This window comes from Neofelis nebulosa, chromosome 8 (assembly GCF_028018385.1).
Source record: "Neofelis nebulosa isolate mNeoNeb1 chromosome 8, mNeoNeb1.pri, whole genome shotgun sequence".
NCBI lineage: Eukaryota > Metazoa > Chordata > Mammalia > Carnivora > Felidae > Neofelis > Neofelis nebulosa.
This window is the reverse complement of record NC_080789.1, coordinates 114,708,588-114,773,128: the sequence shown is the minus strand read 5'-3', so window position 1 is coordinate 114,773,128 and position 64,541 is coordinate 114,708,588. Positions and strand designations below refer to the sequence as shown.

At 44.5% G+C, this 64,541-nt stretch overlaps 2 long non-coding RNA genes and 1 pseudogene across 3 annotated transcripts; 1 reads left to right on the top strand and 2 right to left on the bottom strand.

The window, feature by feature from the left end:
• Nucleotides 1-27,164: 27,164 nt before the first annotated feature.
• Nucleotides 27,165-62,385, bottom strand: LOC131483438 (uncharacterized). 2 transcript variants are annotated; one of them, XR_009247677.1, is made up of 5 exons: nt 61,183-62,385; nt 31,140-31,421; nt 30,409-30,477; nt 29,469-29,666; nt 27,165-29,173 (listed from the first exon to the last, which is right to left on the bottom strand). It is a non-coding gene; the product is annotated as an uncharacterized LOC131483438 (long non-coding RNA). The 2 variants fall into 2 exon arrangements; XR_009247676.1 differs by having other exon boundaries at nt 30,409-31,421.
• Nucleotides 31,431-35,902, bottom strand: LOC131483436 (dCTP pyrophosphatase 1-like; annotated as a pseudogene).
• LOC131483439 (uncharacterized) lies at nt 60,544-64,299 on the top strand. The gene is made up of 3 exons (XR_009247678.1): nt 60,544-60,924; nt 63,442-63,569; nt 64,135-64,299. It is a non-coding gene; the product is annotated as an uncharacterized LOC131483439 (long non-coding RNA).
• Nucleotides 64,300-64,541: the final 242 nt, after the last annotated feature.

Below are 64,541 nucleotides of genomic sequence, written 5' to 3'. Positions count from 1 at the left end.
GGGAGAAAAGGGTATCAAGAAAAGAGGCAAAGAAATAAGAAGAGGTTTAAGGCAATGGGGTGCCAAAGGGACTGTGGTAAACTGGAAGTCCATGCTTCATTTAGAGCGGGGGAGTCATGGGATGCCTGGGTGGCTCAGTCGGTTGTGCATCCGACTTCGGCTCAGGTCATGATCTCACAGATCATGGGTCCAAGCCCCACATTGGGCTCTGTGCTGACAGCTCAGAGCCTGGAGCCTGCTTCGGATTCTGTGTCTCCCTCTTTCTCTGCCCCTTCCCCACTCATGCGCGTGCTCTCTCTCTCTCTCAAATAAATAAACATAAAAAAAAAATTTAAAGCGGGGGAACAATTACCAGGCTTTTATAGATTCTTCTCATGTAGGAATTTTGAGCCAATATTGTTATATCTGGTTTATTTTTTTCAAGTTAGTTAACATACAGTGTAGTCTTGGCTTCAGAAGCAGAACCCAGTGAGTCATCTCTTACATGTAACACCCAAGGCTCATCCCGAAAAGTGCCCTCCATAATGCCCGTCACCCGTTTAACCCACCCCCCATCAACCCTCATTTGTTCTCTGTATTTAAGAGTCTCTTATGATTCACCTCCCTCTCTGTTTTTATCTTATTTTTCCTTCCCTTCCCCTATGTTCATCTGTTGAATTTCTCAAATTCAACATATGAGTGAAATCATATGATATCTGTCTTTCTCTGACTGACTGATTTTGCTTAGCATAATACTCTCCATTTCCATCCACATTGTTGCAAATGGCAAGATTTCATTCTTTTTCATCCCCGAGTAATATTCCATTATATATATATATATATATATATATATATATATATATATATATATACCACATCTTCTTTATTCATTCATCAGTCAATGGACATTTGGGCTCTTTCCATAATTTGGCTATTGATGATAGTGCTCCTATAAACATTGGGGTACATGTGCCCCTTCGAATCAGCCTTTTTAAAAAGATATGCTAGAAATTGGATATAAAATGTCCCAAGTTTTAGATATTGGTAAGTAGTAATTTACAGTTCTGACACAGGCTAGAAACATACAGTCTTGGGCTTAATTTGTCCAACAACTTTCATCTTATGCCCATAACAAGCATGGGACCCATACAGAACAAGCTGTATTTACGCACCGGGTCAGTGGTCAGGTGGTGGTGTGGGAATTGTGTAGAAACATTCATTTCATTTCTGTGGCATTTCCTAGCGAGCAGCACTTTCTGATGAGGGTGTGTCCTTATTGTGAGGTTATCTGTCTGTGTGGGAGCACTGCTGAATTTGTGGGGAACCCTCAGGCATTTCACACTCATGAGTGGCATGGAAAGGTCTGGAAAAAATCACCTCAGGCAGTTTAGTTTCGCACTGTAAATAAACCGCCAAGGGAAAATGTAAAGCAGGGACAACAAAAGTCCCCAAAACAGAAATGTGTGGGAACACCCACATTCAGGGCACTGGAAAAGAAGAAAAGGGGTGACACAGGACAAGGAAAACAAGGAGGTTTGCCATGGAAGCTTAGAGAGTAAGGCCAATGAGGTCATTCACTATAATTATGCTTATGCTATTAAGTATGTTTGTTTTATTAATAAAATAACATGAAAGGTAATTTTAATGACGATCAAATTATTTCTTCAGTATTCTTTTGTGTGTAGTTTCAAGAGTTAACATCCCTGACAAATAATACCGCATGAGAAAAAAGATTTGAGGCCAGTTTCACATCTGCTTTACTTTAACCTTTCTACACAGGAAAAACAGTCCTGATGATTTTGCCCAGTTTCTAAACTTGGAATTGTCTTACACGGAACTGAAAAGCCCTCACACACAATGACATTAATCTCGTAGCGTCAAAACTTGTGGAAAGCTGGCATGGAATTTTCTTCTTAGATTCGAAATTCCCCTAAGGAAGATCAACCATTAGTAAACAAATACAGGGAGATATTCAACCCCATTGGCAATCTGAGATACACAAATAACAGCAGCAGTAAGATAACCTTTATAGTTTGAAATAATCCTGGTTTCCAGGGCTGGCTGCTTTTGCTGTTAATTCCACTCTGAAACATTGCTGGAGGTAGTACAATTGGGACAAACCTCATCAAAAATAATTTGGCAATGCGTTTCAAGAGCCACAAAATATACTGGCTCTGCATTTTTTTTTTTTGAATTGAATTCTATAAAACAAGAAAAAACTACCCATATAAGGGTTTTTGTATCACCTTTACTTACAAGATATTCAGTGTACCTAGAACTACTATTAATTAGTTTAGTAGATTGAGGTTTTGTGTCCCTTAGAAACAGAGACTGAGATGGGGACAGTTGTGCAGTGATTTAGTGACAACTCCTGCAGGAGACACATGGCCTACAAGGTGGGAAGGGACCCACGCTGGGGCTGAGGAAGAAGCAAGGTGAATCCATGGGTTCAACTGAAGTCTAGTCTCAACTTGAACCCATGGGCAGCATTGCCACACAGCATTGTCCCACCTAGAACAAGGCTCTAGCCTTTTGCGTACTGCCAGTCACTGGCTGAACATCATCTCTGGGGTAAGGGCTTATCTTCCCCTGCACTTGGGCATGAGGCAGTTCCTGTCAACTCTGGAGAAGGGTTCAGCTCACAGTGCCCAGAGAAGGATGTATTGGCCTGGGAACAGGGGCCTGGACACTGGCCCAGGTCGGAGAATATAATTAATGTGTAGAACCCAGCTCAGTTTATAAAGTCTAGTACTCATCTAAGGTACGTCTAGCCTAACCCTATTCCCTTTTCTTCTCAGAAAACCAGGCCCCTTTATCTGAAAATGGCTTCTTCCAGTGGGAGCTGAAACTGTATCTCCAATACGTCCTGCCCCTTGGTCCCTTCTCTCCACCCCACCTTTTACCACCACTCTGGTCATAGATGAACAGCCGAAAAAATTGATGAAAATAAAAAGGAGACACTCGTAGGTGGAAGGCAGAAGTGTGGCTTTTCTCAGTTCAAAATTTGGAGAGTGTGTCTGTTTTGCTTGCTAATGCCAAGCTGGTGTATCACAACAACAGAATGGTGAGCCAGAAGCTTGTCCAGTCTCCTTGGGGAGCATCTGTCCTATTCTGGCTCTGGCTGTGGGGCGTGTGACTTTCTATCCAAAAATGTGCTCCTCAATACAACCCTTGGAGTGGTAGTGGAGAATCAGGCTTGTCTTTTGCATATGGTCTTCTTAGACTTAGTTCCCACTTCTAATCTTCATGTTTATCTTTGAGGGAATTCTAAAGAGAAATTGGGAGGAATCTCAACGCTATCAGGTTCGTGCAGTCTTCTGCCAAGTTAATTCAGAAGGCTTTTTAAAGGGGAAAAAAAAGTTATTTGCACATTTGAGAACTTTTTGGAGAGTTCTTTTGAACTGATGCCTTTTTGCTAAAGACTTCCTGTTTAAACCAGATATTCTTATTTCTGCATACATTTTAGAAATAAATGGTATATATGCAAATTCGAAAGTCATAAATGAAAGGCACTGAGGCCTTTCCACCTGAAGTCTCAAAAATATTCAAGAGATAAGGGGATCTAATGCAGTATTGGAGTCTGAGATAACAGAGAAGCATGGGAATTCAGGAAGGACTGAAGTGGCCAAGTACTTACGTGTTTAGTTCAAATCTCTGTTCTACCACTGAACATCTGTGACTTCGGATGGGGTATTTTGTCTTTCCAAGCATTGGTTTCTTCGACTGTATAATGGGGATGATAGTTCTTTCCTTGCTGGGACAGGATCGTGGTGGTGAGGGCCAGGCACACTTATCCTGCAGGCTCTTGAGTCTCATTGCCTAGCTTTCAATGTTGGCTTCACCACGTAACCGCCTCACAATGACCTTCATTCACCACATACCACTTCACATTGGCCTTTCTGTGCCTCAGTTTCCTTTCCTGCAGAGTAAACATGATAAAGGTATTCATTTTTAAGGGGGCGAATTGAGGGTCGAACGAGTTAATATCACTGAAATGCTTAGAAGAATACTTGGCACGTAGCATTAAACCAACACTGGCTACTCATTTGTTCAATATTATCATGATCTTTAAATTAACGTGTATAAAGAAAATAAGTGTTCAGTAAATGTGATAGAAGGGATTTAATCTGAATATGTTTTGTAGCAAGAGATATATTCTACATGAACACCAGCTAAACTTTTCTGATTTGATATCATCATTAAGGGCAAATGACTCACATCACATGACAAGGTAACTAAGGCCTTATATGTGAAATATTGACAGACAGATGTCCATCTAAGTTCATATCATTTCTTTTTCAAGGAATATAAAATAACCCCTTAGCATGATGGATCACACTGACAACACCAAAAACAAAATAGTCATTAAGAAACAGGCTTTAGTGGGGCGCCTGGGTGGCGCAGTCGGTTAAGCGTCCGACTTCAGCCAGGTCACGATCTCGCGGTCCGTGAGTTCGAGCCCCGCGTCAGGCTCTGGGCTGATGGCTCGGAGCCTGGAGCCTGTTTCCGATTCTGTGTCTCCCTCTCTCTCTGCCCCTCCCCCGTTCATGCTCTGTCTCTCTCTGTCCCAAAAATAAATAAAAAAAAAAATTTAAAAAAAAAAAAAAAAAAAAGAAACAGGCTTTAGTAAAGTGAGCCCTCCTCTCCAAGAACAACAAGGAAAGAAAGGAGAGAGAGAGAAAGAATGACAGCGAACAAATAGGACATAAAAATAAAATAAAAACAGTTTCATAAAAATATGATCACTATGTAGCTCAGACACTGAAGTCTAGATGGTATGCCAATTGAACTTAGAAACGAGTCAACATAGAATCAGTGCTGCCTCGGATAAAAGGTATTTTAGAACACCATCTCATTTCCAGGCAAATGACCATCTAAGTTTTCCTTTTGATAATTTCAAGAAATAAAGTAAGGACTTGCAATCCATTTACAAAGATAATATAGACACATTGAAAGTCAGTGTTGAAATGTGTCTTCAAGGTAATGATAACAATACAGTGGTTTCTGCTCTAATGTGTTATGTGTTTCCTTACAAAACTATGCTGTGCAAAATGGTGTACTGAAGTAACTGAGTTCCTGAAGAAATCAGGCTGGAGCAGGCCACTCCAAACTATGCGATTTTGTAACCAGAGCAGAATAAAAACAAAAATTGGTACTTGGAACAATAGCCCCTGGAGCCCAGTTGGGCAGCTCTGGGGGAGTCTAGAAAATGCCACATGGAGCAAGAGAGCCAGTGCTGGGAACATTTCCATTAGAACAGAGCTGGCTGGGCAGCCACAGAGCAGGTGGGCGGGGTTGTGGGCCGCCAAAAGGGGTATGCAAGGCACTTCTACCTCCCCCAAAGTGATAGCCACACGGGTGGGTCTTCACTTCTCTGGGAAGGGTGCCCCGGAGACCAGCCATGTTTATCTTCCTAAAAATACAGTTTACAGGTTCCTAGTGCTGGTGTGGCAATCAAGCTGTTTTGTTTTTCCTCTTCTGGTGAAGGTTATCATTCTGTTGCTGCTGTTGTGTGGGCAGTACCCCTTGCCCAGACAAAGATCATGAACCAACGCAATTTCCTGGTCCTGCTATTTCCTATTGGTCAGTTGCACGGAAGTCAATTTGCATGGTAGCTTATCCAATGTGACCAAAATGGTGTTAAGAAATCTTACACGGGGCGCCTGGGTGGCTCAGATGGTTAAGCGTCCAACTTCAGCTCGGGTCATGATCTTGCGGTAGTCCGTGGGTTCGAGCCCCGCATCAGGCTCTGTGCTGACAGCTCGGAGCCTGGAGCCTGCTTTGGATTCTGTCTCCCTCTGTCTCTACCCCTACCCTGCTTGCACTCTGTCTCTCTCTCTCTCTCTCTCTCTCTCTCTCCAAAATAAATAAACTTAAAAAAAATAAAAAATACTTTAAAAAGCATGGAGGGCAGGGCGCCTGGGTGGCTCAGTCGGTTGACCGTCCGGCTTCGGCTCAGGTCATGATCTTGCAGTCTGTGAGGTCGAGCCCCGCGTGGGGCTCTGTGCTGACAGCTCAGAGCCTGGAGCCTGCTTCGGATTTGTGTCCCCCTCTCACTCTGCCCCTCCCCCACTCACACTCTCTGTCTCTCTCCCTCTCTCTCTCTCAAAAATAAACATTAAAAAAAAAAAAAAAGAAAGAAAGAAAGAAGGAAATTTTATGCATTTCCAGACTCCTGGGTGGCTCAGTTGGTTAAACGCCTGACTCTTGATTTCGGCTCAGGACATGAACCCACATTTCCATGAGTTTGAGCCCCACATCAGGCTCTGTGCTCACAGTGCAGAACCCGCTTGGGATTCTCTCTCTCTCTCTCTCTCTCTCTCTCCCTCTCCCTCTCCTTCTGCCTCTCTGTCTTTGTCTCTCCCTCAAAATAAATAAATAAACTTAAGTAAAAAAAGAAATTGTATTCAGTTTTAGAAAAATTACAAAGCAATTACTAAGAAATATGTTGCTTTTGACCATCTGAAAGAGCCTGGGGATGAGTTTGAATTCAAGTGTTGGGGATCCTTTGGAGGACTGAGACATAAGCACAGCAGCGAGGTAGATAGTGGCAAAATGATAATAGTAAGGCTTTCTGCTTAGACAATGTCTAACATATTCTGGCATGTTCTAAACGCTTTTTGTGGATTAAGCCACCTAATCCACAGTTTTTACTACCTCACTTCTACAGATGAGGAAACCAAGGCACAGAAACGTTAAAATACCTGCCTACCGTCACGTAAGTGGTAAATTGGGATTTGAACCCAGGCCTTCCCCTCTGGAACCTGCACAGCCTTTCCAAAGGCTGCCCTTGCTTCTGCTATGGCTACCTTTGGAGCTGGGGCTTCTGCCTGAGGGCTTGTGGTGAACCCTGAATCAGGCAGGCCGAACTCTCTCAGGCGTGGGCACGAATCTAGCAGGAGCAGCTGTGAGGAAGTTTTTGTTACCTGAAGTATGAAGGAAGGAGGAGCACGCTGGACAAACACCAAAGCTTCCCAGCCCCCTACACTCAAACGCTGTCACTCCGGCCACTTCTTGCCCCTTACAGATGCCAGCCCCAAAACTCCTGTGTTTTTCCTGCTTTCATACCAGCCTTGGCTCCTGAGAGGAAGAGAGTATAGCCTTATGATTATTATTATTTTATTTTTATTTTTTTGGTAGATCCTGGAAGAACAGTCTGACAGTTTTTCTAAAACATGAAGGATCTTTCTGAGGTTCTTTGGGAATCCTGAAATCTATCATAGGCATTGTCCCAATGTCCTTCTCTCCTGGAGAGGTGGGACAGGGGCGGGGCATGAAATGAATAAATAAACTGGAATAGGAAGAGGGACCATTGAACAGAGAGAACAGCAGTGCTGAGGCCCATCAGCCCTGGGACTGGAGCCGAAGGGGGTGGGGAGGGCCTCCCTCCCCCAGTGAACGAGGAACGTGCAGGTTAACATCAGGGCCTCAGCTCCAGTGACGTGCCGAGAAGCCTGATGGAGAAAAGTGCCCTGGGACGCTTTGGACTTAATATCCGTGGGTCTCTGTTTGCCCTTTTTACCCTCAGCCTGTTTCCAGCTGTTTCCAACTTCAAAAGGATTAAAGGATTGTGGCTTACTTCAGGAGTTGGAGAGTAGGAGGGTATTTATGGCTGATCCCAAGGCTTAGGAGCCAGAGGAGGAAGGAAACCTTGATCCCAAGAAACAGGTGGGTACAGTGGAAATCAAAGCCATAGGACAAACCCAAGAATTCTTGGGGAAAAAAGAATTAATTGACCCAAGGCAAAGAAACAGCCCAGGGAATAGCCATCTGGAAGCTGAGCCCCTACAAGCAACCCCATTCCCATCCCTGGGAAGTCCCTTCTCCTAGAACCACTCACTAGGTACTAGGAGTGAGAGATCCCTGTCCCCATCATGTAGGAAGTGGGGGAAGACTAAAGGAGCCCCTAGAGCCTTTGCTCAGAGCTGAAGGGCACTTTCCTGAAGAAATATTAGGGTGTAGAAACACAAATAATGTAACAAAGTAGGAACATGGAGGTTGCCAATTTCGGCTCAATACAGTTAAATGATGAGGCAAATGAAAAAGACAAAGGATGTAACAGGAAAGACTGGGACTCAGATTTATTGGAGGTGATTCTTGAGTCACCAGGGATGATATTTGGCTGTGACCCAGGATTGGTGCCCAGAAAGTCTGAGCTTCTGGTGGTGAGGCCCAGGAATCTGCATTTTAGCAAACACTGTAAAACTTTAATATTCTTCTGCATGTCAATATTGGAGAACTACTGGTTTAGGTTTTATTATCTAGAAATTCAGGCACCCGGATGGTAAATGAGAACAAGGATCCAATTGTTTTCCAGAACTATGAAGTCTGAGCCTCCATGAACAGGCCATAGTGTTGTAATTGAAAAACAAAACAAAACAAAACAAAAAAAAAACAAAAACCTCACATGCAATGTCCCTAACACACATAATCATTACTTTACTGCAGGATGATTAGGCATAAATGTGAAACTGTTTACCATGTTACTTTAAAACATTTCAACTCAGGAGTGCCTGGGTGGCTCAGTCAGTGAAGCATCTAACTATTGATTTCAGCTCAGGTCATGATCTCACCATTCATGGGACAGAGCCTCATGTCAGGCTTCGTGCTGAGCATGGAGCCTGCTTGGGATCCTCTCTCTCCCTCTCTGACCCTCTCCCACTTGCGGTCTCTTTCTCTAAAAATAAAAAATAAAAAAATAAAAATTTAAAAACATTTCAGCGCAGCATTTCTGCAGTCAGTGGGAGACAGGCATGAGCTGGAAGGGTGTTACACAGCAGAAGAACACCAACTCCTACTAGAATGGGATCTGGGTGGTTAGGTGGGCTCTTTCCTACAGTTGAGGTACCAGAGAAATGAGAAGTCATAACTAATCTCTTCCTTTCCTGGATAGAAGGCAGCACCGGTCACAATCTTGACTTTCCTGTTCCATGTGAATGTCCCCTTAACGTCCCTGCTCCCTGATTCCTTCCCAGAGGCTCAGCACACCCGTCACTGAACTTCCCAGGGCCCTGATTTTTCCTTTCCGTGGCTTGTCTGGACTGGGAAAGGTAGTGGGGCAGCCATCACGGGGAGTACATGAGAGAAGATATGGGCAGGAGCTAGCAAATGTTCTTATGCACCGTGGCCAAGGGGAGCAAAATTAAATTCCAACATTGCCTGTGGTAACTTTGAAAGGCTGAGGTAATGTAGCTTGGAAGTGAAGCAGGTTTCTGGGGACAGACGTGACAACACTCAATCCAGCCCAGTTCAATTTCTTTGCGCTGAGGTAATAGGCAAGGCCTGGGAACTTCCTGGGACATTAGACTCCACCCCTGCCCATAAAGACCGTGTTTTTCAGAGAAGTCTGTAGGCCGTAGGGGAGCATCCTCAAATCTCTCAAAATCTTTATACTTAAGAAGAGCCATGCCCCCTAAACGCCTGGTGGAGAAGTTTGGAGAAAAAAAATAATCTAAGTCCTTGTTACTTCTCCACCCAGTTGTCAAGGAACATAGGAGACCAGGAGGGCATATGCTTTCAAAAGGCACACCTGTTTCTCTGTAGGTGGCCTTTGTTTTAGTGGGACTAAGTGGACGTGAAGATGTCATTTGAAGCAGGTCCTTTGCAGGAGTTTACGCACAGCCTGAAAAACTCCCAGAGACATCACATGAGTATGCTTAGCTCCTGTAGAGTGATTCTCTATTGCTCTACAGGGGAAAAGAAAGGCCTTCAAGTACCCGTGGTTTCTAGCCAAGTACGAGCAATTTGGCAAGTTTACCGGGGCAGGCTGCTAGATAATTCTTCTGAAAGTTGTCCTGGAATGGTGACAGCTTTGACTCTAATGGCCTTATCCAAGAAATCCCCAGAAGTCCCACACCATTGTGAACTCCACATTCCTCTTTTTGGAGCAGATAAATGATCCTGTCAAGAATAGACCCCATGGCTGCAAGGAGAAGAGAACAAAATTTTTAGTAGAAATTCAGTCATCACTTCACTCCTTTGCAAGAATGAAGGGGGGAAAAGGTGTTAGTGGCAAATAACCAAATATAATAGCTTCAGCTAGGTGAAACTCTTTATACATCTTGGAATTTTTGAAGCTAAGCTGTCTATGCCAAGATACACTTGGGCAATACAACCTGAGAAAACAAAGTTTTAAATAAAGCGTTCTGACATCTTTTTCTAATGACACATGCAATTTTGTAATATACCAAGCTTACGTCTTTCCTTCCAGCTTGGGAGAGTGCAACACCATATGTGTCTGGCCCCAAACCAGGAAGAAAGTTGGGCTTGGCCTCACCCTTAGATTCCCTGTAGCAGCTGATCCAGGAGGGCTAGATGCAGAGAGTTAATACATCACCCTCTTAAGCTGAGAGGTTTGAGGGACCGGTTCCCATTCCCTTGGTCTCTAAATTAGATACGACTTAGGCTGGAAATGGGCAATGCTATTGCAAAGTCATTCTGGACTCGAATGAAGGTGGGATGAGTGATCCTTCATGCTTCAGAAGTTACTCAGGAAACCCAAAGTCACCTTTCGGTAGGGTGATCACAGCAAAATCTCCATTTTCTAGCTATGAGAGCCAAACTCAAAAGTTAATATGATTTTCTACAGTTTAAAACATTCTAATTAAATACCTGAATTTCTTTTTTGGCAAAAAGAAAGCAGAACATTTATTTCAGTCATAGAAATAACCATATCTTTGGCTCGTATTAAAGACTGTTGGTCTCCCAAGCTCTGTTTGAAATTCACAACATGGGAATTTACAGAATTTTCATAAAAGCAATCGAAATTACAGCGTCTCCATGAACTCCCAGGGTGTACTTCTATTAACAAAAGATGTTTTGCTTTACTCACACCTGCTCAGTTCTCCGTGGGGGCTCAAGCGATACACATTCCAATCGAGCAGCGTCAATAAAATCAAATAAAAATTAAGTTCCAAGGAATGGAATGGAGATATGCGATATTACCACACAAAGTGCATTTGAAAAGAAGCTGAGCTATTGGAACTGGCTTTTTAAGTAGAAAATTGTTACAGGAAAATAGATTTTTCAACCATAAATCTTACAATTTTGACTGCGTTAAATTCTCTAACAACTTTAACACACCTTCCCTCTGTTTCTGCATGTGCGTGTATATGGGGGGGCAGGGAAGGACACAGGGGCAGGCGAGGCTGGGAAGAGGTCAGATAAAAGGATAAAAGAGCTAACAAAATAGGAATTTTGTATTCCTCTTTGCATGTGACTGGACAGAATTGGGGAACTTTGACAAAGCCTGCCTAAATTAATGTGTTTATACTCATTAGATTAAGGTCTTATGAAAAGGAAACTCATGTTCTCTTTACACTAAGTCCATAACACCCCACTTCTCTTAAGAGGCCTTCTGTGTACTGGAAAATAAGGTAGGAACTTAATTCCCTCTAATTGCCAACACGCTCGTGTTTTTACACAGTATCAATATCCCTAAGGTGGCGGTGGTGGTGTTCTGAGAACCACAAAGCTCTCATGAAAGAACCCTCCATGTGCAGAGTATGACAGTAATAGTCACCCTCCCCTAATACCCTCCCCCCATGGACCACTAGAACTACAAGTAAAAGGCACTGTCCCTTGCCTGTAAAGAGATTACTCCTCTGGGGGAACAGAAACATGACAAATACACAACAGGAAAATGTTAGTTGTTGCGCGGGGAGTGTTTTGTCCTTTACAATTTTCTGGCTGCTTTTGAAAGATGGAGGCCCCTTCGAGGGGGCCCTTTGCAGAGCGAAGTGGTGGGTGTGGGGGTGGAGGAGCAGGAAAGAGCTGTGTTGGATGGTGGGGAGAAGAGGGGAATAGAGGGGACTCCTAGAAGCAGGAAAGGCTGGCTCCAGTCTTTGAAGGGGAAGGAAGGAGAGCAGGCTGAGGTCCCCTGTGGCTGAAGAGAAGAGCTGGGAGGGGAACAGAGACGTGCATGGGAACTTCAGTGATTTTTCATTCATCAGTGAATTCACTTGTTCCAACATCTTTCCCGAGCATTTGCTGTGGGCCAGGCTTTTTGCTACATGGTGGAGGTGAAGCAGACCCAACCCTCGGGAAGCTTCAGTGAAGTATCTCACTTTTCACTGATCCCTTATGGAGCGAACTTTTCCCCTGGGGGAGGTAGGGAAGTGCTCTGAGACGTCGCCAAGACTGTCTCGGCATAAGACCATGGGAAGCTGCTAGCGAGGACTGCCACACCGGCCTTACTCATATTTTTGGGGGGTGGAGGAAGGGTGTCCAAAAAGGAAAAAGCCAATGTGTTCCCTCTTACTTGTCATAACCGCCTTGGGAACCAAGAATTGTAAGCATCTAAGTGTAGGAGGAACACGCACAGCTATTCAGGAACGTGGAGGGAAGGGAAGGGATAATTTGCCTTGGATTGGGTTATAGTCACGTTGCAATGTGTTAAGGTGGTTCACTTGTTCTTTCACCTTGGTCTGGAGCAGACTTTGGAGTTTAAACCTCCACAGCAGCTGTTCTCAATGGAGGTGCCCCGACAGCCTGGTATGTTGGAATGAGTTGTGAGAGGTGCAATAATTTCTTACTACTAATAAAGTTCCAAAAGTATGCAAAGGAAGCCACAAGAATTTTTTAAGTGAATATTATGAAAACTTGCATACTTAAAAACAGCCCCACCCCACCAAAACTCTCAATCTTCTCCATTGCTGTGACACATGTGACAGTTTATGTTTGTTTTTACAGGCATTACCTATGCGTATGCCCCACTTGGTAGCTGGACTCTACTCCTTTCTTTCCCATTCAAGAAGGAAATACAAGGGAAGGAGAGAGATATTATTATAGGCATTATTGTTTCTTTTTAAAAAAAAATATTCTGAGAGAGAGAGAGAGAGAGAGAGAGAGGAGGGGCAGAGAGAGAGAGACAGAGAGAATCCCAAGCAGGCTCCGCACTGTCAGCACAGAGCCGACCTTGGGGCTTGATCCCATGAACCATGAGATCATGACCTGAGCAGAGATCAAGAGGTGAAAGTTTAACCAACTGAGCCACCCAGGTGCCCCCTAGGCATTATTATTTCTTAAGGCTAATTCTGGGCTCAGTGGAAAGAGTACTGTGACTGATTGATGTTGTCAGCTGTGGATCTGGGAAAAGGGTGCAGCAGGACATTGGCAGGGAATTGCCATTTCTGAGTGAGAATATTTCTCTGAACCCCATGGTGTTGCAATTGATTAATTTGCCTTATGTTGTGGTCACCTATGTTGTCATCATGTCTACGGTTACATCTTACATAGTTTTGATTCACTCGTATCATCCAGCTCAGCCAGGTCTTACACTACTTGGGACTCAAGATGCTGTTAGAATTCAGTTGACCTTATACACCATTTAGCTGAGTGCCCCTAACCTGTGTTATTAAACAGCTTCACAAAGGTGACACACATGCACCTGTGTCCGTATAACCCTCAATATAAAGTACACAGAATATTTTTCTCTTCAATTGTATTGATAAAATAAAATAAATTGTGGCCAATACTAAAGATTGTATTCAACCAGAAATTCAGGGAACACATTATCAATTCTTTTTCAGAACCAATGCTTTTTCAGAACCATCAAGCCTTCATGTCTGCTTTATTGACTTGGTAAACATGGTCCAGAGGACAAAATGGAAGCTGGGGCAGCATCTCATGGTCCTCATGCTAAAGATCATTTGGATGGAGGAGACTGGGGCCAAATTATGTAAACTCAAGGCAGCCACTAGAAGTTGCTCTAAAAATAAATAAGGAAACAAACAAACAAATAAACAGCCTGCTCAGAGTATTTTGTTGATAGTGACGTCTTTGTGAAAAGACCAGGTAAAGAAAAAAAAAAAATCCAGTAATTGAAGGTTCTGGTAAGCCAGGGACAGATAATTCTAGGTTTTTCTATATCTAGCTGCCCAAACATGGGTAAGAGGTTAGAACTCTGAACCATCAAATATTTGGCATAATGTCCTTAGCTTGCAGATACTCAGCCTGCCTTAATTCACTCCCTTGCATTTCTGGCTCCTTAATGTTTCAGTCTTCTAGCATTTGAAAACAGTCAGCCACCGCTTTGAATAAGGCAGCACCACCTGTCCAGCAAACTCACACCCACCTTGTAGAATCACATAAAGCAAGCAGATCAATAAAAATAATTACTATTACAAGATGTTTGAATGAAAATTTTTTTTTTGAGAGGTAACATAATGTAGGGGTTGGAAGCATGAAATCTGGAGCCAGATTATCGAGGTTCAAATTCCAACTCCAACATTTACAAACCATGACCTTGGGCAAGCATTGAACCTCCGTGCTTCACCATTCTCGTCTGTAAAAGCGGACAGGTTCAGAAAAGACCACATATGCTGGGATGTGGACAGGGTGTCTGGAAAGTAATTACAAGGCCTGGCTGGAACACCATGTCACCTGATAGAAGGTCATTAAAACCATCTTTATGTTGCCCTTTTCTAATCAATCAATTACAATTATTTTCTCTCTGAATATTGGGTTGACTCCCGTACATGCAAAGCTCTACTATGCATTGCTGTTCTCTAATTACACGAGTGAGGTCTGGTGCTCACCATGTGCACACCTAGAGAAAATCGATTCTCAAGCACACGTGGCCTTTCTAGCTACATGATGCACATTTAGCTTTTCAGTGATGACCAAATTCTAAAGTCTTCATGTCAGCCCGTTCTTTCAAGTGGCTCAAAACTAATTTCTCACAGGATAAGAGGAGATGTGGGTCTGGGGTCTGTTGCTGAAGGCAGAGTGACCCTGGGGGCCAGGCATTCTGGCATGAGAGCACCTACCAGGGAGAGGGTGAAGCCCGGCTCAGAGCAGCCGTGAAGCCCTGTGAGAAAGGGACGAAAGAAAAATGGATCGAAGGAAGGAAGCCAGGGGTCAGCCTGATGGAAACAGTATGGGACCACAGGTCAAAGGAGCAGGAAACAGGTCTAGGGCCGTGACCTGGGACAATCAGGACCAGCTGGGGAGGGGAAGTGGCCAGCAAGATGGACTGAGGCAGAACCTTTAGGATGCAGTCCGGGAGCACATAGGAGATGCCGGGTGCCTTGGGAATCGGTGCCAACCTGTGATGTGGGAATGAGCCTGCTAGCTTAAAAGTTTGCAAATGACTTGAAGGTCCTCTGTGGTGCAGTATTTACACCAGGAATAGTCTAAAATTCCATTTCTTCAGAAACCTCACAGACCTTTTGAAGTTTGAGACTGAAGTGAGCAGGCCCAGGAGTTAAACTCTGACACCTTACCTTCTCCAGGCCTCGTGGCTCAGTTGAGGATGCCTCTGGGGCAAAACTCTTTTAAAGTGAAATTATGTTCGGAGCACCTGGGTGGCTCATTTGGTTAAGTGTCCAACTCGGTTTCGGCTCAGGTCACGATATCACGGTCTGTGGGTTCGAGCCCCGCGTCAGGCTCTGCACCGACAGCTTGGAGCCTGCTTGGGCTTCTCTCCTTCTCTCCGCCCCTCCACCCCTCTCAACATAAATAAATAAACTTAAAAAAAATAAATGAAATAAAATTATGTTCAGGAGATACATGAGCAACATCGGTGGGCATCACAGAGCTGAATGACCAAAGTTGAGTTTCTATCCAAGGATGCAGTTGTACAAAGCTGAAGTTGCACAGGCCAACCTCATGCCAATCCAGGGCCTTTATTCCTTTCCTTCCGCCTTTCCCCTTCTTGTGGCCAGCGCCATCCTGCCTTCCAAACCACTCACCGTATGAATAACAATAGCAACAGCTGCACCTATGTATGTATGGAATTGTAGCCTGTGCTGGCTCCTTTACACATAATAAATAGATGATTTAATCCTTGCAGCAATCCCAAGAGTGTTATTGTTGTCCCCATCTTATGGATGAGGAAACTGAGACTCATGAAGATTAAGCAACATGCACAAGGTCACTTAACAGGCAATTGGCAGTTATGGGAATTAAATCCAAGTCTGTTTTTTTTTTTAAGTTTATTTATATATTTTGAGAGAGAGAGAGAGAAAATGAGGTGAGGGTAGAGAGAGAAAGAGAGAGAGAATCCCAAGCAGGCTCCACACTGTCCGTGCGGAGCCCACTCTCGGGCTCCATCTCATGAACTGTGAGATCATGACCTGAGCCAAAATCAAGGGTCGGCTGCTTAACCAACTGAGCCACCCAGGCACTCCTGCAAGTCTGACACCAAAGCCCAAGCTTTTTACCACTCTTCTCAGGTTCCAATAAGAATGGATTACAGCTAAGGGCACCTGGGTGATTCAGTCAATTGACTATCCGACTTTGGCTCAGTTCATGATTTCATGGTTTGTGAATTTGAGCCCCATGTTGGGGAGCCTGCTTTGAATCCTCTGTCCCCCTCTCTGTGCCTCTCCTCTGCTTGTGCTCTCTCTGTCTCTCAAAAATAAATAAACATTAAAAAAAAAAAAGGAATGGATTACAGCTACTGATGGATTCATTACACCCAGTGAACATAAGTTTTAGGCAAGATGCTACTACTCTCAGGATTCACATGTGAAGATGTTTTATCTTCAACTGTAGAACAAAAGTTTGTGTCCCAAGTTAAAAGGAGGGAGGCGGCAGGAAGGAGGGGCTGGGTGATAGAATGGATGGAACTGTAGAAGGCCAGTTGAATCGATTATCTTTTTAGCATTGACTGGAGTAGGTGATCTGAAAAGATCTGTAGGCTCTGACCCACTTCTTCCAGAGATCCGGGCAGAGGACCAGCTCAGGGCTGCCCGGGCCCACTGCCAAAACTATTTTCAGAACTTGCACATATTTGGCCAACTTTCTTATCAACTTACCCTGTGGCCTGGAACCCCATGAGACCTAAGACAGATGCGTACTTGGACGCTTTTCCTCCCGCTGTCCATCCTCTGTCCTCCCTCTGAACCCTTCCCCTTCCTCCGGCCTTTTCCTCAACTGGCCCATGTGACGCTGCTGCTAACAATAACAGCAAACACTTCCATTACATTTACTATCCAAACACTCAACACATCTCAACTCCTTCGATTCTATTTTCCTAAGCGTTGTAGATTTTTTTTTCCCTTAATAATCCTCTCTTTGCTGTCATCCCAAAGTGCATTCTTAGGTTCCTTATGTCATTTCTTACTTCTGATGACAATGTTTTTGACAACAAAGCATGTCACTAGAATGAGTCCTTTGTCAACAGAGGAACGGTGTTAACCTCTCTCCCAAGTTCTTCTGTCACCCCTGCTTTGCCCCTCCGCCCTCCCACTCACCTCTCAGGCACCCTGCTTTTACATGTGTCACATTTTCCAGGCCTTTCCAGGTGCTTGCCTGTGAATTAGCTTCTATTTTCCCCCACTACCTGTTTTTCCTCTCAACCACGTATTTGCAGTATTGGGACCGTCCTTCAAAATTAGCTCCAAATGTGGCTCCTCCTATTTATTTATCTTTAAGGGATAAGGTCAGCAGCCCTGAAACCTGATGCTGGCCACAAACATGGTCTCCTCTCCCCACTCTCTGGCTCTGCTGTTGTCTAACATGTAAATTGGGAAGAACCATAAAGCAGTCACAGTTGTACCCCACACCCTGCAACACCTCACACGGAGGAAGGTCCACGGACCACATTGAGGCTGCAGCCTGTCTTCTCCACTTCCCTTCCACACCTTTGAGAGAAAAGAAAAGCACCCAACAGACTTCCACGGACCTTGCAGGGCCAAGGGATGAAACAAAGAAAATACCTTTACCGCACACCGTAAGTCACTGTGAGATACGTGCCATCATTTTCCTGGTTTTGATAAGTAGGAGGTGCGCTGAAATTAGGGGTCATAAATTTGGGCGCTGAGAGGAGATGACTTAGATTTAATAGAACAAACTGCTACATGAAATCTGTCTTATTAAAGTTAATTAAAGGAAGTGGAAATGGTCATCTATTACCAGAATCTAGCTCTCTGAGGAAGAGCTTATGAATACAAATTTACAAATGAATGTACAGATTTGGTTGTAGGTACACTACAATATGTGTGTAGATATACAGCGTGTGTCTGTATTTATATACAAGGTCTTCTGATTCAAAACAATGAGACCCAAAAACATTTTTTTTGACTTGTTAATTTATTCCAAGAATATTATAAAGGTATAGAATCAAACAACACATCATTGTGTGGTCAATGTATACTATTATTGTAAAGACTCAAAATGCTTTGGAAAAGGTAAAGTGGCTTTTGCGTATAATCTGTCATGAGTTTTGTATTTGCATCAAACTCTTTATTTTTTATCTTCGGGACTCACCAACTGAATGGATCCTGGCTTTCACTGCTTACTCCCACGGCTTTCAGAGAGATGGGGCCAAGACGTGGGTAGGACTCCTCCTAATAGTTTCTGCTCTTATAGAGGGCTAAGCTCTTGGGGTGCAGGAGCTCAAAAAAACAATTAAAGGTGAAGAGAGAAGGAAGAAAGGAGCTTCTTCAACCGAGTTGCCTAAACCAAAAACGTAGCCTTTGAGCCATACGGAAAAGTTTGCATATCAAATCACTATATATTCTAGCTTAGAATGTTAGCAAAAAGGTTAACATGGATCTTAATTGCTGTAAGCTACACGAGAAAGCATTTGTTTATTTGTTCATAAAATCAGGAGCGAAGGCGATGTCTTGAATGGAATGAGGGCACCGTCTGTGGATGTGGTAGGCGATAGCCATTTGTACCGCTAGTTGTATTTTTACGTTCTGGACGTAGCAGCACAAACTGAGACGACCGGCTTGAAAAGCATTTTGCCAATGTGCCTTAGAGTCATAACGCTTTTATCCTGTCCTTTGACACAGAGAGTATTAGTCTTTTGAGAACTTATCCTAAGAGAATGGAAAACCAAATGCATGATTTCCATTGCATCTTTACTTTCGAAAGCAAAATCTCGGCCATATCCATTGCATCTTTATACTTTCGAAAGCAAAATCTTGGCCATAAACTGGAATGTTCAGGAATAAGGAAATGATTAAGTAAATGAGGTACAACCACCGTGTGAAAGACGGTGCAACCATTTAAGATATAGGCTGTGTAGTCACATCCAAAATAAAGCTTTGAAGGTATGGGTTCCTTACTAAGCTACTGTCCCCCATCTGGGAACCCACTTTGCTCCGTGGTGCTGGGAGACGGAACTTTGCAAACTCATTTCTGCTATGCCTGCTGGCTCCCTGTTGGATCCCAATAGGGGGCCCTGGAGGGAGCATGAAGGCAAGAGTGGGGAGAAGGGCAGGAGGCTTCCCTAGTGATTCCTGTCTCATCAGTTACCCCGCCAGTGGCCCTGAACTCTGGACAGTGGCAGTTGATTTCACCAGTAGTTGGCTCTAGTTTCTGTTTGCCCACGCCCCATCACCCCTCCTTTCAGAACTATGAGCGGAGCCCTGGTGGGGTGCCCTCCCTGAGGTTTGTGTCCCAATTTTGCTGCCCCTCCCCCAAGCTTCTAGGTTCTGATTACCTTGACCCCTTCTCTTTGTTCCTCCAGCCCTAGGGGTAGTAGCTGCTTCCTGCACTGACCATGTCTGTTTTATTTCAGAGTCTCCTTTATGTGTCTTCAGTGCTCCAATACCTGTTTACCTAGTTTCTTATATTAATCCTTTGGGCTAAGTCATTAGTGTTGTTTCGACTTTCCTGACCGGTTAGAAAAGTCAGGAAATATAGTTGTATGTATACTGAATGAAACCATATGAAATTATGTAAAAACAAACATATAGGGAACATTATTGGAAATTTACCAAAATCCTAACGGTGGTTGTATTAGAGAGTTAGTCTTAGGAGTGATTTTCTTTTTCTCCCTTCATCCCTGTTTTCTGGATTTCTTGGTAATGTAGTTACATTACTTTCATAGTAAAAGTATACATTTATATGTAAGAGAGGATTTGATTCCCAGTGAAAGAGTACGTAGCCTGAAGAGAGCTTGGCCTATAAAACCAGATGAATTATAATCTGAGTAATGGAAAGTGATTGCAAATGTGACCCCGATTCCACTGGGGTATCTTTTGAAAAAGAGGAGCAGTACAGGAAGACTAGAGTGAAGTCAGTGATATCACAGCTGTCTGAGAAGGGACAATGGTATATAATTCCTAAATAACAAAATGAGAAGGTTGATGTGACTCTCTAGCAAATTCTACAGCAGCCTACTACACAGAGGACTCAACACTGGGAGGAAGCCTGGATTTATAGAGATCAGATGATGCCAAATTCACTTCATTCCCTTCTTTGTTGATCCTATATTTATTTATTTAGCTATTCATTCATTTGTAAACATTTATTACATACCTACTATGTTCTAGGAACTGTCTTGGCAATGAAGAGAGAAAGATTACCTGCTAGAGAGACAGACAGGTATGTGACATTTAAATGCTGTTGACATATAGCCTAGGAAACAAATCAGTCTAATTTAAGCTTTTAATTTTGTCCAATAATATGCAAAACAGACATCTGTACTTCATACCTGAGCCCCACGCAGCCCTTTCCCCCACCCCCACTTCTGCAGGGGGGATTAGGTTACAGGGACTGGGGATGACTAGGGAGAGCGGTTGGGATATGGCAGAGATTGGCATGGGTGGGAGTAAGGGAAGGTTCAGGGGTGGGGTAGGGTTAGGCACCATCTGGCAAGCAAAACACATAAAACCAGGCAGCATATGTTTTTCACACTTGCTCATCACAGCAGGGGCCATCAATCATTCTAAATAAGATGTCTGCTCGTTCTCTTGATTTCACATGAATCTTGAATGGTCCACATATCAGATTCTCTTAATTCTCCCTTAAAGTTGCAGTGGTCAAATGCATTTACTCTCCAATAATTAACAGATTTTGCTGTTTAGTAATGGGACTCACTCCACTTTCAATAAGGACATTCTTGCCTTTTTGGTTTTCTTTCTGATTTGGTTGTCCTTGTTGATTTAGTGTACATAGAACATCAGAGTAGGGGGATATTTTGTCCATACTATGATCCTCTATTCTCAGCTCTAGACTAAAAAATTACTAGCTTTTTTTTTTTTGTACTCTCTGTTGTATGTATACATCTTAGCTAATACTCTAAAACTCCATTATAATGATGGTTGAGAGGGAAAAGCTAAAACTTCTTAGAGGATAACCCATATACAGAATTTCATCTCTCTTTATTATTTTTCCCTCCAATGATAAAGAAATCATACCCATAAAATTTACAAGCCATATGGAAATGAATGAAGTGGATGGTGAAGTTTTCCCACCATTAGCAGTAGAGGGTGTGGGAGAGGGAATAAGGGAGAAGGTTTGGCTGAGCATGACACTTGGTAACTCATAGTGATTTTATTTTTTTGCAATGGCTAAATTGATAGGGCTACACCAAAATACTCTTCTCTAAGGCAGGCAAGATTCCCAAGCAAATCTTGGTAATAAAATGTGGTAGACTCCAGTGGAAGATCAAGAAGAAAGCGGTGAGCATCAGGGCAGAGTGACAGAAGAGAGTGGGGTGGGTGTAAAGCTGAAGGTTGAGGCTAAATCATGGCTCCATGTTACCAGCCTTAGCATTAAACAACAAAACAACAACTAATTCACTTATACCCACACTGTATTTCAAAACATATAATGTGACCTATTAAAACGTGTGCAGTACAAGAAGAGAATGTAAAAATGAGTCAGTTGTGAACATGGGACAAAAGGATTAGGGTAGGTAGGAAAAATAAGATTAACCTATGAGTAACGTTGATCCAAAATCAATATGTATTCAAGTAATATACATAAATATTTATAGGCGTTCCTGTGCATTTGCCAAAAAATAGACTACAAGTCCAGTTCCAAGTTTCAGGCACACATTTACAAAAACAGAGAACTCAGATCACATTGTCAATTACTTAATTACTTAATTAATTTTCTTAATTATTTAATTAGTTAAATACACAAACCAATTGCCCAAGTAAAGCACAGCTCCTCCCGGGATTGATACTTGAGGGAATTTTTTTCCCCATGGGTCTTCAAAAAGAAGGCCCTGAGTAATATGTGATAAGTCTCCCACTGCCTTTGAAAGTGAAAAAGGCAATGAGTGTTGTGAAGATGTTTCTTCTATCAGCTGTCAAGAGGGCTGCAACCACCCTTCTGGTCCCACAACCACGTTCACACCAAGACTGTCATCCCTTGAGCTGCTACCAATGCCAGTCAGTGACTGAGCACAGCAGAGAGGGGAGTTACTGTGATAGCCAGGGATCCTGCTCGCATGGAGTTTCCATTCTAGTGGCAAAAGGCAGTCTATAAACAAGAGGACAAACATGTAACTGAAGTGGTTTTCCTATGGTAATTAATACTCTGAAGGAAACAAAACAGAGCGAGGTGATGAAAAAGAATGAGGGCAGACTACTTTAGATCAAGCAGTCAGGGGTGGCCTCATTTATTAAGCATGTAGCTAAATGTTGGAGGCCTGTGTGACGGAGTCATGGGGGACAAGGGGTTGGGTGTTCAAGGACTGAACGGGTTCGTGTGTGCCTACTGGAGAGAGCTCAGAACAGTTGGAAGGGCTCACATCAGCACTGTAGGCAGGGGTGAGGCAGGGGTTTCTGGGAAGGAGCTCAGATTTTATGCTAAGTGTGACAGGTAAATTAAAGGACTATTTCTAATTTTAGGGGCCTTACAGACCTCCTAAAACATATACATAGGATATAAAATCAAATTTTAAATGGAAATGCCTATGTGTTAGGCAATTTTCCATAAATATCATCTCTCTTTTTAACAAATAAAGTTTACTACTTTTGAAAACATGCTACATCTTTACTGTAAATAAAAGTGTTAAATATAGAGAAAAGAACAAAGTAGGTAAAATCATCTTAAACTGCACTACATAGAAGTGACTATTGATAATATTGGATAAACATCCTCATGTTATTATTTAACATCCCTCAAATTAATTTCATATTAATATAAATACATGTACGTGTACACTTGTATATATACTACATACATTTATCACTAGACATTTTGTTACTCCTCAACATGTTTTGGACATATAAGATATTTAATTGATTCTAAAACGCCTTATTTTTATTAATTCTTTTTAATGTTTATTTATTTTTGAGAGACAGAGAGAGAGACAGAGTGCAAGTGGGAGAAGGGTAGAGAGAGAGGGAGACATAGAATCTGAAGCAGGCTCCAGGTTCTGAGCTGTCAGCACACAGCCCAACAAGGGGCTCAACTTCACAAACTGTGAGATCATGACCTGAGCCGAAGTCAGACACTTAACAAACTGAGCCACCCAGGCACCCCTCTTAAACGCTCTTTTTAAAAAACAATTTGCACCCCTGGAATGAGGCTGCATCTGAACAAATCGTGATGCCTGACCAGGCAGCAGTTGTAGACACATTCACAAAACCGTCAAAACATTCGGAATGGGTGTTAATGGATTAGGAGAAAATTCATGAGCAAGAGGTGAGTTTTCTTTTAACTGTTGAGAGCAACATCATTGAAGGAGGAGTGTGGGAGTTTTGTTGGAGGTAAATATGAAGTGGTTTATCGATATTCCTCAAGCACAAGTCCAAAATTGGCCAATTCTATGTAACTGCAAAGCCAACTGAGGACCCCAATGCCTTTCTCTCTTTCGTGCATTCTTAAGAAACTCAGCATCCAGACACTCTTGATGGCTTCAAGAAATACCTGGACATTGACACGTCTGAGTTAATAAGCATTCAGAAGAGTTGGACTCTAAATACGAAGAAGTTCCAGAAACATATTAATTTATCATGCTTATATATTTTCTTCAGGAATGCATTAAGAGTAATGTATAAAAATATGCCAAAATGTAAAGGAGCTAATAAGTATAAAGTAAAAATTCTAGATAACAGGAGAGCACTGTCTTTTAATTGACAGCACTTATTTTTCTTAGTATCATAAAACAATGATGCATTTTGAAAATGATGGTATCTCAGATTTGATGAAATACAGTAGACTCTCCTTCTTCCATTTTAAGGTTGTTTCCTATTCCGCTGGGTGTTATATTCCATAATTGATGGGACCAGCCCTCTATTAATGGACATTTGGGTCACTCCAATTTTTCACCATGATAAACAATGCTGCAGCAAATATTCTTGTGCATACATCTTTCACACTTGCATGATTTTCTCTTTAGGGCAATAAACCAAAATTTTGATAAGCGTCAAGTAGCAGGGATATTAAAATGATACACCCTGACTGGTTGTGCCTGAGGTGCCAGGGAAGAGCAGACCCAGAACCTGAAGAGTCAGCGAGCTGTGGCAGGGGGCGGTTATCGCTTGTGGAAACCCAGGATGTGGACCAGGGCTTACCCTGCCTGGAAACCAGTCCGCTTCTTTTTGGAGCAGACTAGAGGGGGAAACTGCAGGCAGGAAAAAACTGCCTGGCCATTCATTCATTGCTACTCTGTGCCAGCTATTGTGACAAATGCTAAGTGACGAGACAGAAATGGTCCCTGCCCTGTGAGAGATGACTATACCGTGTAAGCCATGCTAAGAACTTTGAATTTGATCCTCCAAAGTATTTTGTTTGTTTGTTTGTTTTTAATCCCCAAATCCTTAAAAGACTTGAGGAAGAGAAATGTCACAATCAGATTGATTTAGTTTCTCTGAATCAAAATGCTTGACATTTGATATAGTTGAACAGGTGGCAGGAACGGGAGCCCACCATTGGGACCCATCTGTCTGAAGGCAGGGAATCTTCCTGGAGCTTTTGAACCAACTGTACTATATGGGGAAATGTTGCTGAGAACTTCAGAAAACAGAGGTGGGAGGTGAGGAGCTCCTTCTCTTTCACAATCCATCACGTTTGAGTGCAGCTGATCTGGATTTGGAAAGCTCGAAAAAGAAGCCTTCCAGATGGCACGCAGGACTGAGCCGCCATGGCATTCCTTATATGTACTCCTTGGTTAGCTTGGCCCTACCACCTCTTGTCCCTGCCTCTGTCTACACTGTTCTTCTTACTTGGGCAACGCTTCTTCCTCTTGGTCTGGCTAACTCAGGCTGATCTTGAAGTCTCAGGTATAACGCCATTTACTCCAAGAAACCACCTCCTAGGCTAGGCCAGGGGCTGGTACTATGTCTCCCTTGGCACAGTATGACCTCCATCACTGTTTACATAGCACACTTTAGAAAACTTGCCTCGAGGGCTGCCACCTCTGTAGTTGGACAGGTCATGCCTTGCAGTGGGTCACCCTTTATACTGTACTCTATGTGACAAATGTCCCCTGAAGTTGTCCAGTGCACACTCTGTGTGGCTGTACGTGTCTGCCCTGATTGCTTATTTTACTATAAGTCTTCCCCATTAGATTGTCAACTCCGGAAAGTCCTGGACCATGTCTTCTTGCTCGTGATTTTATTCCCTGCCCCCCCACCCCCAGCTAGTAACTATTAGTACTTAAGGTTTTCTTTTTTTTTTTTCTTTTTTCTTTCTTTCTTTATTTTGAGGGGGGAGAGAAGAGGGGAAGAGAGAAAGAGGAAGAGAGAGAAACCCAAGCAGGCTCCACACTGTCAGCGCACATCTTGATGAAGGGCTTGATCCCATGAACTGTGAGATCATGACCTGAGCCGAAATCAAGAGTCACATGCTTAACCAACTGAGCCACTCAGGAACCCTTATTTATTTATTTATTTGAGAGAGAGAGAGAGAGAGAGAGAGAAGGAGAGGGAGAATCTTAAGCAGGCTCCACGCTCAGCACAAAGCCAGATACAGTTCAATCCCACGACCGTGGGATCATGACCTGAGCCAAAACCAAGAGTCTGACGCTCAACTGACTGAGCCACCCACGCGCCCCAGTACTTAATGTTTTCTAATTAAAATAACAAATCTATCCTTGTTAATGCATATAACCTTCCCATTTGGATTTATCATACCTAATTTTTTCCAAGGCATTGTGTTTGTAATTAGACCTAAATTGGTAAGATCCTCACTGGTGTCTTTCCATTTTTGTTTTATATCCTGCTTGCATTAACATGATCAGAATGTTTCCTTCTCTATTTCTTAATAACTTTTATCAAAATACTCACTGGAAGGGCAAGCCTCACCAGGGCACAAACATGAGCTAAGACCAGTTTTAAGGACTCAGCAATCCACTGAGAGAGGATGAAAGGAGAAACTTCTCCCATAAGGGAGCTGACAGCCAGTCAATGGAAAAAGTTCCACCCAACAACATAGGCCTCCCCCTCAGTGGCCCCCTGCCCTCCCCACCTACAAGAGAGTCTGGCAAATGAAATATTTCTTTGGGCACGTTGCTGGTAATAAGCAAGAATAGACACTGAACAGGCAACCAGCGCTCATGACACAAACTCTAAAAGAAGTTTCTGTCAAATGCTGAAATTAAGGCAATTAAACACTTTCTACTCATCCAGCTCAGAATACCTACCTATAAAATAAAAGCTATCCTGAGGGCTGGGTATCTATTGTGCTGGCCACTAGGGTTGAATAAAAGCAAATCATGCCTACACCTATTTTCCCAGAGGTCCGGCATATACATAATTTTGGAGAAAATTTCCATCTTGGTGAACACAACTATCTTGGAAACAGTGACCCCAAAGGAGAAACTCCCCACTTCCCTTGTTGCTTCAGGAAGGACCCAGTTCCAGCGTTAGCAGTTATTCCCTAGAGATCCTTAAAGGCAAATGATATATGGGAACAGAAAAGATAATGTGCCCCGTTAAAAGGACAAGGTAAGAATTCAGAAAAATCGTGTTCTGCTTCCTCCTGTAACTCAAGCAAGCTACTTTCATAGTTAAAGCAAACTCCACTGTCACTCTCTCCCCCACTAAAAAAGTCCTGTATATAGAACACCCAGGAAGAAAAGGAGAAGAAGATGTGTTAAAAGAAACTTCCAAACATTGGTTTGGAGAAAGTGGCAAGATGCTCAATGGGTTAGATGGCACCTGGAAATATGGAACTATGATTTGCTGACTGAAAATGGAGTTGTTGGCTAACAGCCAGAGGAGGAGGAGTACGGAAGCACAACAAATTCTTGGAGGGTTTCTTTCATGACTGGTCACCTTCCTGGCTATATAAAATAAACAGAATCAAACCCTTTGTAGTCAACCCATGTCTTCAAGAACTCAATCAGTGAATAATGAAAAGTGTCTATACATTTGAAAGGTAAGAGGAATAATATGCAACTAAGAAACACACAATGAAAATGATCTGAAATGATAAATCTTTGGCAGAAAACATGCTAAAGAAGTGTGTAAATACGTCATTATTTGCAGTATAATTGAGGAATGTTTTCTTCCATCTGAAATTAAATTTTGCAATTTAAAACGATCTGATGAAAAGGCCATTTATTCAATAAGAAAGCTATTTCTTTACAACATTAATCATCTTAAACTCATGGTCTCTCCAGGGGGATAACCCCACTTTGCTTTTCCATTGATATTATCTTTAACAGGAAATAAATGACTATGCTAGAGTTGTATCCTCACTGATACTGTTAGATGGAACTTAGGAATATGACGGACTTTATGACTTCCCTATGGGCGTCATAATCACCAAACAATGGCATTTTCTTTGAGTGCGATGAAAACTACATTAATGAAAACAATCAGGCTGCAGTGTACCTCAGTGCTGATGGAATTCAAGGAAAAAGACTCATTTGTGAGTTGCTTACATAATTGGAAGATTTTGACTGATATTCACTACCGTAATGATGACAGACTTAATTTCCAGAATTTCACATAACAATTGTAGCATGTTGAGAAAAATGAATAATCCTTACTCTTTTAGACACCCAGATATGCATTAAGTATTTTTAATAATACTCTGAAATCTAACACTATTTGAAGTTATCGATTGAGTCTTTGCTCTGGCAAAAACTGTGTCATCAGAGGAATTCTTTATGCATCTTTGTGCATAGTGAAATACACATTTGCTACATATTTTAGTATTTTCCCTTTCCTCCCACGGCAGAGATGGCACACAGATGGCACCAGGACCTTGTCCTTCCATGGCAGACATCACTAATCCATCTCGCACACACGTTTGCTGAGCCCAGACCAGCTTTCTCAGCATGCCACTTCTGTGAACTGCCCAGTTCGTGCTCGGATGAAACCCATTTGTGATTCCTATCCCAGAAAGTAGCTCTACCTTCCTGGTTTAAAAAACTAGCTAAGTTCCATATATGCAACTGTATATGAAATGCTTTTTTATTACTATCAAAAATAGGTTTCTCCACAGGCTATTGTGAAATCAGATGTGATGTAGACATAACTAAAACACCATCAATCTTTTAGGTTCACACATGTAGAAGATAAAAGATGATTAAAGCAACGGTCAGTCTACTAATTTATAAAAGTCTGGGTGATACTTTTTATAAATATATTTTTATATGACGGGGCAAACCTGTAAGTACAGTAAGTTATTGATCGGTAAAATATTATTATCTGGGAGACTGATTACACTTCAACACTGCCCTTTTGCCACAGTGGTAGCTACCACAGCATCCAACACCTTCAAAGATTACCTAGGAAGTTTTGTTTATGTTCACATAAAACGTGAAATGATTTTGTTAATAAGGTAAGTCGAGTCAGCAAAAACATAGCTTCCGGTGCCATGCTTTGTAACGCCTTTGTCCTCAAGTCCATTCTCAAGCAGTCTTCCCCTGAAAGGGTAAGGTCCAGCTCTTAACATCCATCAGCCACAGTTGCCGTGATCGTTATTTCTTTCCATCAAAATAGTTGAATTGAAAGACCAAGGTTACTGAAAGCTTACTCAGGCGGCAGGGAAATAAACCCAAATATGACAGGAAGATTTCTCAGCTGCTTCTTCCATCCTTCACCTGGGGGCCATTTGCTTCTCGTGATGTGAAAGAAGCTGGCAGGCAGGAGCCCTGCACAGCTGCCTGCTCCACCCGGCCTGCCAGGGGCAACCTGCCGTCTACCGACCCACTGTGTCTTTTTCTCCTCACGATCTCTTCTCTCTTGAAGCCCAGGAAGCAACGACATGGACAAGGGAGACATGTGTTAGCTTCAGAAAAGGACTTGTGTAAAACGGAAAGGCAAAAATCTATCATATCTATTGTACATGCTGGATGTAAGCCGACTCTTTAATGTGAAAATAAAACACAAGACACCTGGGTAGCTCAGTCGGTTAAGCTTCCGACTCTTGATCTCGGCTCGGGTCTTGATCTCACAGTTCTTGAGTTGGAGCCTTTCATGGGGCTCTGCGCTGACAGTGTGGAGCCTGCTTGGGAGTCTCTCTCTCTCTCTCTCTCTCTCTCTCTTTCTCTCTCTGCCCCTCTCTTGTTCGCTCTCTCTGTCTCTCAAAATAAATAAGTGAACTAAAGAAAAAACATTTAATTTAAAAAAAGGTGAAAACAAAACACAAAGCTTCTTTCCAATTGCAGTCAAGTTGGGAGCTAATTCAAGTCGCTGAATTCTCTGCCTTTTCTACTACAGGAGCATAAAATCAACTAAGGGCAGAGGACCCTCCCTGCCCGCTGTCCCAGGTGTGCCACAAAACCAGCTGTCAGGCCAAGCTGATGGGATTGCTAAGGGGGAAGGGGCACGAAATGGGGGTCAGCCTACCCACTCGCACTGGTGGGGGATTTAACAGGATGTGGCATGCTTTCATACCTGTGAGATGGAGTGACGATGCTCTCACTGCTGGCCTCAAAGCACTAAGAGAGAGAAGATGGAAAAGAAATGACCTAATGGATGTGTAAGTGCTGTGTCATTCTGAAGAGTCCCCAAGGAGCTTCAGTAGCATTGATATTTTTTATTATTGTCATCCTCATCATCTTGTGTTTGGTAGACGTCAGAAAAGGCAGTTCTCTGGATTCAAACAATATGAAAGAGACTTAGATAAGGTGCAATATTGTCAAATTCACCTTTTAGTTAATTTCCAACTATCGCCTACTCCTGGTTTTCAATGTTGGCTCAGCATTCAGAATCAATTGTAGGCTTGGGTGTGTTAAAAACATACATTAAAACAAACAAACAAACAAAAAAACCAAAAATGATGTCATGCGAGCTTTATCCCAGGACTGGATGGGACCCAGTTGTTTTCTATTTTTAAAAATTCTCCCAGTAATTCTGATGCCTAGCCAAATGTGACAACCACGTGCACATGCACATGGTGATCCAGGGCGATTGTAGCCCCTCACATTCCCCTGAGGCCCCAAATTTCTTCCAAGCACAAGTCTGGGTAGAATGGGCAGTGATGCCATAAGATTCCATTGGCAGAGAATTTTCTTCTTCTTTTTTTATTTTTATTTTTTTTAACGTATTTACTTTTGAGAGAGAGACAGATTCAGAGACAGAGTGCAAACAGGGGCGGGGCAGAGAGAGAGAGAGAGAGACAGACAGACAGACAGAGAGACAGAATCCAAAGCAGGCTCCAGGCTCTGAGCTGTCAGCACAGAGCCTGATGCAGGGCGTGAACTCACAATGGTGAGATCGTGACCTGAGCCGAAGTCGGATGCTAAACTGACTGAGCCACCCAGGCGCCCCTCTTCTTCTTCTTTTTTAAAGTTTATTTATTTATTTTGAGAGAGAGTGGGAGAGAGAGACTCACAAGAAGGCTCTGCACTGCCAGCATGGAGCCCCATGTAGGGCTCGAACTCATGAACCGCAAGATCATGACCTGAGTGGAAATTAAGAGTCAGACACTTAACCGACTGAGCCACCCAGGCATCCCAACAGAGACTTTCCTTCTGCCTTGGCCTCTCTCTTCTTCCATTCCTCACCTTCCCAGGAAAAAACGGTGACCTGACTAATCCAAACGTTTCTCCTGCTCCCCATCCCACCTCCTCTTTCTTTAATTAATTCTGATGATGAGTTGGAACAGGAGCCACCTGAAGTGAGATGTTGGCTCCATTTCTCAGCATCTAATATCTGACATAATCACAATGTATAGTGTAATGGCTAATGAAACCCCGAACAAAATTTATTATACTAAAAGATAGAAGCGTGCATTTAAAATAAGTGCCCGAGATTACATTTTGCTGAATTCCAATTTTAAACTCAGCATTGAATTTATGTGGGGTTTTTTTTCCCCCAGGTAATGACTGCATTAGCAAAGGACGGATACTTTGATTCCTACTAATCCATTTCTCTTGGGTTAAAATGCTTTATTATTTTAAATTGTTTCTCTCAAACTTACCCAGTCGTTGGTGGGTGTAATTGTGACAGGGTTAATTCTAATCAGCTCAATTCTAGACAAAGATTTTTGTGACTCTGTAAACACTTGCTTTTTTTTTTTTTTAATCTAAGAACTCAGTTTAAATTAAATTAATCTTTACAAACTTTTGCTATTAAAATCCTCTCAGGTTGGTACAGGTAAGACCATCAAACTGATTGCTGACATCTAGAATGTTGTTGTTCTTTTCATTTCCCTTAAGTTTTTCAGCACGTTCATACAGTAATATTTCCCAGCTGGTAAGGGACCCAGCTTCTGGAAGAGGAAAAAGCAAGAAACACAGCCTAGCTCCCCAGCTGCATGTGATTACGTTATTCCCAACTCACAGGAAATGAACAATCATTTAGTCTTGACAGGTACATCCAGAAACTCCTGTCTTCCTTTTCAACCTGAAAAAAAAAAAAAATAAATAAAAATCAGGGTCTACAGAAGTTAAGCATTAGCCTTTAAAGTATGCTTCATATTTTTTGCCAATGTTATGAGGATATCTTGTGAAAGCTTTTGAAAACACTCTGGGAAAATGCTGCCAACAGCCTTAGAAACCTGGGAGGAAGAAAATAATCATCCAAAATACTTTCTGTTCATGAAGATATGTAACTTAGCGGTCCCTTGTGAGCTGGTGAAGTTTAGACATATGTGATGGTAATTGGGGTGCGACCCAAATGGCCTTTTTAGTAGACTATTAGACTTAACACAAAAGCAAAGATGTCAGCGATAAATGGCCCTCTGAATCAGTTCTAGGATGAACTAAAAGCAATTACAAATGTGTTAGGAAGGGTTTTTTCCCCCTTTATCCTGATGGATTTGTCCCTCGATTGAAAATATTTCCATTTTCTGAACACAGTTTTCCAATGGAGAAATGCAATCAACACGGCATAATACTCCCATTCGTCTTGCAGTTTAAAATTCACCAAGCACTTCCAGGGCCATTACTTACTCCTCGCCGCTGTCGCGTAATGGAGGCCGGCCTCCATTTTACAGATGACCAAGCAGAGACACCAGGGAGGCTCCGCAGGCTGCCTGGAGTCGCATTTCCCCGGTGGGAGCCTCGGGACAGACAGCTGGGTCTTTTGGCTCCTAGGCCAATACTGTTTAGTCTATCTAGCTGAGGATTTTAAAACATTTACTTCAGCTTAACTCACTTTGCCCCCTATTATGGTCCATTTGTGTATGTCAGTCTTTATCTCTGGACCTGAGTCAAACTTCACCCCTTCTCCCACCTCCTCTTGTTTCAGAAGGAAAAAAAAGAAAAAATCAAAGCCTAAATATGGAACACATGTGCTTCTCATCTGGGCTGTTTAGAGGGATTGGGGAAATGAGAACTGTCGTTGGCTCTTTGTCCTGATGTTTTGGCATGCCCTCACACCTGGGTCCCCCTGGCACCGCTACTGGCCCCAGTCTGAGCTGACCGCGCTCGGGATCAACGTCCGCGGTGTGCCTTTACTCAACTCTCAACATTTTGGCTTCTCTGTGTTTTGGAGGCTCGCTCTCCTGGTCCGTGAAAAACCTACCCTGGTCTCTATTCATGGTAGATTTGGGGGTGCGCGGTGCAAGGATAGTAGACGCCTTTCGCATAAAGACCTGGAATCCGCCGCCACCTCTCTGACCGGACTGCAGTGGGCAGCCATGACTCATGGTGAGGTCATGCATTCCCAGGCAAAGTTTATAGTAACCAGGAGGCTTAGCTATTTGCAGGTGCCCTACATACTGAGCATACTAATTCTAACTCACCTCCATGTTGCACTGGCATCTTTTGAAGTAGAACTTCATGGGGTGAACAGGAAGACTACAACATTTTTATTATAGTTGGCTTCCTTTGCTGAATTAGCGTTTATATTTTCCCAGTAGAAATCCCCAAATTGAAAATATAGAGGTGTCAGCTAACACCACTTTAGTTAAGGTTGTGTCAACATTTCCTATAAACCTTGTTTTTCTAGGGTTTATAACTAGACCATAAAAATTTGCTCAGCTCTGAAACTTGGCATAGAGAGTAAACCTGGGAGTGAATTTTGCAGAATCTGAAGAAGGAAAAATAAGTTCAGCTGTTTGGAACATGTGCCTGTTCTAAAATGGAACTGATTTTTAGATGCATTTTCTTTTTTGTGTGACTCAAATGGAACTTCGGTTAGAAAAAAAAAAGAACTCAAGATTATTTCATTAATATGGGCTAATTGCACTTGTTAATTTTGAGAGAAAAAGTTAATGATCGAGGTATTTAACTCAAACCCACTGACTGCATCTGCAGGTACAAGTTTTTGCAAAGCAGTTAGCTGTGCATAATAATGTGATGTGGCAAATCGTCTGCACACCTTTTAGTGCAGGAAATGACCAACACGCTTCGAAGGAAAGAATCCTTCTGATAAGAGGTTAATGGGCCATTTCAAAATGCTTACTCACTCAGGAGAGCATCCCTTTATTCGTCTTTACTTAGTCTGTAGTTCATGTTTATCGGATGCCCCCAAAAAGCAGTTCGTGTACCATTTGCATCAGGGAAAGAAACATCCAATCCCTCTGAACACCTAGTTTTTCCTGAAAGCGGAGCTGATACTCTGCATCCCTAGCAGCTCACTGCCCTTTTGCTGCCAGGGTATTGGTAATTGGAGGCCATTAGTCAACGTGTTGCTATATGCTTGTGATGCCCTGGGCTGCATTTGTCTGTCTGTCTCAGGCCATGAGCTCTGGAAAGATGGCCGCCACCACCCGTGACAGAAGCATCGTGGAGGAAAGGACAAAAGCGTTAGACTCAAAGCTAGCAGAACTGAGTTCTCGTGCCCCCTCTGGGCCCTTACTGACTCTGTGGACTCAGACTAGTCAGTCTGCCTGTCTGCCGATAACAACACCCTGCTAACCTAGTAGGCTTATTGAGAGAGTCCACTGAAAGCATTATATATAGCGAAGCAGGTTTTAGACTGTAAAGGGCCATCCAAATGTGAGGGGATGGCACCTACCTCAGCATCTGATATCCAAGGATGCCTACTTAAATGTTGTTAGTAATGCAAACTTTCAGCTGATTCATGTGGAAAGGCCCTGGGCTTCCCAGCATAAAAAGCCACAACAACGTGACTCAACCTCGGCTTTATTCCTTCCAATTGCTCTTTTCTTTCTTTTTCTTCTTTTTTTAATTTTTCAATGTTTATTTTTGAGAGAGAGAGAGAGAGAGCATGCGTATGCACAAGTTGGGGAGGGACAGAGAGCGAGGGGACAGAGGATCTGAAGCAGATTCTGTGCCGACAGCAGAAAGCTCAACACGGGGCTCGAACCCACGTGCCGTGAGATCATGACCTGAGCTGAAGTCAGGCGCTTAACCCACTGAGCCACTCAGGTGCCCCGTTCTTTTTTTTACCTACCTGTCACTGATCACTGACCACTTTTCTGAATGGAGAATGTTCCAGAGTCTTGGCTAGTCATTTCACATGGACATCGACCCAGTCTGGCCCAACACCACCTTTGATGTCACCTCATTCTGCCACTGCTCATCCCACCCCCACCCTGCAAACGCAACGGCGGATCCTTTCGTTAGTGGCGCAGAAACAATTTTTGGTACCTTCATCCACTCCCCCCGAGGGCTCTTTCCTCAAGGAGAAACATGCTACACGTCTCAGACACAAGTGATTTATGTTTGTTGTGGAGTTTTCTGGCAGGAGGATCCATGAAATGTCATTAGCATTGTCAGTCCTCAGAAGGGCCCACTTGGTTTAATGCTCTGTGGCCAGCATCTTAAAATTCTTAATCCATTTTATTTTTTTAAATTATTTTTATTTTTGCTAATCAAAACCTTTGTAGAAAATATCAGGAGGCTATCTTCTGAAGGTTCTTGGGCCTCAGAACTTAGGAAGCAGGACCCCTACGCCCATGATCCGTTAAGAAAGGACTACAGCAAAGTTCCACGGCCAGGCCATCCTCTGCTTCTCGGATGCTATGCCGAGTTGCAGGTCCTGTGCTCATGTTTCTAGGTTGAGGCCTGGCCTGTGGACTCACAGGCAAGGTCTGCAGGCCCCAAGCTTGGCCTTCAGAGGTGGCCTCGTGGGGCAAGTCTATTTTTTTTTTTAATGTTTATTTATTTTTGTTTTTTTTTTTTTTTTTTTTTTTTTTTAATTTATTTTTGGGACAGAGAGAGACAGAGCATGAACGGGGGAGGGGCAGATAGAGAGGGAGACACAGAATCGGAAACAGGCTCCAGGCTCCGAGCCATCAGCCCAGAGCCTGACGCGGGGCTCGAACTCACGGACCGCGAGATCGTGACCTGGCTGAAGTCGGACGCTTAACCGACTGCGCCACCCAGGCGCCCCAATGTTTATTTATTTTTGAGAGAGACAGAGCATGAGTGGGAGAAGGCAGAGAGAGAGGGAGACACAGAATCCGAAGCAGGCTTCAGATGTGGGGCTCGAACTCATGAACCGTGAGCTCATGACCTGAGCCAAAGTCAGATGCCTAGCTCACTGAGCCACCCAGGCGCCCCAGAGCAAGTCTATTTTTGAGGGCAGAGTCCGCCAGTTGATGTCCATCTTGGAGAGTACCACTTGGGGCAGATTCACATGGCAGTGGGCTGTGACTTCTACCAAGTAGATGAAGACATCACTAAGTTCCCCTTGAGAGGCTGCCTGTTCTCTGGGGGGCCCGGCTTGGGGGCCAGCCTCCTCACTGGGCTTCCACTGAAAGAGCTCTGCCTGCTCCCCTCCTTCCCCTCCCCCCAAGGCCAATGGGAGGTTCTGAGCCTGGTGAAACTGGCACCAGTCTCATTGAGCAGCAAACTCAGCACAGAGGCAGCAGTGTCCTCAAGCGTGGGCTCTGGGCTGAAGCTGAAGGGGTCAGGAGAAGTACTGCCATCTCCCCCTGTGTCCTCACACGTGTCCCCATTTGCCTGAGACATGCCTTGAACTTCGTAATGCATTAAAAACAATTTTTGTAATGTTTTATTTATTTTTGAGAGAGAGAGAGAGAGAGAGAGAGAGAGAGAGAGAGAGAGAGAGAGAGAATGAGTGGGGGACGGGCAGAGAGAGAGAGGGAGACACAGAGTCTGAAACAGGCTCCAGGCTCCGAGCCGGCAGCACAGAGCCTGACGCGGGGCTTGAGCTCAGGAACGATGAGATCATGACCTAGGCTGAAGTGGGATGCTTAACCAACTGAGCCACCCAGGTGCCCCTAACTTTGTAATGCATTTTAAACAAGTGTCCCCACATCTTCATTTTGGACTTGTCCCTATAAATTCTGTAACAGGTTCTGGTCCTGACCATTTCCTATCTAGCCCTACAAGCCTCAACCTGGAAGAAGCCTAGGGCTGAAAGTTTTGAGGTCACCTTTTCCAGGCAGTGGAGGGGTTTAGAGTGAGTCTTGCTGTCCCCAACCGAGGCTGGAGGCTGGCCGTCTCCTGCCCTAGAGCCCCCCACCACATCCCATGCCTACAGCCTGTAGGACTAGGTTTCTGCTGCAGGTCTGGGCTGAAACGAGAACCCTCTCAGCTGTCTTGGCAGGAGCCAGACTCCCTGCCTAGCATTTACAGCTCCTCTTCCAGAAGCCTGGATGCTGATGTGGGCATTTGTAGTTTCCAGCACGAAAGGGGTGCTGGGTACCTTGGAGCAGCCACAGTATGTAACCGAAGATGATCACTTCTGCATCTGTTTACCCAACCAAGCATAACCAGGCACTACGTGGGCACTGGGGACATGTCAGTAAGATAAAGATGTTCCTGCCTCCAGGGACGTTCACATTCTAGCGGGAGAAGTCAGACAGTGAACATAATCAATGATTATATTTGTGGGTTGAAAAATGAATGGTGCTCTGGAAAAGTAGGCAGCAGGGTCCGTTAAGGAAATGGGGGGTGGGGGTGGAGAGGACAGTTTGCATTAGGAAGGGAAAGTCTGATGCAAGATTTGAAGGGGTGGTGGATGTTAATTTCTGGGGGACAAGCATGCTGGGCACAGGGTGCAGCTAGTGCAAAAGGGGGGTGAGCATGGCTGAAGAGGGGGAGGCAGGAGGCCTTGTGGCTGGAGCCCTTGAGACGAGAGAGGTAGGAGGTGAGGCCAGGAGGGGGGGGCAGTGCCGAGGGCTGGGGTGTTGTCAAACCAGCTGGGAGCAGCAGAGTGACCAGATCTGTTCCAAAGGAATCTCCCTGGCTGCTGTTCCAGGCCAGACCATGGAAGGGCGAGTGTGGAAGCATTAAGACCTGTGCTCCTTCGAACATTGTAATTTAGGCTTGATACCCCGCCCCCAGGGGGCCTTAGGGCTGGTTCTGCCCTGGCTCCGCGGGGCTGTAGCCTCATCCCTTCCAGCTTCTTCCACACAGTCTGGTGGGGTGGAGCCCTCAGCTGCCTCTGTAGGGAAACCCACCCAAAAAAGAGGAGACCCAGGGCCTGGCAGGGCATCCCCTCTGACTACAGATTTTAAAAAAAGAAAAGGTTAGTTCTTCTCCCGGGGACTGCCTACCTCCACCGCCATGGAGGCGTGCAAGCTTCGTGCCACTGTGGACCCTGCAGGCCTGCAGTGCCTTCCCAGCCCTGTTTCCAGCAGCCCCACCCCTACTCTCGGGCTCACCCAGAAGCTTGCTTTCAAGTGAGTCTCCGTGGACATTAAGTCAGTAAAACACCTTTGCAGCCAGTATGCGAGGCACCCTCTGAGGTCAGAAAGCTCGCCTGGCAACACAGGGAAGTGGATGGTGCCTAATGGGCAGAGGGAGCGGCACCCACGGGGCACACCTGGCCGGCAGGTCACTGGTAAGCAGGGACGGAGGTGGCGTAAAGAAGTCCCGCCTGTCTCCTTTTGGTTCATCTCCCATCATCTTGGGTTTTTCCCCCCCAGTATGTTACTGTACATGTTAACGAAGATGAAACCTTTCACACAGATCCCGGACTGGGTCTGGAATCAAGTAAGCAAAGCGTCAACGTGAAAGCACTCTCCAAAAATCAGGTAGCATCATTATGGGGGAAAAGCAGACTCCAGCGGTCTCCCTTAGTGTTGGGAAATGTGCTGACTACCTTCCAAACAATTAAATCCCACCAAGCTGTTCAACTTATCCTGATCTAATAATCTGCCCAGACTCTCAAAGCACCGCCTCGCGGGGGCTGCTAGGACTTGGGCTCAGCTACACCTAACACTTTCTCCAGGGAGACGGGGCTGGGTGGTGGAGCAGGCTGGACACTGGGCCAAAAGTCCGAGCACTCGCTGTGTTCTGTAACCGGGGACGAGTCACTTAACCTCTCACAGGCTCAGTTTCCTTCCCTGTAAAATGTCCTATCTACCTCACAGGGTTTGGGTAGAGTCGTATGAAATAATGTATCCAAAAGTCAAGGCCATGCCAGTCAGACCCTTTAAAGACTAACCCACCTGCACGTGGAACCATAACTTTATGCTCATCAGCATCTTGTTCCCCCCAGTTCCAAGATTCAAAGGCAGATTGAGTATCGATATTTTAGGGACTTCCCTGCCTTACCTCTTTTTGTTTTGTTCTGTTTTTCAGGTGGTTTGTACGGTTAGAAAACAAAGAGGCCAGGTTGCTGTGTCACAGTGTGCATCGAGGCCTTTGAGTAATTTTAAATGTGAAACACCACGTCACAGGTCACTGCAGACCCACGCAGTAATGAACAGAGGCTACTGTGTCCCATAGATCAGCAGCAAGTGAGGAAAAGGAGAAAAAAACTCCAAGTTAAAACCTGAATCAATGGTGTTAGACAAGGGCTGCTCTGGGAGGTGATATGGGGTTCAATCATATAATAAGGGCTAGCCCACTAATTAGGGCTCAAAAACATTTTGCAGAGTAGCTTGTCCCCCACCCCCACCAGTTATGAGGTGTTTTCGGGGGCTGGGGGTGTGGAGAATTGACACATGGGGGTGTGGAGAATTGACACATCTTGGGATAGTTCTTCCTCGTCGGCGATTGCCTTATCTACAAGCCCACCAGTATGGCATCACAGAACCGCTGGAGGTGGGAGTCTCTCAGGGGGGTGCTGGCCACCTCGCTGGCTGAGGGGAGCACCCTGTAAAAATACCGCACTCTGAAGGGCTCAACTCTTGCGAGCAGGTTAGGAGGACTTCAACGCTCTCAGAATACACAGATGAGGAACAGAGAGGTATATTAGAAAGCATTCGCCGTGGAGCCCCATTGCCCTGGCTCCAGCCCTGGTTCCAGCACATACTATAAAATTCTCGTGTTGAGGCACCTGGGTGGCTCAGTGGGTTAAGCGTTCAACTTCAGCTCAGGTCATGATCTCACGGTTTGTGAGTTCAAGCCCCATGTCAGGCTCTGTGCTGACAGCTCAGAGCCTGGAGCCTGCTTCGGATTCTGTGTCTCCAGCTCTCTCTGCCCCTCCCCTGCTCTTGCTGTCTCTCTCTCTCTCTCTCTCTCTCAAGTTAAATAAACATTAGAAAAGAAAAAAAAATTCCTGTGTGATTGCTCAGGTTCCCTGATTCCTCACCTGTGAATAGGGCCTCAGCAGTGGGGTCCGGTGAGCTTTAGAGAGGACATCGGGTGCAGGAGCTTCTGGCATAGGCACAGCCAACATATCTTGAGTGCTTCCCTTGTGCCAAGTACCGTGCTAATCACCTTCACATGGGTTATTTTATTCCTTTCTCCAATCACTCTGGGAGCTAGGTGTCAATCCTACCTTCATTCGTCAGAAGAACCTACTTTTAGAGTAGCCTAAATTGTCCCCACTCTACATCTTTGGTCTACCAAAGTCCTGTTTTGGTTAATAAAAATCTTTCCTTTCAGTTAAGAATGCCCAAATGGAAATGTCTCTGTCTTCCTCGGCGTCCACATGGCCATAAAAGGATATCCCCTGGATACAGAATTCAGGAGGGATTCCTCTCTTGGGTGTGTGATGTTATGTTCTGGCTCTGGAAACGAAGGAATGTTCACTTAGCTAGTAAGTAACATAAGGTAAGTGCTTTACAGGTATTATACATAGATCATCAAAAACAACTTTCAAGACAGGCTGTTACCCACCATCTCCAATTACAGACGAGGAGACCAGGGCACTGGAAGGTTAAAGTGATATGCCCAAAGTCACACAGCCGATTAATGGCAGAAATGGGGCTCAGGCTCAGGCAGCTCTTCCTCACTGCCATTATCTGCCACCCTGGAGGGCACTCAACAGAGCATTTGCACTCCTTCCATCCCACCTACCTTCCTAAGTGCCTGGGCCCCTGGCTACACTGGTACTAAAAGGCCCCAGAAAACATGTCACGTACATGCATCAGAACTGCAGGCCAGATCCAAAATGCATGGGGCCTACATTATGGGGAACAGAGCAAAGAAAATTGAAAAAGGTGAACTTCCTACTTGTGACTTTTAACACAGGAGCAAAACCTGATTTGAAAATATTTTATTTTCCTAATACTTTGCTAGAAGTAGCCTATCTCTGAAGGCGGGGTTATATATATTATATATATATATACACACATATATATATGTATATATATTATATATTATATATTATATATTATATATTATATATTATATATTATATATTATATATTATATATTATATATATAATATATTTACAAGTATAATATATTTACAAGTATAATATATATACAAGTAATATATATATATATATATATATACATACACACACACATATATATATATATGTATATATATATATATATATATATTACTTTGGGTTATAATAAAGAATATCTTGACTACAAATTTGGTCTTGAGACATCATTTAAAATGAATGTCTGCTCACATATCCAGAATCAAGACTTTAGTTTCTGGTAGAAAACTGGACACTTAGCTTCCCCTACTAAATTGACATCCTTTGTGCCAGCCTTTTAACACTCTCTGAGGGTCTAGTGGCCTAATAAAATCATCGCTGTGATGATGTACTACATACTAATGGAAATCAAGGTGATTTTATTAAGAGACATTTTGCTTTATATAAGGAGTTAGATGGTACAAGTAATTTAAGATAACAAAGGTCTTCATTTTGTTACAGAATTGGCTCGCACTGCTGATTCAGCTTTGGAACGGGTACATGTTGAACATGGAAGGCAGGCAGAGGGCATTTGAACGTCACCTAGAGCCCAGGTCCCTCTGAAGTCAACGGGAGTCCTGTCTGCCCCATCATTATGGTGTTAATGGCATTTCTTTGGCCATTAGCATGTGCTGCCCGTCACTGCAAAATGCTAATAACTGCACCTCTCTGGGGTTCCCCTGAGTAAGGGGTCTGGGAAAATTTATCTCCAGTTTCCAAATCAGACTGTCCCAGGCCCCCTGTAGCAACTGTGTTTTTCCCGATGTTCTCTTACATGTCACAAGGTTCTCAGAAAAAGCATTGATTCCCAGGGAACTGAAGCAAAGGGAGGGTTTGCCTTCTGGAAAGATCCTGCTTGCTTGTGGAAAAGTCATCCTCAGGCTATGACCAAGCCAGGGCTCGAGACTGTGTCAAACCAGAAGCCACGGGGAGTGTGGGGATGTGGGACGGGGATACCAGGCCTGGGAGAAGCAGCCAAGAGAACGAGGTTCACAGTTTACTGAGGTCTGATCCAGAAAAGGTCAGGCAGATGTGGAGGGAGCAGCGGCCAGTTTTCAGAGAGCAGGCCAGCAGTGGGTCATAGATCAGGGACTCACTGATGGCCACAGGATTTTATAGAGGGAGTCTGCTCACTGATCCTGCTGTTCACCCTTTTGTTATGTATCCTGCTTGGGGAGGGGAGCAGGGGAAGCTGCCTTCTCCCAGGTACCACAGGGCTTGTGATATGTCCCCTCCTCTTGGGGGTGGGTCCTTACTCAGGGTGGCACTGATCACTGTGGCCTTTAGAAAACCACCCTTCACAGCTCTTATAGCCCTGGCACAGCTCTACTCAGCCAGAGGATCCCAGGCCTGGAAAGAATCTGGAGGGAAGATGGACACTTCCCTCTTCCTCTCGAGGTAAGAGCTAACCTTAGGACAGAACAGTCTTGAGAGGCCAGACAGGTAGATAAGTCAGGCCTGTCAGGAAGACAGCCCTCCTTTCCCAAACTTTACACATCAAGGGCTCCCAAGGCTCTGGGTTTTCAAGCTCAGGCCCTTGTCCCTCCTGTCCCTTCTGACCAGGTTCAAGAGGAACCCCAGAACCTAGTAAGTGGGTCTAGAGTTGGTTTTGCTGCCATAGCCAAGTAGTGTGAGCCGTCCTTGGCTTCCATGGACTTAGTCAAAATGGATTTCCATGCCTTGAACGTTCTGTGTAGCATTCCAAGTCACAGCCTCGGATCTGCCTTCTGGTTCAGTGACGTGCGCCTCAGCCACGTAGCAAATATTGTTTTACAAGTCCGTAATTAACGGCTGTCATTCTCATTTCTGTAGTTCCTGTGTGGTGCTTTTACAAACCTTTGCAACTGCTGTTTTTAATGTATTCTTTTTTAATGGTTTCTACATCCTATCCTGTATTTTTAAAATGTTTATTTTATAGTCTCTTCCAAGTGTTCAATCTGTGTAGTTTTTGTTTCTCCCATACTGATCTGGCTCTGCGTGCAGGTGAGATTTTCTGGTACAAGCTCATCTTCAGTAGAGGGCATCGTTCTGTGGGGACCAGCCAATGTGCCACGGGCTGTGAGGTGTCTGCCCTAGTTCTGTGCAGGCATCCACGGGACATCAAGCACTCTTCAGTTTGGAGCATTTTGTTCCTCGGTCAGGGAGTCCCAATCCCTGTGTATAATGTAAATTCAGATCCTACCCCAGAGCATGAAGTAAAAGGTTGGCTTTTAATTTTTTTCTTTTAATGTTTATTCATTCTTGAGAGATAGAGTGTGAGGGGGGAGGGGCAGAGAGACAGAGAGAGAGAGAGACAGACACACAGACAGAATCTAAAGCAGGCTCCAGGCCCCGAGCCGCCAGCACAGAGCCCGACGCGGGGCTCAAACCCATGAATTGTGAGACCATGACCTGAGCCAAAGTCGGACGCCCAACCGACTGAGCCACTCAGGCACCCCAAAGGGTGGCTTTTAATTTTATTCACTGTAGACATTTTCTCCAGCCTGGAGCCCTAGGTCTGGCAGAAAGCTTCCCTAATACCCATCTGGGCCATGGGATGGAGTTTTCTTGATCCTGTCTCACAAACCAACAGCTCTTCAAGAGTTCTGGCTTTAGGCTAAAACCTCTCTTCTCACTCCTCTCCTTGATCAGACTCGAGGCCACGCTTCTTATCCATGCATGGGAATGAAAAGTCTAGCCTTTCACCTCCTGGGTCACTGTTGGTTCGGCTGAAGCTGGCCATTCTGATTTTAGTTCACTCGTTGCTTCGGTCATGTGAGAGTTTCCATTTCTTTCTTCTGAATTCAACTTGCATTAAAAAATGACAACGACACAGTTTTGTTTGTTTGTTTTTTCCATTCTATTAACTCTAGGATCACTCTGTGTCTCTAGCAGAAGGGCTGGCTGAGTTAACTCAGTCCAGCGTGTTGCCAGAAGTGAAGCCTCTGGGAGTTGAATTTCATCTCAGGTACCCAGTCGCTGAGTCTTGCTCTGAGCCGGCTAACACCCCGAAACTGCACTGATGCTGCCCATCGACATCGAGCATCACTGCCTCTCACCCTCTGATGCTGAAATTGTCTCACAGATTAGATCTGTATCTCTCTTTGTAACCAAACCATGCCTACTTTTCCCTTCCCCTATGGACCCTTCTGGTGGCCAGCTAACTACCCTCTGGAGTGCCAGCCCCAGAGGATACATGTGAGGAAGGGACTTACTTGGTTGGCCAAAAGTTCTTCATTCCCTCTTCAGACAGACTGTTTGAGCAGCCTGACTAGACAAGAATCTCCCATCATGTGAAATCCTGTAACTTTGCAGGGCTCACAAAATCCCTCTAGGGATCTGAAGAAAACTGTGTATCTTGGGGCACCTGGGTGGTTCGATCGGTTGAGCGTCCAGCTCTTGATCTCGGCTCAGGTCATGATCTCACGGGTTCGTGAGCTCAAGTCTCACCTTTGGGCTCTGTGCTGACAGAGGGGATCCTTCCTTGGGATTCTGTCTTTCCCTCTCTCTGCTCCCTCCCCTCTTGCACACTCTCTCTCTCTCAAAATAAATAAATAAGCTTAAAAAAAGGAAAGAAAGAAAGAAAGAAAGAAAGACAGGGAAAGAAAGACAGGGAAAGAAAGACAGAAAGAAAGAAAGAAAGAAAGAAAGAAAGAAAGAAAGAAAGAAAGAAAGAAAGAAAGAAAGAAAAAAAATGTTTATCTTGTCCCGAGGGACAAAAGTGCATCCACAGAAACTTCTGTATGAATTTCAGGGAGTCCTTAATCCCCCGATTCATGGTAAGAACTTCTGCTCTGGGGGCTGATTGTTCTTTGGCAAATTGGAAACCCTAGTTTGCTAGTTTTATTCAAATCAACTCTAGTGAAAAACATTGTTAAAACGAGACCCTATGACATAACAACAGTCTTTCAATTTGTCACTCCTCTGATGCCATCTTTAAACAAAACACCGGCACTGAGAGTAATGTCAATAATTAGTGACAATGTCCTATAAAATCACTTCCTCAAAGTGCTTTTTATTAAATAACTGAATTGTTACTGGAGCATAATTTCCTCAAACGCTGCTGACTCAAACCTCTGTCATCTGCAGGGCAGAAGCGGCTTCTTGAAATGAGACAGAACTAATGTGTCATGGTAGAAATAAAGCCGGAATCTAGATTTAATTTCCAGGTTTGGGGTCTGGCTTTGCCACTAACCATCAAGTGACTCTGGAGAATTCCCAGTCTTCTCAGCTTCCTTTTCCCTTATCTGTAAAGTGAGCAAGTTGGACTAGATCAGGGGCTGACAAGCTAAAACCCACCAGTCGAATCTTGCCTGTTGCCTGTTTTTGTAAATCAAACGCTGTGTTAGAACAGACACATTCTTACTTCTGTATCACCTACAGCTGCTTTCATGCCACAGCGGCAGTTGAATAGTCATGACAGAGGCCACATGGCCCACAAAGCCTGAAATAGTTACTATCTGGCCCTTTACAGAAAAGTTTGCCCTTGGCCTAGATGATCTCTCTATTCCTCTCCACCTCAGGATGATCAGTGATTCTTGGAGCTAAAGAGCGTATCACCCAGGGCGATCTAAGGTTACACGTAGAATAAATCGCTTCTATTATTTTGTTGAAGCAGCTCCCTCAACAACTGTTACTTAGGGAAGCCTATTGGTCAAGTGGAACCACTTAAAACAATCAAACTTCACGTGTGCTTCTAACAGTTTCATAATCCAGACATTGAGTGATTCAGAAAGACTTTTCTCCAATGTATGCAAATCAGTGAGACTGTTAAAAATTACTCCCTCTGATAATATCCATTAATAAACACGATGAAGTTGGGGAAATACCCGACAATGATAGCATCTCCAGTCCCTTTTACCCAATTCAAAGCCTGTTTTGAAATGAGTGAGAGCATCAAAAACCAACTGAGAAACGTGCCCCTTCCACAAGTACGGTGCTAACCTGAGCATGAACTTGCCAGGCTGGACATTCAGGAGAGTGATATATTTTTGTGATCTGTGTTGTCCAAACCACCCTTTCCAAACATCACGGACCTGAGAAGTTACGGTGCCACAAGGACATGGCTGGTGTGGCAGCAGACTTCGCAGAGGTGAGGGTTTCCCACCAAGTCAGACTTCCAACAATCTCATTAGATTGGAATGAATCTATATTTTACGTTGACTGTTTTATTCCTCTTCACTTAATTCATCCAGGAAAAGATTATTTGAACTAAGTAGCAAGAAATGTTTTTTCTGAAATTAACATATTTGAAAGTGTTAAGCCTCTATATTAAGGGCTGAAAAATGACACTGGAGCCAAAATTCCAGGTCTAGAGAAGCAAGGAAAGTCTCCTACCATTGATGTAACTTAATTTATGCTTTCAATCTACTCCAACCATTAGACTGCGAGCTCTCTTCCTAAAGCATCTTTGCACACAACCACTTTTTTGTTTGGGCGCAGTGAAAATAACATAGTGTGGGCTTTTTTGTAACTGACTTGGACATGCACTTTCCAAACAGCTTTGAAAAACATCATCTGCCATTTTGTTCCAGTGGTGGCAATTGGAACAAATTGCCCCAAATGACAGGACACTTGTGATGACAAAAACCACGGTGTTTGAATCCCTCTCTACCTTCTCAAAAGCACAGAGGTTTGGTCCCCAACCCAGTTGGTGTGGTTCCTTGGAGTCACAGCTACAGTTGGACATGTAAACACAAGATTCTCCAGAGGCGCCCAGACTGGATTGTGAGAACAGAAAGTCAAATTATTCCTGAGGAGCTTGACAAGCGCTGGAGACTTCCCTGCACCTTGGGTATTAGGTGAACCAGGCACAAACTCCCACTTTTGGCAGTCTGGAGAGTTCTTGGTCAGCCCCATGATTGCTGATCTTGCTTGGGAACTTACCTTCTGCTTCTTGCTTGGTACCACAAGACATTTGATCTCACCACATACATTTTTCATTTGTGGTGTTTTTTTATTGTGTTTTTTTTTTTTTTCTGGAAGATTCCAAGCATCATTTCATGCATCTTACACAGCATTCCTCTGCCTTCCTCCTGGCCCACTACTTTAATTCCTTTTCCCAGGAATCATAGTTCCCTCTCTCTCTCTCTTTTTCTTTTCCAAAAAGATCCTTAACCCTGACAATCTCTTAAACTGATTCCTGTTCTTCCTCATGGGTCATGGCTCCATCTTTGCTCCCCTCCCCACATCCCACCTCACCCTTGTTCTCACTGAAAAAAAAAAAAAAAATCTCTCTCTTGCTATTTGGGAGCAAAAACAATTGGGGAATTGTCTAGAATGAGAGCTTTTGCTGCTCACAGATTTTTGGGGGGTGAGGCAAGCAGCTAGGCTGTGGGTCACAGAAGTGGAGCGGGATGGACACGTGATTTTGTGATAGCTTAGACTGTTCAGGACTTATTAGCTTTTAGAGTCAATCCAGGCAGGGACAAAAGAACAGAAAATGTGAGCAATCAGCATCAGGGTCCCGTTGCTTTGCCGCTTTTAAATTTCTTTACTTTCTCTAGTAAAGAAATTTTTGCATTGCCTTGTTTGGCGCTGGAACATCGGTCTTGCTCATAGCTCTGCTATGAAGTTCTTAGTTCCAACGTCTATCTCTGTTCAAATCTTGGTTCTATATTTTGCTTTACTGTTTATGTTTTCGTATTCAACTTCCTGGTCTAAACTCCTTCAAGTTCACCTTCTGCCTAATACAGTTGTAATACTTTCTAAATTAAGTGCTGGCAGTTCTCAAAATACAAACACCAAATTTATGAATGTCCCTTACATAAAAAAGCCTGCTCCCTCTTCCTTCTGTGTGGCATCATCCGAACTGTTGAAGGGAATTCTCCCTTCTCTGTGAAGTTCTGGCAGCAGGATGAGAGTTTCTCACATCCAGCTTTTTGAGTGGGGACTGATTTCCCCCAGGCACCATTGCACATGGTGGTCTACCTCCTAGATCAGCCCACAAAAGCCCCTTTAATCCATCATATAGCGGAGGAAGACGGAGAAAAGACAACTGCTACAAAATGTGTTTTGCTGATGTGTAACATTTCACTGTCATTAGGGGTTAAATTTTCATAGCCACATGTATTACAATGTTTTTATGCGAAATGTTTGTTCCAGGTTCCCAAAACTGATTTACAAACAAACTCTTGGAAGAAAAATCCGATCTAAATTTAGCGCTCCCTAGATTAGTTTTCAGCACATATTCTTCCTTTTGTTTGCACAAGTCACCTGGGGACAGGTTTACTGAAGCCACCTCTGCAGGCAAACCAAAGCCGTGAGGTTGGCACCTGTCTAGTGTAAGCCACCCAGGTGTACAGGGGCCAAGGGAAAGGAGCCTCTGTAGCCAGAGAAAAGAGTTTTGGTTTCAACTTGGACTGAATTTTCTGGTCTACTATTACATCACTCTGCCTGTGTAGAACAAACACCAGACAGATTCTGTAAGTAAATTCTCCCCTCACACCTTCTCAACTGTTGGATTCGTTGTCAATGAGTCTTCCTTAAAAAAAAAAAAAAATAGTATAGGGGCGCCTGGGTGGCTCAGTCTGTTGAGTGTCCAACTTCGGCTCAGGTCATGTTCTCACAGTTCGTGAGTTTACGCCCTGCACTGCACTCGCTGCTGTCAGTGTAGAGCCCACTTGGGACCCTCTGCCCCTCCTCTCTCTCTCTGCCCCTCCCCGGCTCATGCTCTCCCTCTCAAACATGAATAAACATTAAAAACAAAACCCAAATAGTATAAAACCTAAACTTCCCAAATGGTACATCAGAGGGTTGTCCTTCACAATATGATGGAATTAACGCACGCTGGACTTACCCAGAACCCTTTGCTCCGGCACTATTCCTACAGCAGCCGTTTGACCGCATGAGAACATGGGCTTGGGGCCTTCCTTCTGGTGTGTTCACCTGAAGGACGGGGCTGTTTCTTGCGTCTAATTAACCATAACTGAAAAGGCTTCCTTGTGAATGCTGTTCTCGGGACACAAGCCTGGCTTCTGGGCCAGGTGCTCTGGGGTCCTTGCACTCATTGCCAAATCACCACAATAGTCAAGGTATGCCTTAAACAGACACTGTAGCTCTTTTGTTCACAAGGCTTGTAAGTGGCATTTTATTTAAGCAATAATGACTGGTAGAGAGGGCATTTCCTGATACTTAATGACCAACTGCAGGAATCGTGGGCCTGAGGCAATGCATATAATATGCTATTAAACTCTAAAATTTAAAAATGTAAAGAAAAAATAATTACCTTCTTATGCATGTTACCATGGATACTGAGTGTTGTTTATAGTTTTAGTCTTTTCCTAGAGGTTAGAGTCCAGTTGAGCAACCAATAAGAGAGGAGAACTTCAGTCTCAATTTCCACTCACTTTATAATGTTTGACATTACCTAGTTAGCACATGTTTCTTTAAGAAGGTGCACTCCACCCCGAAATAGGATATGTAACATGTGATATGGATTGCCGTAATAAGTATTCATATTTTATTGAACAGTTTGGCAATCAGTATTTAAAATCAGCTAACGTTGTAGATAATCACGTTCTGTTTCCCTAGAGTGGCCGTAACTTTCAGACCATTCTTCATCCACCCCCAAAGAATGTGCCATTTTTCAGCCTTCAAACTGCATGCACATATTTTATGCATTAGTGCCAGAAACACTTTTTCAGTTGGATCTATTATTACAGCGCATAACTCAGAGATTAACATTTAATCATGAAGGAGAAAATACTCAGAGAAGCACCTAATACTCCATAATTTACATGGTAACTATTTGTTCTATGATTTTTTCCACTCTTAGAATACTTTTCTAACTCTAAGGGAAAGACAGGACTTAATTAAATCAATTTCCCGACTCTGCAGAAATACTGCTGCAAATGAATGCAACTAACTCATCAGTATCTATTCTAGGAATAAAAGAACTCTTATGAAAATTTAGAGACTTAATTTCATCTACAACTCCAAACCTTCTCCCTCAAATAAGTTTTCCACAGTTATTAGATTTATCTGCTTTTAGTTTTCTTTATTCTATCACAATCGAAGGGTAATATAACAAGCCTTTATCACATACTTAATATGGAAATAACAGTCATTTATATATTTATCCGTTCATTCATTTACTTACTTATCTATGAGGTATTTTTAGTGTACTGACCTTTATCATGAGCCAGATCATAGAATCATGCGATTGAAAAAGCTAAGCTCCCCGCTCTTTTTTATTTTTTTTAGTTTATTTATTTTGAGAGAGAGGGCACGTGAGAGAGAGTGGGGAAGGTGCAGAGAGAGAGGGAGAGAGAGAGAATCCCAGGCAAGCTCCATGCTGTCAGCACAGAGCCTGATGTGGGGCTCGATCCCACGAACCATGAAATCATGACCTGAGCTGAAACCAACAGTCAGACGATTAGCCGACCGAGCCACACAGGCGCCCCTAAGCTCCCCACTCTCGATAAAATCTATCTGTTAAGGAGTCAGGCACGTAACATAAGTCATGGTGCTTGGCCAAGGGTGCCACACTTAGAGGTTTGACAAGAGGTGTTGGAGCACAAAGAGAGGTGAGGGCAACTGTCATGGATATTTAGGATGGCTTCTCAGATGAGGTGACATTTACTTTAGATGTGAACTGTAAAGCTCTATGCACAATTATAAAGTTATTATTATAATTTTATTTCCTTAACTACTCTCCTATAGGAATACAAAGATGGAAAATTCCTAAAGAATCTATAACTCAGCTGGGAGTCGAATATAAAAATTTGATAGTGGGGAGCCTGGGTGGCTCAGTCAGTTTAAGAGTCCGACTTTGGCTCAGGTCATGATCCCACAGCTTGTGAGTTCAAGCCCTGCCTCGGGCTCTGTGCTGACAGCTCGGAGCCTGGAGCCTGCTTTGGATTCTGTGTCTCCCTCTCTCTCTCTGCCCCTCCCCTGCTCACACTGTCTCTCTCTTTCTCAAAAAATAAATAAACATTAAAAATTTTTTTAAAAAATTTGATAGTGGTTATACAGCCCATTTTAACACATTTCTTCTCCAGATTTCTCCCCAAATATCCCTATCTATAAACAGTGCTAGATTTACATAGAGAACTGTTTTGACAGTAGAGGACCAGGAGTTTCTGGGCAACGGAGGTGGGTACCTTCTGCTGTGCTGACTTCCACACGGAAATGCAATGCACCGGGTGCTGCATTTCCTGCTTTGATAAAAGGATGAGGAAAATCCGGACACTGTTCTTTGGGTGATTTTTATCTACAGACGTCCAAATCATGCTCAGTGCCAGTGTGGTTTATCTGCATTCTTAGAATCAGACTGTACAAGCTAAAAGCTTAAGCTGTGAGTAAGAGGGAAATAAAGGAATCAGAAGAGAATTCATTAGGGAAGGCTGCCCTAGACCCCTTGGGTTTGAGCAGGACCTTTCAGGATGTAATGAGCATACATTCACAGAGAAAGGCTAGCATGGACGAAAGGGGCCAGACAGCATCCAGCCAGTCCTTGGGGGTTACAGAAAGCAGATTAGTTCCCTGGAACAGAAGGGCTGGCAGCCTGGGGAGTAAAGAGAACTTAGATTAAAAAGATAAGGGCAGGAAGGGGAGCAGATGGTAAATGGTCCCGTCGTTAGCTTAAGGAGTATAGGTGGACTGGTAAATTCCTACTGTCCTCAGGACTCTGCACAGACCTCATCTCTGGATTGCTTTCTCTGATCTCCACCCCTCACCTCACAACACGTACAATGTTGCACTGAAATGTTGTTTAAACATCAGTTTCTTCGCTTTCTCCACATCCCCAGCTCTTGCCTGTGAGGCAAGAGGCACTCGTCCTGTCTGCTGCATGCTCAGAGCCTAGCACGGTGCCTGTCGGTGAGTGCTGGCCACGCCTGAGGCAGGACTCGCTTAGCCAGCAAAGACTGAGGGTAGGCCCTGAACCCACACTGTTCTAGCAGTCAAGGAAACGGTGGTGATAAAGAAAGACCGTGTCCCTGATCACGTGGCGCTTACACACAGTAGGCATCATTCTACACACACATTCTACACACAGTAGGATCCATTCTAGATTCTTACTGCCGCGCATACCTGAAGAAACTGAGGAAGTTTCTTTTGGATTGAGTATGGGGAGGAGCCTGCAGTTCCAGTCAGAAACTTCATCAGGGGGACGCCACCTTATTGCACGTGTGAACATATGAGGAGCTAGATCTGGCATGATGAGAGGAAGAAGCCCTGGGGAAAGATGGCCCCTCAGACGACCAACCAGGGCCGAACACGTTGCCAATACTAGAAAATTTACCATTATTTTCAACAGCAGCTTTTTCAGTGGAAAAGTCAGGGGAAAGTGCAAATGTGTTCGAAAGGAAGAGGAAAAGTACTGCTCCAAGTGTTTTGAGATCAAAATGCACATTGATGAGGCAAACAGGAGGGCTAGGCTCAGTATTCTCATAAGCCAGCTCCCCTGGTGCTGGCTAAATCAATTGGGAAGTCCACGGGAGGGAGACGACCTAACCTAATTGAGAAAGCACGCAGACCCAAAAGATGTGAGCTCTGAATCACTCGCCCCAACTGCCCTGCTCCCCTTGTCCCCCCACTGCTCCCGCCCTCAGCAGTCCCCTGGACCCCGTGGGCCCTAGCCTCAAAGCTGGGAAGCATGAGGAGACTTGTGCTTACACTCCTTTTAACCAGGGACTTTTAGAGCTGATGGGATCATCCAGACCATGAAGGGAAGAGCTGGGGATGGCAGGAAGGAGGGCACGAAAGGGGGATACAGGACCCACCGCATACAATGACCTCACATGATGAATTAGCCTGTATGAGAAGCATGACAGCAAATAGGAAAGCTAGTTCACTTGCCTCCTAAGAATCATACAAAAAGGGGAAAACATTGTCAGCTCTTTACTTAAGTCAAAAGAAGAGGCACATGTGTCCAACTTCCACTGCGTTGTTTATCGGAAGAATCTGCTTGTGAACATGGCCATTCAGGCTCATTATTACAAGAGGAGTGTCAGCAAATGATCGTGTCTGTATTTTCTTTTCTTTTTTTTCAAAGTTTTTTTCTTTTTTTTAGTTTATTTATTTTGAGCATGCACATGAGCAGGGGAGGGGCAGCGAGAGAGAGAGAGAGAGAATCCTAAACAGTCTCCATGCTGTCAGTGCAGAACCCAATGTGGGGGCTTGAACTCAAGAATTGTGAGATCACGACCTGAGCCGAAATCAAGAGTCAGAGGCTTAACTGACTGAGCCGCCCAGGGGCCCCACGTGCATTTTCTTTATACCTGTCCCCTTCCTGACACTCAATACATAGACTGTACAGAAGTTTCCCGGGAAGAGGGTATGTGGGCTTATCCTACTTGGCACAGTTAGAGTTCTAAGTTGGGTAAACTTGTTGAAGAGGCTTTCTGAACTACTTCCTCAGGTCAATAACTCTTGGTCATGAAAACACTCAGAGGAAGCACCTTGCTCTTTTCCCCGAGTTTAGCAAGATGTGACAAGACCTGCACTTAAAGTGGCAAAGAAGATAATAAACTCACTTCGATCACTTGTCCAGGCGTTAAATGAACACAGGAACAAACAGGCAGGAGCTGGAGACACACTGAAAAACCTCTGCAGGGTGTAGAGAGCTGCTATTGGGTGAATCTAAGCTCTTAATTCAGGAAAAGACTCACAGAGTTTCGTAAAAATGAATCATGTTTTTAAGTTTCTACAGTTGCCCCTGGAATGCGTACCTCAGCAGATATCTGAATTATTAAACGTTTGCTTTATCAGTGTGGTTTAGTTGCAAGAGCTGATTAGGCTGAAAAACAAACCATGTGTGCAAAGGAGGCACAGAACCTTAGGAGTCTAGAAATGAATCTATGAATCCACAAGTTCTCCTGAAATTTCTGACCATGTTTCAAAACTCTGAGGAATGTCTGCAACTACTTACTTTGTGGAAATGCATTCTCTCTTACAAAATGGCTAAAATCCCAACAGAGAACTGAAATCAGAGTTGGAAATCTGGCCTCTGAAGTGAGATATGCCCAGATTGAGTGTACTTAGGAATTCTCACAAAAAGAGTTCAGTTTGCTACATATATGTGTATTTGATTCAAATCAATTGGCAACCAGCAAAAGAGACTCATAATTATAGCCTGGCATTAATAAAATCAACTAGTTCGTATAACCAAAGTGTTTTCTCACCAGCCTTTGAATACAAATTATTTCATCTGGTAATAACCCAAGTTTTAATGGCTGTTATAGGTCGTGTTCCCAGGAAGCAGTTTATTGAGTGCTCTTGGGATCACCTGGGAAGTGGGAGGGGCAAAGTCAGATTCACAGAGGGAGAAGTTGAGACGTAACGCAGTCTTGGTGAAAGCATCAGCCAACCCATGTGAGGTAGCCTTTGAGAGCTGACCCAAGTTAGGGCAAGAGGTCATTCGGTGAAGGTTGTCCCCGGAAGACAGTGTGACCTTCAGATGACCAGAAAGTCTTCTTTACATGAGGCAAAACCCACAGGCTAACAGGTAAGGACCACCTTCTCAAAGAACTCCCCGCAGCTGGAGAATAAGACCTTCATTCCTGAATAGGAATCTGTACAGTGCATCAAAGCACCACTACAGTCCACCTTTTACAGCACTTGGATCTTCTTCTTCGTATAGGTTCCAAGAAAAGCTCCTCTAAGATACCAGTGGGCTTCTGTTCCTAAGGGGACCTTAATGGAGGAAGGTTAGTGGAATAAATTATGGATTTGGTGCTATAGCTGATTTCAGGGTGCCTACTAATACTCATCTTCTCCCACCTGTTATCCACTAAAGATGTTCCTCACTGTCAAACAGGCATGTCTGCTGACCTTGGGGCCTTACCTAGTGGTGAGACCAATCCCTCATTCCTGAAGGGTCTGAGCTCCTAACCATTATGCCTGTCTCAGGCTGTGGTAGATTTTCTTCCAAAGTTGGAGTAGGGAAACCATGAGGTACCTAAGCAGATCACCTAGGTTCTACATTATTCTTCCCTTCCCTGCACATAACAATATCTCCCTATCTCTTCCTTGTGACCAGGTTCAATGATCCCTTCCAAGACAGTGACTTCTCATATTTCCTGTTGGTTCCTTGGTGCAAGGAGCTAGAATTGCCCATGGATCAGCCATACTTAAAGTTCAAAGAGGCAACCACTGTGTCTCCTGTCAGAAGTATCCCCCCTTTAGGAACCAGGATCTCAAAATTCACAGGGCTCCATTTTATGAGGATAAAAAGGCAAAATTCTTCAAGTAGGACACTGGGAGTGATGGTCAGAAGGACTGCTTCCACTTCGAATCCTTGCTTCCTGGACTCGTGCGTTCTACCCATTGCGAACACAGTGCCATTTAAAGGTCTTTGATTTAAGGTCTACTCTGAATCCTGAAGAATGGTACTCCATCCTAAGAAGTATCACCTTTGAGCTGGCACATCAGTTAAGCTTTCAACAGGTCTGTCTATGCTATGCTGTCGCTGGCTGGCAGCTTCTAGATGTATAGCATGAGATAGAACCAGTGGAGTCATGGTAAAAAATGTGTTCTTCGGTCTGATGTGATATTATATCAGATTCCATGACAGTAGGTTTAACACTGTTTAAGCCTTGGATAGTGGTACTAGCTGAGGCCCTGAGAGCAGGAAAATATAAACCCATATCCAGTATATGTGTCCATTCATGTTCGAATGAATTGCCATTTCTTCCAGGTTGGAAAATGTCCCGTGTAGGCAGTCTACCAGAGTGTCAGGTTGGTCCCCTTAAGGGACGGGGCTATAATGGGAGCTCAGCATCACTCTCTGCTACTGGAATGTTAGCCATCTGGCAGCGGCATTAGCTGGAAAAACTTTGGTAATCGGGAGTCCAGGCTAGTGGGCCCAGGCATAGCCTCCACCCCTGCCACCATGGCTCTTCTGTTCATGTGTCTATGGTGCCAATACTAGAAGTGGCTGATGACAGAGGCCGGGTGCCATTAACCGGTCAGTCATTTCATCTTCTTGCAGGCTTAGTGCCTCCCCCTTGGAGTTCCAACATGCAGTACAAAGATTCTCCCACAGTATGCCCTCTCAGGTCCGTCCACATGTCTGCTCCAGACGTCCTGGTTGCCAGTCTGCCCATTTTCTCCTTCTAGGCCCTTGTCCATCTGGTCAAGCTATTTGCTATAGCCCATGAGTCTAACCTCAGGCCACTTGTCTTTCGACACAAAGCAAATGACCAGGGACACCACCTGAAGCTCTCCATCACCACTGTTGTTCAAGACTACCCTTGAATGGGGCTAGAGTGCAGTCACTGTCTTCAGCTTGCACCCACAGACAGGGCTGGTCCACCCATGCAGCAAGCTTAAGCTCCTTCCTCTTCAGTCTACTGATCCTAAAGGATCCTCCATATGGCCATAGGTGTGAACTGATGGGAAGGTGCTGGTCCAGTAACAGTGGGTGACATGAAACCCTCATGTCAGCTTGGCTGTGTGCCCTGGTCCTGCTTGTGCTTAATTCCAGAGGTACCAGTCCGGCCTTACACTGGATTGTTCCTTGGCCTATCCCATGACATGATGTGGTCGTTCTGACAGAGCCCAGTTGTGATGGGCTCATTTGGCCATATGGTCAGGGGGTGTCCCATGGCTAGGAGCTCTGTCTCTACTGGGTCCCCACAGCATGTAAGAACTATTGTGAGAAAGTATAGAATTCCCTGCTGCCAACCGTACAGCCATCCTCCAGAAGCCTGGAGGTCTGCATTGTGATTTTCCCATTGGGGTTTGCCAATAACTCCACATGGCATTTCTTCCCAGCACTGATGCCTCTAACACCAGAAGCCCGAGTGGGAGGACTGCTTGCACCACAACCCAGACCCAGTGCAGAACTCTTTCCTTTTCTGGTCCTTCCTCAAAGCTGTTAACCTCTGGATGGTATTCTGGTTGGAGCAGTTTTCCCAAGGGTGGAAAATGCTGCTTCCAGAACTCGAATGCACACTTCAGGTTTTACACTTCCATCTTATGGTGGAGAAGCAAGATGGAAAACCTGGTGTCTTACTTCGGATGTGATGTCCTGGCATGCCCCTGACCGCTGCACCCATAAAAGCTGTACCACTATGGCAGGTACCCAGCAGGATGCAGACATGAATCCAGAGGCTTATTATTAGTGATGAAACAAATTCAATAAATGGTCTCCAAATGGAGACAATAAAGTTTTTCCACTGCTACTTTCAAAACCCATGATTTTCTTATCATTTTAAAAGCTTTGTCACATGGTAAGGGTATTATATGTGCCTCTGGGCCATTTGAGCCCTAGGATTTTTTTTTTTTTAAGTCCTACTCATGCTAATCTTTGCTTATTTTTACTCCTCAAATCCATAAATAGAGCAAGATAAAATGAACAAATAAAAAACTTAGGATGAAGTTAAAAATACAGATTGGAAAAATTAAACAGAGCCAGGTTAAAGTTAGCCGACGAAAGCACGGGGCCAAAGCTGCCAACCAGCTGCCAGATGCAGACGGCAAACTTCACCCTGGGTCCTGCTGTGCTGAAGTAAAGGCAGCCAGGATTCCTCACTCTCACTAAGTCCCACCGTATCCAAAGGAAGGAGAGAGGTAACCCCTTTAACCATCTCACAAAATAACTGGACAGAGACGCTCACAGTGAGAAGAGGGATGGGGTGGGATGAGAGGGCATGAAGACCAGTGTAAACACTATCACTTCCTTTGGTAAAAAAAAAACAAAAACCAAAAAACAAAAAACATAATGTCAAAATGACTTAGCCTGGGTCTCAGACGGCATATCCTGAGACAAAGGCTTAAGTGAAAATACTTGATTGCAGAGTGTGATCCAGAGAGTTGGAGTAAGGGACATGAAGAATGAAGCAGAAAAGGATGGAAAACCAATGCAAAGACGAGTCACAGCTCCTAGCAAACGGTTGCTGGCTCTGTGTGTCCTGTCTGAGTTGCAGGAAAGACATCTCGGGACGGTCCATCTTGGGGGAAGAAAGGAAAGCATTTATCCATTAGGGCTTCTGCTTCGTAGGTTTGCCCTGAAAACTTATGCCACTGTGTTTCGGGCTTAAGTCAGCACATTGGCCCCGAGTGGCTCAGAGCACCTCCGGGGCCAGTGGCAAATGTCCAGCAGAGGTGTGAGGCTGGTCAAGAGGCATGGCCCTGTCAGGCTGCACCTACAGGAAGCTGCTCAGAGCCTGAATCAACAGCTGGAATAAAGGGCAGGGGGTGCCCAAAGGTGAGAAGTGGTACCCAAGAGGTGCACAGGGCACACTTCACGTCTAAAACTAGATGTTGCTTTTAAAGCTTCTTTTTAGAGAGCATCTTTTGATGTTTAGCACATTTCTGATCCCTCAGCAGTGACCCCCTGTAAGATTTAAGTGATATCAGCATATTTGGTCCAAGTACCATTCTGGGCATGGAGATTCGATCCACGAATAGAGGCAACCTTTAAGAAGTATGTCCCGGGATGCCTGGGATGGCTCAGTTGGCCGACTCTTGATTTTGGCTCAGGTCATAATCCTGACGTTCGTGAGACTGAGTCCTGAATCAGGCTCTGGGCCGACAGTGCGGAGCCTGCTTGGGATTCTCTCTTTCCCTCTCTCTCTGCCCCTCCTCTGCTCACGCTTTTGCTCTCAAAATAAATAAATATGCATTTTAAGAAGTACGTCCTTTGTTACCTGCTTCAAAGTATAAAGCTTTCATGAATGCGTCAAAGATTATATCTGAAAACAGATTCACTCCAAATCTAGTCTAGCAAACTCTACCCAAGTCAATGTTCTACACAGAAAATAAAGACTTGGAGTAAAACTGTCGATATTATACATACAGGTAAGAAATCATTTCTACGTTTGCTTTCAGAGTACCTTTGAATTTCCAGAAGCAGCTTTCTTTTATGCAGGGAAAGCATGAAAGTGCAATGTTTAACATTATGCGCAATGTTAAAACAATGTGAATTTTCACACTGTGGTCTAACATACAGGATCTGAAAATTTTTCCTCTCTGAGACGCCAATATCGATTTTTTTCACGGTCAAAGTAAGCTCCAACAAACAAGACAGGAACGGATTCACTCTTTCATTGTAAGCAGATTTCTATTCAAAATAATATGGACTTCTGGATCACAATCCTGTTGCTGAGGAACTTAACACTTGGCTATGAAGTCAGTCCTGGAAAATTGATAGTAGGCAAAACTTTTGAATTTTGATGTACCGCTGCTACACTCCTCTCTGAGAATACAATATAATGAAATCACAACTTAAGTTTACTTAGAGGGAGAGCTCAGCAAACGCTGTTAAAGAACTGCAATCCTTCTGGCTGGAAAAGTAATGATGAACACCCAGAATGCCTCACTTGAGCTAAGAAGGCAGCGAGCAGAGAAAAATTCCTCCCTTAGGCCATAGTCCTCTGTGATCCTGCTCCACTAACAGGAGACCTAATTAGTTAAATTAACCTAGTAAAGGTTAGATATTTAATTTTTAATTTATTAATTATTAGCAGTTAAATAAAATTTATATCCATCATGAAAAGTCTAAATGCATATGAGAGCTTTTAAAACCTTAACAACATTGTAAATTAGGTACCACTATTTCTGGTCACAAATGGAAGTGTCTGAGGTACAGAGAGGCAAGAGACTGCCTCAAAATCACACAGCTACGATCTCATAGGGCTGCACTGTAGCTCAGACAGTCCTATGTCACCAATGCCTCTCCATCTCCACCCTTGTTCTCTCGATAAGGTCAAAACACAAGGAACAAATTTGTCCAAGGTGTAACAAAGGAACCAGGCAGAAGGAGACAGCCTTCATGCTGGCAAATCAATCTTGGTTAGCTCTCCCCACAGCAGCTCCTTCTACCTTCCCGGGCCTGGGAGAAGTTGGGAAAAATGGTGCAGCAAAGTTACCATTACCCTTCATCCACATCAGCCAGCTTCTAAACGTTACTAGACGCGTCTTGAAAACCAGCAATCTGGGTCAGGACGCTGTGCAGGAGCTCCTTAAAGGCTCTATGCAACCCTGTCTTCCCCAGACTTGCTTCATGATGGTATCTCTCTTTGGGGCGGGGCGGGAGCAGCAACCTCACACTGATTCTGTAGAAGAGAGTTTTGAAATCACTGCACTGCAGGGATACCACAAAATAATAAATTCTAAAAGGTCATTCTGTTTCCATGTTGTACCCGTGGGACTCAGAGTAGAGGAGGGCCCACAGTTTGGCCTCACCTCCAAAACAGAAAATGCATGAATGCTTTGTCCTTAACTTAAAAAGCCTGATTACTCATGGGTTCACCAAATACTTAGGGAACATGGTGGGGGCAGGCACTGTGTTGGATATGTATGTAGACTGTACCCATGAACAGGCCAGTTTCTGCCTCAAGAAGCTCACAGTTGGAAAGAGACGATAAACTTTGTCCAGCTGTGCATGTCTTGAGAAGTGCGACATGCCACAGGATCGCTTAATAGGACAACCTTATGTTGGTTGTCCAGACACCAAGGAAGTGACATTTCACCTGAGGCCTGAAGAATGGGCAGAAGGTAAACAGGGTTAGGGGGAAATCCATGCAGAGGGACCTGTGTGGATAAAGGGCCCTTCTCCTAGGAAGCTTCTACTCACCCTTCCAGACTCAACTTAGACCTCCTTCTCTCTCTGGAGGCTCGATCGAGGAACCCAACCATTGCACTTAACACCCAGAGTCCTGGTTAGCTGTTTCCTTGCACCCGGCCCCCCTCGCAGAGCGGCCACATCTGAGGACCCCCGGGTCTTGTTTCTTCATATCCCCAGCCGGTTGCCTGCTATCCCGCAATACAGAGGCACAATAAGACGCTTGTCAAAGAAGGAAATGGAAGAAAAGAGGAAAGTAATTCACTAATAATAACCTAGCCGTATGCACAGGTTCATTCTCCACCAAGTCTCGTTTTTTGTCATACACAAAGAGAAACAGTTATACTCAGGGCTCACAGGTCCACCTCCATTTCACACGTTAATGTGGTCTCCAAACATTTGTGTTAGGACCTGCAGCCACAATAATGCAGAAGATGCAGTGTCTGTGTTCCAGGAGCTTATGATTTAGTGGTGGAAACTCAGAAATGCAGGGCTTTCTTTCTTTCACCCACTGTGAAGCACAAAAGGCAGGACGAGTTCCGATGTCAACTGTCCACGCAGGATCTGGGCCTTGCCCTCTGAAGGCTGGCTTTAGAGCTGCCAGCCCAGAGTCCTGCCCACGGAGGGGCTGAGCTGGATTTCTCACTCTAGTTGCAGTAAACTTTCCTGCCCCTTCACGTGTTCCTCCCAGCAAGGCTGAGACGACCCAAACTCCGGCTGCCCGAGGAGAGGGACCGCGGGGCCGCCCGACCCTTCGTCACCGAGCGGGATCGCCGCCCTCCAGGCCGCCCACCTCCAATGCTCCGGGCGGCGCAGCCCGCGCCTCTGCAGACCCGGGACGAAAGCGGGCGTCGGGCGCTCAGGGGGAGCAGCGCGCGCCTATCCGCCGGCCCGCCCCCACCCCCGCACGACGTCACCCGGATCACGTGAGTGACCGCCCCCGGCCCCCGCCCCCCGCGCCCGCCGGCTCAGCTGCTCTGCCCGGGAGCGGGGGGAGTCGGGGACGGGCGGCGCGTCTGCTCGGCCCCTCCCCGACCCCTCCCCCGGAGCCGAGGCGAGGCGTTAAGCAGGGGGCTCCGGTGAAATTGGAACCAGTGTTCTAAATTAAGGGGAGCAGATGTCCCTGTTTTGCTCGGGAGGCCTGGGTGGCCTGCTGTTCAGACAGAAATCGTTGAGGCACTGACCTTCCGGGGCCGCTGTCAATCTCCGCGTGCAGATGGCCAGCCCGAAGCCCTGCCCGCTCCTCTGCATTGGAAATGCGGCAGCAGGGGGATCCGGGCAGCTTGAGAGAAAAGTCTGCGTGGGGAGGCGGGGGAGGAGGCCCGGGGGAGACAGAGGGCAGGAGAAAAAGGCCTGCTCCGCGCACAATGGAGCCCCCGTGGCGGCCCCTCGGAGGACAATGCGGTCCCCCGGGACCCGCGGTTGGCTGCGCCAGGCCGGCCGGCCCGCGCTCCAGCTGCCTCTTCAGAACAAGGCCGTGCAAATGTGCCCACTTGATTCTAAATCCTCTTAGGCGCTATCCATGTGAACGAGGGAAGGGGTGGCCTTAACAGTCCTTTACAATCGGAGGCCTGGGAACCCCGGTGCTCGGCAAAATGTCTGCACCACGCATGCAAATGGAGTCCATCGCTTGGAGAGATCGGCAGAAAATCTCTCTGCCCGGTAGTCGGTGAACAAAACCAACCGCCTGCAGTAAACACTCATACATCTGCCCCTTCGATGTCACGCAGGGTCCTGAAAATTTTTCAGGGTGTTTCCCCCAGAAGAGACTTAAATGTTCAGAAAAGCCAGCTAAGCTGCGCAAAGTCATTAGTCACCCAGGTATTTACACTGTTTTTCCTATTTCCTTTCTCTCTTGGCCTCTGTGGTCAGTAGTATAAAATTCCTAGGAACTCCCACCTAAACACCAGCTTCCTGTTTATGCTCTCAGTGGCTTTAATGTTTAGCTGTTAAAAGCAGTTGACCAAAGCTCTATGCAAAGATCAGCAAAGGTTTGCAGGTGAATGGGGGGGGGGGGGGGGGAGAGGGAAGAAACCCCAAAGGAGTAGGTCAAAGGTCCAGGTTCATTTTTAATCACTGGTGTCAAAATCACAGGAGAAAAAAAGATAAAATTAAAGTGTAACTTAATGCCTACGATCTTGGTTCATTTCATTTGGCCCCTGTGTCTACAGCATGAACCTATAAAATATGATACGCTAGTCTAAAGGATGAACATTTTCATTTCTAGCCGTCAAAAAAGCCTTTTTTTCAATGTGGCATGAAATTCTTTTGTTTTAGAAGGTTACAGTTCACACATAGGCACAATCTGTGTGCGCCTGTATGTGCCTTACACCTCGCCATGGCTGTTCTTGATGTTGCTGTGCAAAATGCTGCACTTAGGTAGCTATTTGAATTACAGCCTCCCTGACCTGGGAAAGAACCCTAGAGGGCACCTCACCTAGCTCTTGCCTGTGACAGAATTCCATGCACAATTCCCAGGGAGTGATTAGCTATTTTGTGATAGAATCTCTGTAGAACTCCCTTCCTTAGAAGATAGCATCTCTCGGGGGCGCCTGGGTGGCTCAGTCGGTTGGGCGTCTGACTTAGGCTCAGGTCATGATCTCACTGTTCGTGAGTTTGAGCCCGGCATCAGGCTCTGTGCCGACAGCTCGGAGCCTGGAGCCTGCTTCGGATTCTGTGTCTCCCTCTCTGTCTCCCCCCCCCCCCCCCCCCCGCTTGCGCTCTGTCTCTCTTGTCTCTCAAAAATAAATAAAGATTAAAAACATTAAAAAAAAGAATATAGCATCTTTCCTTGACAATTTTTTTTTCAACGTTTTTTTTAATTTATTTATTTATTTATTTTTGGGACAGAGAGAGACAGAGCATGAACGGGGGAGGGGCAGAGAGAGAGGGAGACACAGAATTGGAAACAGGCTCCAGGCTCCGAGCCATCAGCCCAGAGCCTGACGCGGGGCTCGAACTCACGGACTGCGAGATCGTGACCTGGCTGAAGTCGGATGCTTAACCAACTGCGCCACCCAGGCGCCCCCCTTGACAATTTTTTTTTAATAAACTTCTCCCATATATAAAACTGGAGTCTGTCTTCGTGGAGACTAACACAGTCATGCAGAATAAATCTAATCTGTCTTCCACATGATGCTACCCTTCAAATATTTGGAGGCAAGGCTCATGTCCCCTCAGTCTTCTCCCAGAGAAAACATCTCCAGATCCTTCAGCAGTTTCCCCTGTGGGTCTGAGTCTCCTGCACTGTCTGTTTCAAGTTATCTAGTGATGCTCGGGTTAATCTAAGTCCCTTTGAAGCTGAAGATAGGGCTTCAATTCGTGCTGCAATTCGGCTTAGGAGGCAGCATGGGAGGAGTATGGCTCAAAACCCAACAGGGAGAATCGGTCGGACCGTGTCCCAAGTTGTTCCAACAAAAATAAATTTTGGTTTTCCATGTTAGTCTTTTTTGACTGTGTGTCAGTAACGCCAGACTCCGTGATGAAGCCCAGGCACGAAGGAGAAAGCCGTATTGTGTGCCAGCACTGGGCCCTACACGTTCTGCATCTTACCTTCACGAAAACACTCTGAGTATGTACTACCGTCACTCCTCTTTTACAGAATCAGGGCTGAAATAATCCGCCCAAGATCACACAGCTAATAAATAGTAGAGTGAGGTCTCTGACCTGTGACTTGTAGACAAAGCTGCTGCCCTAGGGTCTCGTGGTCAAAACTGAGATCCTGCATGTTTTCTTCAGCATGCTCTTATGACATACAGCTTTAAGTCGAGGCCACTCATTTGTATGCATCATCTTTATACAGCTTCAAAAAATTCTGAAATACAAGAACTTTAGGCGGGAAAGAAAGTTCTTTCTGGAAGCAAATGAAACAGAAATTCCAAGGTAATGCCCAAAGTCATCCCAAACACGCTTTTATTCCAGCGGTATTACTTAACAGCAAAGTGTTATATTACCCTTGAATTTCCTGCCGTAGGCTAAGAGTAGGCCAAGCCCTTGGCGCTAAATTGTTCCCTGTGTTTGGACTATAGCACAACCAATGCCCTTGCCCCTTACTCACGCCTGCTCTCCAGTATGTCAGTTAGTCAAGAAAGAGGGAAGAATATGTTTCCCGTGCACACACTGTAATTTTTTTCCAGGGTGGCTCAGCCTGCCAGAACAAAAGTAAAACCACAGAGAGAAGATTTAGATCAGCCTCTTGATCGCCCTGCTGCTATTTTACGGTTTTAGGAGGGGTTGAACATCAAGCACTTGAAACTGTCATCTACACATTCCTTCTCAGAATAAAGCAGCATTAGCACGTACACTGCCGAATTATTTTCTACCCCCAAATTTTGGAAACTCTTTCTCTCCCGGAAAATACAGAAGGCACACTGAGTTAACGGAGTTATTTCTAAGGAAGGCTCTTACAGTCTGCAGTGAACTGTCATGTGCTGACATCCGGCCAGGTGGACTCTGAGCCTTAGCAGACATGTTGCTTAGCCGTTCAGATGTTTCTAATTTGTTTTTGATTATAAATAGTGCTTGAGACACCTTTTCCTTACTG